The 66,445-nt window shown below is 58.6% G+C and overlaps 20 protein-coding genes across 20 annotated transcripts in view; all 20 read left to right on the top strand.

The window, feature by feature from the left end:
• Positions 1-1,157: 1,157 nt before the first annotated feature.
• LMXM_24_1240 (conserved hypothetical protein) lies at positions 1,158-2,987 on the top strand (the record flags this gene model as incomplete). The annotated part of the gene is made up of 1 exon (XM_003875889.1): positions 1,158-2,987. The coding sequence occupies one exon, from the start codon at positions 1,158-1,160 to the stop codon at positions 2,985-2,987; it is 1,830 nt and encodes a 609-aa protein (XP_003875938.1).
• A 1,777-nt stretch (positions 2,988-4,764) lies between these two features.
• Positions 4,765-5,328, top strand: LMXM_24_1250 (amastin-like surface protein-like protein; the record flags this gene model as incomplete). Its single annotated transcript, XM_003875890.1, has 1 exon — positions 4,765-5,328. One exon carries the CDS (start codon positions 4,765-4,767, stop codon positions 5,326-5,328), a length of 564 nt encoding a protein of 187 aa, XP_003875939.1.
• A 2,294-nt stretch (positions 5,329-7,622) lies between these two features.
• On the top strand, positions 7,623-8,141 carry LMXM_24_1260 (amastin-like surface protein-like protein; the record flags this gene model as incomplete). The annotated part of the gene is made up of 1 exon (XM_003875891.1): positions 7,623-8,141. The coding sequence occupies one exon, from the start codon at positions 7,623-7,625 to the stop codon at positions 8,139-8,141; it is 519 nt and encodes a 172-aa protein (XP_003875940.1).
• A 1,950-nt stretch (positions 8,142-10,091) lies between these two features.
• Positions 10,092-10,616, top strand: LMXM_24_1270 (amastin-like surface protein-like protein; the record flags this gene model as incomplete). Its single annotated transcript, XM_003875892.1, has 1 exon — positions 10,092-10,616. The coding sequence occupies one exon, from the start codon at positions 10,092-10,094 to the stop codon at positions 10,614-10,616; it is 525 nt and encodes a 174-aa protein (XP_003875941.1).
• A 3,844-nt stretch (positions 10,617-14,460) lies between these two features.
• Positions 14,461-15,024, top strand: LMXM_24_1280 (amastin-like surface protein-like protein; the record flags this gene model as incomplete). Its single annotated transcript, XM_003875893.1, has 1 exon — positions 14,461-15,024. One exon carries the CDS (start codon positions 14,461-14,463, stop codon positions 15,022-15,024), a length of 564 nt encoding a protein of 187 aa, XP_003875942.1.
• A 3,357-nt stretch (positions 15,025-18,381) lies between these two features.
• LMXM_24_1290 (conserved hypothetical protein) lies at positions 18,382-22,527 on the top strand (the record flags this gene model as incomplete). Its single annotated transcript, XM_003875894.1, has 1 exon — positions 18,382-22,527. One exon carries the CDS (start codon positions 18,382-18,384, stop codon positions 22,525-22,527), a length of 4,146 nt encoding a protein of 1,381 aa, XP_003875943.1.
• A 1,023-nt stretch (positions 22,528-23,550) lies between these two features.
• On the top strand, positions 23,551-25,977 carry LMXM_24_1300 (putative DNAJ-domain protein; the record flags this gene model as incomplete). The annotated part of the gene is made up of 1 exon (XM_003875895.1): positions 23,551-25,977. One exon carries the CDS (start codon positions 23,551-23,553, stop codon positions 25,975-25,977), a length of 2,427 nt encoding a protein of 808 aa, XP_003875944.1.
• Positions 25,978-30,133: 4,156 nt separating this feature from the next.
• On the top strand, positions 30,134-30,898 carry LMXM_24_1310 (conserved hypothetical protein; the record flags this gene model as incomplete). The annotated part of the gene is made up of 1 exon (XM_003875896.1): positions 30,134-30,898. The coding sequence occupies one exon, from the start codon at positions 30,134-30,136 to the stop codon at positions 30,896-30,898; it is 765 nt and encodes a 254-aa protein (XP_003875945.1).
• A 249-nt stretch (positions 30,899-31,147) lies between these two features.
• LMXM_24_1315 (peptidyl-prolyl cis-trans isomerase-like protein) lies at positions 31,148-31,876 on the top strand (the record flags this gene model as incomplete). Its single annotated transcript, XM_003875897.1, has 1 exon — positions 31,148-31,876. One exon carries the CDS (start codon positions 31,148-31,150, stop codon positions 31,874-31,876), a length of 729 nt encoding a protein of 242 aa, XP_003875946.1.
• A 551-nt stretch (positions 31,877-32,427) lies between these two features.
• Positions 32,428-32,760, top strand: LMXM_24_1320 (conserved hypothetical protein; the record flags this gene model as incomplete). Its single annotated transcript, XM_003875898.1, has 1 exon — positions 32,428-32,760. The coding sequence occupies one exon, from the start codon at positions 32,428-32,430 to the stop codon at positions 32,758-32,760; it is 333 nt and encodes a 110-aa protein (XP_003875947.1).
• A 291-nt stretch (positions 32,761-33,051) lies between these two features.
• Positions 33,052-33,309, top strand: LMXM_24_1330 (conserved hypothetical protein; the record flags this gene model as incomplete). The annotated part of the gene is made up of 1 exon (XM_003875899.1): positions 33,052-33,309. One exon carries the CDS (start codon positions 33,052-33,054, stop codon positions 33,307-33,309), a length of 258 nt encoding a protein of 85 aa, XP_003875948.1.
• Positions 33,310-33,743: 434 nt separating this feature from the next.
• On the top strand, positions 33,744-36,404 carry LMXM_24_1340 (putative translation initiation factor IF-2; the record flags this gene model as incomplete). The annotated part of the gene is made up of 1 exon (XM_003875900.1): positions 33,744-36,404. One exon carries the CDS (start codon positions 33,744-33,746, stop codon positions 36,402-36,404), a length of 2,661 nt encoding a protein of 886 aa, XP_003875949.1.
• A 507-nt stretch (positions 36,405-36,911) lies between these two features.
• LMXM_24_1350 (conserved hypothetical protein) lies at positions 36,912-39,578 on the top strand (the record flags this gene model as incomplete). Its single annotated transcript, XM_003875901.1, has 1 exon — positions 36,912-39,578. The coding sequence occupies one exon, from the start codon at positions 36,912-36,914 to the stop codon at positions 39,576-39,578; it is 2,667 nt and encodes an 888-aa protein (XP_003875950.1).
• A 1,984-nt stretch (positions 39,579-41,562) lies between these two features.
• Positions 41,563-44,277, top strand: LMXM_24_1360 (conserved hypothetical protein; the record flags this gene model as incomplete). The annotated part of the gene is made up of 1 exon (XM_003875902.1): positions 41,563-44,277. The coding sequence occupies one exon, from the start codon at positions 41,563-41,565 to the stop codon at positions 44,275-44,277; it is 2,715 nt and encodes a 904-aa protein (XP_003875951.1).
• A 2,461-nt stretch (positions 44,278-46,738) lies between these two features.
• Positions 46,739-48,376, top strand: LMXM_24_1370 (putative histone deacetylase; the record flags this gene model as incomplete). The annotated part of the gene is made up of 1 exon (XM_003875903.1): positions 46,739-48,376. The coding sequence occupies one exon, from the start codon at positions 46,739-46,741 to the stop codon at positions 48,374-48,376; it is 1,638 nt and encodes a 545-aa protein (XP_003875952.1).
• Positions 48,377-50,562: 2,186 nt separating this feature from the next.
• On the top strand, positions 50,563-51,750 carry LMXM_24_1380 (conserved hypothetical protein; the record flags this gene model as incomplete). Its single annotated transcript, XM_003875904.1, has 1 exon — positions 50,563-51,750. The coding sequence occupies one exon, from the start codon at positions 50,563-50,565 to the stop codon at positions 51,748-51,750; it is 1,188 nt and encodes a 395-aa protein (XP_003875953.1).
• A 2,166-nt stretch (positions 51,751-53,916) lies between these two features.
• On the top strand, positions 53,917-54,921 carry LMXM_24_1390 (conserved hypothetical protein; the record flags this gene model as incomplete). The annotated part of the gene is made up of 1 exon (XM_003875905.1): positions 53,917-54,921. One exon carries the CDS (start codon positions 53,917-53,919, stop codon positions 54,919-54,921), a length of 1,005 nt encoding a protein of 334 aa, XP_003875954.1.
• Positions 54,922-56,770: 1,849 nt separating this feature from the next.
• LMXM_24_1400 (conserved hypothetical protein) lies at positions 56,771-57,373 on the top strand (the record flags this gene model as incomplete). Its single annotated transcript, XM_003875906.1, has 1 exon — positions 56,771-57,373. The coding sequence occupies one exon, from the start codon at positions 56,771-56,773 to the stop codon at positions 57,371-57,373; it is 603 nt and encodes a 200-aa protein (XP_003875955.1).
• A 2,418-nt stretch (positions 57,374-59,791) lies between these two features.
• LMXM_24_1410 (hypothetical predicted transmembrane protein) lies at positions 59,792-62,506 on the top strand (the record flags this gene model as incomplete). The annotated part of the gene is made up of 1 exon (XM_003875907.1): positions 59,792-62,506. The coding sequence occupies one exon, from the start codon at positions 59,792-59,794 to the stop codon at positions 62,504-62,506; it is 2,715 nt and encodes a 904-aa protein (XP_003875956.1).
• Positions 62,507-63,476: 970 nt separating this feature from the next.
• The window catches only part of LMXM_24_1420 (putative mismatch repair protein), a gene marked incomplete at both ends in the record, with an annotated part of 4,122 nt that continues 1,153 nt past the window's right edge, over positions 63,477-66,445 (top strand). The window contains one exon of the mRNA XM_003875908.1: positions 63,477-66,445. This exon is cut by the window's right edge and continues 1,153 nt beyond it. Within this exon, the coding sequence (XP_003875957.1) occupies positions 63,477-66,445 (2,969 nt within the window).

The raw sequence follows: 66,445 nt of genomic DNA on the forward strand, positions 1-66,445 counted from the left end.
GATCGAGCTGGCGCGGCGGCAACACGCCCAAGCGCAGTGGCAGTGCTGCCTCGAACGGGGAAGATGAGAGCGACTCGGAGCAGCGCAATGGCGATTCGAACTGCACCAAGAATGACGCAGGAAAATGATGCCTCGCCCTGCACTCTATGTAAGCAGGTCAAAGCCTAGCGCTGGCGGCGGGAAGGGAAGGGAAGGGAAGGGACGGGAGGGGGGGGGCGCGGTGGCCGGAGGGAGCTAACTCCCTCGACGACAAGCTTGCTTTTCCCTCACAACAAGCACGTAAAAGAGGATCCAACGTGTGAGCGCGCGTTTTTTGTGGGGAGGGGGAGGGGGAGGAGGGCCATTATGCGCAGCCGTGCCACCACCTCCTCCTCCTTCCTTCCCACTTTGGCCCTTTGCCTCCGAGGTCTCCTCCCATTCTCCGCCTTCACCCTCGAGAGTAAACCAACAACCACAGCGAACGGGACGCAGCCACACAGAGACACATCATACACGCCTGCATATACATGTATATGTGCACGTGCGCGTACGGGGGCCGCTACTGCTTCCTGGAGAGCGTGTACGCGCAAACTGGGAACGAAACCAGCGGTACATTGCATGAAAAGGCAGCGGTGTATGGGGGGTGTGCGTGTGCGGGCAAGGCGGCTGCGCCTCTCTTGCGCCTTCCCCATTGCTTCCAGGGACCACCGCCTGCTTTTTCATCATTTCTCCGTTTTACTTGTTGCCTTTCTCCCCCTCCCCATTTCCTGTGTTCGGATTGCACATCCGATGTGTGTGTGTGTGTGTGTGTGTGTGTGTGTCGGGGGTATGGCGTGGCTCTACGTACCTCGTCGCACTGCTCGATGCCATATCATCGCTGCTGGTCTTCGCCATGGTTTCTCCGGCGCAGGTGGTCTCCTTCGTCTGGCGCTTCTCTATCCGTAGTAAAGGGAGGAGGCGCCGACACGTGCACACACCGGCACACACGCAGGCCAGCGAGAGAGCTCTCTCCCCCTCTTACTTTCTCTGTCTCTCCACAGCCACCCCCCTCCCCTTTGCGACAGACGCGCAGAAGGGCGGAGCCGTCAGAGTTGGCGGGCGCGGGGCAGTGAGCGTCGCATCAATGAATACAAAACACACACGTACAGAGCCAAGAAGACGCCTGAAGAAGCGGCCAAATGTGGGCCACACTCGCGCGCTACAAGGCCAAGTCGCTTGCGCAGATGTTTCGAAAATTGAAGCTCGCCGGTGCGCACCCCGATGTGCTGTGGGGCATTGATGCGCAAAAGGCGCAGCACAACGGTGAGGAGATGATTCGGCTGGAGACCCTCATGCACGAGCGGGCAAGCCAGGCGCTAGGATCCTCGTCCCTCGCCTCCAACGGCCGCGGTCGCGACAACGCGCCGCAGTTCTTTCTCTTCTGGCTGCAGCCCTATCACGGGTCAGCCGCGCCCGGTGCTGGCGGCGGCGGTGGCAAAGCGGGCTCGGCGGCAGCGACGAGGCTGAAGGCGATCGAGTGCACTATCACCCCCTACTCCGAGAGCCGCATTGTGAAGCAGCAACTGACGAAGCTGTTCGTCGACGCCGGCATCTACGAAGACTTCGAGCTTAGCAGTGATGGGGTGGAGATGAACCTCAAGTCGGTGCTCCGCTACGCCGATGAGAAGCAAAACGAGCACCTCGTCCAGTCTGGCTCTCTCTACATCCGCGGCGACAAGTCAGTGGAAAATCTGCGCCGCTTCAGCGTCCTGCTGGTAGTGGAGGAAGACGGGGTGAGCTACCTCGTATCACTGCCGGAGACACAGTCGGTGCAGCCCACCGGGGCGGGCCAGTACACGAGCACTGTCGGCGGTGGTGGCGGCGGCAGCACGGCGCCATACGTGCCTTCCAAGACGATCATTGGCCCCAACGGGGAGGTGGATCCGGATGTGCAGGACTTCATGACGGAACGGGGCCTGCGCCCCTTCGACCTGCGCATGGCTGGAAGCCACTCCTCCGTCGAGCGCTTCGTCGTCGCCTTCGAGCGGATCGAGCGCATGTACGAGGTGCACCGCGGTCGCGCGCTCCGTCCGTCCGTGTGCATCGTCCTTAGCCTCAAGTCCCTCGACAACTTCGTTGCGCCAGATGGGTCGATTGTACTGTCGGTGCAGCGGATGCCCACGTGGGAGGAGTTCTTGCTCAGTCTGCCGCAGCCCGTCTGGCAGGAGTGCGTGCAGAAGCATAAGGAGTGGCGTGTCGGTTGTGCACCGAAGCTCCAAGAGCGCAAGCGTCAGCTCACACGCGTGGCGGACATGTTCCACGTGTACCGGGTAACGATGGAGTCCCCGATTGCCGGGAGCACGCAGTGGCAGGACGACCTGATCGCCCGGTTTATGAAGGAAGAGACAACCATACGGCGCGCCGTCGCCAAGTACAACCTCAAGTCCGACTTGCTCAAGAAGCGCGGTGAGATACGCATTGTGGAGCACCTCTACAGCGCCCTGCCGGACTCAACGATGCCGGCGACTACCACTGCCGGGGCGCGGAAGGAGATCGGCTTCCGCGTCGGCGGCGACGGCCGAGTCACATTCAACCACTCCATCATGAATACAGGGCAGATGCTCCGCGTGCTCAAGGACAACCTCAAGCGCATGGAAACCTTCCAGCGCCAGCACGACAACGCGATCATGGCGCTCGAGCACGTCAGTCGTCATATCCCGGTGGACTTCAGCGTCGACACGGAGTGGAAGAACCGGGCGGAAGGAAATCTCGTGCTGGACCTGGAGCGCTTCGTGCGCACGATCAAGCAAAACGAAGCGCAGCTTGGCGCCTTTCTGCGCTCCATCATGGATGGCGGGGTGGGGACGCCGAGTGCTGACAAGGTCGTGGTGCCGGCCAACATGCCGGTGAAGAAGCGAATGGTGTGGGTGCTGTCGGACCGCTTTGACACGCTGCCCAGCGGCGTCGTCTTTGTCCCGTTCGACGTCGACTTTGACTCGATCAAGCGCCTTCTTCTCACCCGTCAGTGAGCGCATGGTGTGTAGACGGGGGAGGGGGAGGAGGAGGGGGAAGAGGGACGAGGATGCGTGGCTGCGTCAATGGGAAGGCCGAAGAGCGTGATGGCAGCAGATGATCGCTGGAGCCATTGGCGACACTGGCAGGTGGTGGTTGTGCGCCGCACCGCTGCAGCTGTCGTTGTCTGCGACTAGCCGAGTCACGCGAAGGAGTGCGTGCAGGCGTGCGTGCCGGAGAGAAAGGATAGCCTGTGGATGGAAAAGGGGGCGTCGCACGTTTTGTGTGTGTGTGTGTTGATAGATGTCGGCAGGCGGAGTTGTGAGTCATTGGCCAAGCGTTGGTGATCATCTGTCCCCCACTCCTCTGCCCCCTCGCTCGCTCTGTGTTGGAGTCATCCTTTGCGGTATTCACAGGAATACTAAATCCAAGCATCAATAGTACTCCGGAGAGGAAGTCCCCCTCCCTTTGCTTCCTCGTGGTAGTAGTAGCCGACAGGTATCTCATCTCTCTGCAGGCATGAACACACGCACACGACTGCATGGCGTGCACCTCCTCCTGTAATCTTTGACCCCTTTCGTCTTCGTCGTCGACACGCACACAAACTCCCCCCATCTCCTCCACCTTTTTCCTATCCCCATCCTTCTCCCCATTCTCGACACATTTGACGTGATTGAGGTGTGTGTGTGTGTGATTTTGTGTGTCGCCTGTGTTGCTGTCGGCGTTCGTGTTTCACAGTCGCCGCCGCATCGCCACCACCACTCTGCTCTCCCTGCTTATTTACTCGAAGAGGGACAACGTACCCCACACAACACGCGAGACAACCGCCACCAAGCGTGTTCGCTGCTCGTCACCGTTTTTCCCCTTTTTCCCCTTCACACACACACACACGCATACACACTTAAATCCATACATGCATGCACTCTTGGCGCCCTCACGGGTGCCGTGCTCGTCTCCCCGTGAATGTGGCATGAGTCTCTCTCTGTGCGTCTGTGTGTGTGTGTGTGTGTGCGTGCGTGCCAGCGTCCGACTGCGTCCCCCTTCACGCGCTCGTGAGGCGCACACGAACAACACAAGAAAAAGAAACATGAAAACAAGTTTTTGCGTTCCTCTTCGTGTATCTTCGCTGTTGGTGACCCACCGCGCACGCGTCTCCCTCATCGCCTCCTCCCCCATCTTCACGCACCCCTCCACCGACGAGCACGTGGAAGGCGGAGATCCAGTGTCGCTCACTACGGCACTGCAATAAGCCAACGAAGGAAGAGCATAAGTCCCCGTCGTACACGATGCAGGATAGCGTGAGAGAGAGAGTCCGCGTGGGGGGGGGGGGGGGCGGTATGCACGTGTGTGCATAGGCATGGGCAAAAACACCCATATACATCCACACGCGCCATCCGCTGCTGAGTCGCTCTCTCACTTTGCACGGACGAAAGACTTGCGTGAGAGCTGCACCACCTGCAGCCCCTCCGCCTACCCCTCCCCTTCCCCCCCCCTTCACAGATACACACTGCGCTCTTCAGCACAGCGATCCTGGATGTCCTTCTTCCTTTCACTGTTCTCCCCACTGTACCTCCTCTCCGATTTTCTCCACACACACACACGCCATCCTCACCACCACCCCTCCCCTCCCCTGCCACCGGGTGTCACAATAGAAGCTCTGTCCTCACACTGCAGCTCCTGTCTCTGCCTCGCTCTCTTCACCCACGCTCTTCTCCACGTTCATCTTTCAAGCTCTCACTACGCTACCCTTTCCATCTCCTCATTAACACCTACGGCCACCGCACACACACCAAGATGCCCGCCTGCCTCGCCTACTACACCGGCGCGATGGCCTTCGCGATCATCCACTTCTTCGCCTGGGCCTTCGCCTTCGTCGCCACCCCTACCGCGCAGTTCCAGACACCTGGCCACGGCTGCTACACCATGTGGGGCTACCGCAAGTTCTGCGGCGACGTGCCGTACGACCTGACCGGGGACGCCGCCTTTGGCTGCGCGCGCCGCACCTCCACGATGCGTTGCGCTGCTGCCTTCGGCGTCATGGCGTCCGCGTTCGGCTTCGCCGGCCTCATAACCGCCATCATCCTCAACACACAGATTCAGATCCCCACCATCGTCCCTTTCGTGCTCGTCGCCGTCTGCATCCCGTGCACCATGATCTCCTGGGCCTGCGTCGCCAGCGTCTACAACTTGACCATGTGCGGTGACCGCTTTGGCAGCAAGTACCCCTACACCGCCGGCTTCGCGCTGATGGTCGCGTCCTGGGGCCTGGACATTATCGCCGTGGCCATACTCACCTGCACTAACTGGACGCGCCCGCCGAAGGAGGAGGAGGAGGACGCCGCTGCTGCCAAGCACTAGAAAGGCCCAAAGAAGCTACGCTACGCGTACAACCCAGCAGAACTGGAGTCAGCATATAGGTCATGATGGCGCGTACGGGGTGCGCAAGTGTGGGTGGTACGCGCGCAGCAGCACTTCCCCCGCCCCACACACCCCTCGGCCCATCACGTCCCCTTGCCCTCCTCCCTCCTTTTTCCCTTCTCGCTGCTTTTCCTTTTGTTTCTCTCCCCCATTCATCCCCCAAACGCGCTGGGGGGCACACGTGCGCATGCGGGTGTGCCTCCTGGCGCTTATTTTCTCTTGCTGTTTGCTTTGTGTGGCCGCAGGCCATTACCTGATCCCCCTCCCCTCCCCCCTTCAGCCCCTGTGATTTCTTTGCTCCGTTTTCTTTTTTTTCGGGTTTTCTGACCCCCTCGCCGCGACCGTTTATCTCGTGTGCGCTGTCTGCGGAGCGCTTCTCGCCTCGCTCTCCTTTTCTGTTTCTCGGGGGGTGTCCGAGGGGTGCGTCCCCGTGTGTGTGTGCGTGTGTGCGTGTACGTAAGCCCGCACACACAGAAACACTGGGGGGAAGGGGCAGGGGGAGAGGAGCTGCGTGGGGTGCAGGGACACTTTCGCGCAGGAAAGGTGATAATATCAAAAAAAAAGACTCGGTAAAGATTTCAGAAAGGGACAACTCGAACAACGGGAGATGGAGGCGAGGGGGTAGTGCACGGTGATGTGCAGAATCACAGAGGCAGCGGTGGCGCCCTTGTGATGTGAGCGAGCGCGGGAGAAGTGCGCTACAGGGAGGTGGAAAGCCGGAAAGGCATACGAAACGCGGAAAACAAAGAGGTGCAAAGTGGCGCTGGATGTGCTTGTGCACGGGTTGCTGTTTGTGGGGTGCTCGAGCAGACACACGCACACACGCACGAGCAGTGAAGAAGCAGTAAGTCAACAGCGGCATTTTTTTCTTTCAAATCACCAATCTCCCTTTTTCCTCTAAACGTCTTCGGTGTGTGTGTGTGTGTGTGTCCATCCCCTTTGTTGGCGCTCTCGCTCGCCCGCCCCTGGCGTGGTTCTCGGATTGCTTCGCCTCTGTTTGTGTTGTGTCGCTGGCCATTTCTCTTCATCTAAGGAGCGCCCCTTCTAGACTTCCCCCCCTCCTCCTCCTGTTCGTGTGTTCGCCAGCGACAACCGCCTCCAGCCGATCACCATCACCGCTCATTTTGCTTTTTTACCTTTTCTCCCTCGATCCACCACAGTCATGTGCACTTCCTATGCTGCTGGTAGAAGTGTTCTTCCGTTCATGGAATGCTGCACTCGCGAATCCATGGAGGGGATGTGGGCCGGGGGGAGAGGTACGTCTGTGTAGGAGCGTACGCGCACCTACCCAGGGTTAAAGGATTACTACCGATAAGAGCGACACGTGAGACCTGTACGAGATAGACACAAGCGTGTCTGTGTGTGTGTATGTGTGTCGGTGCGTCTTTGTGAACTGAGAGGTGGATGGCCGACAGAGTAGGCGCAGCTACTCCTGCTGCTGCTGCTGCTCTCCCTCTCCTCACACACGCAGACCCGCTCCCCCTCCCTGCATTGTGCGTCAGAGAGAGAAGTGAAACCGCGTCATGCAGTGGGTGTGGGTGAGGGTGAAGACAGCGGAGGAGTCTCTTCCGCCTTCGGACCTCCTCACCTACAGCCTCCCTCATGCACTCACGATACATGAGCACACCAATCCTCCTCCCTCCATCCATCTCTTTTCCCGCCCCTCATCATATACGTCAGCCCCTCGCACCTTTCCCCTCCCGTACCTATCAGGAACTCTCTCCGTCATTCGATTTTGTTGTTTGCTCTGTTTTGCCGACCATCGCCGTCGTTCCCTCACACCCATTATCCCTCCTCCTCCCCTCCCCCCGCTTCATACTCATATCATCATCACTTCTAGGTACGTACATACGCCTACCTATACTTAGTCCTATAAGCATCAGCCCGCTGCCATCTTTCCTTTTTCCGTTCCCTGTTCTTGTCAACTGCTCCTTACCTCAATCTCTCCCCTTCCTTCAAGCCCCCACCCACCCACCCACACACACACACACCTCTAGGCATTCCCTCCCCTCCGTCTCTGTAAGGCTTGTGTATGTGCTGGTGAGTGGGTGAGCCACATCATCATCTCTTATCCCCTCCCCCCCTCCCCTCACCCTCCCTCTCTCTTCCACTCTTTAAGTCGGCTTAACTGGCATTTTGCTTCCCCAGTCGATTTCCACCTCTCTTTACCACCCCACCCCATAAACCCCACCGGCGTACACACCAGGACCCCTTCACAGCCACCGCACATCGCCATGGGTGCCCTGTGTACGTTTACCGGTATCATCATCGCCGCAGTTCTCCAGCTTGCTGCGTTTCTCTGTGTCCTCGTCGCCACGCCCATCTCGCAGTTCGACGTTAAGGACGGTTCAGGATGTTACACCTTCTTTGGATATAAAACGGCCTGCAGCCTATCTGCCCTTTCCGAGATTGGAACGGCTGCCTTTGGTTGCAAGCAGCGCCGCGACACCATGAGCACTGGCGCCGCCTTCGCCATCATCTCCATCTTCACAACGCTTGTGGCCCTTGTGTTCATGGGCCTAATGCTGCTGCGCATCCCATGCGCGATGTTTCCTCCTCTCCTCTTCACCTGCCTATCTGTTTTTACAACCTTGATCAGCTGGGCTTGCGTGGCCAGCGTGTACAGCATGAACATGTGCAACGGCCCCTTCTACCGCTTTGTCCACTACGGCCCTGGCTTTGGGCTGATTGTGGCGGCATGGTGCCTTCAGACTATCAACGTGGTGGTGCTCTTCATGCTTTTCTTCGGCTGAGAGCGAAAAGGCGGGAAGAGCAATATATGCAAAGCAGGGAGTGATAGGCGAGCGTCTCCTCGTGCAGCTACCTCCCCCCCCCCACACACACACACGCATAGAAGTTGGGTGGAACGGAACACGCTCTTCTTTGTTGGGGTCGTTGTGATAGTGGGTGTGTTTCTGTCTGACGCCCCTCTGCCTCTGATGGCCTCCTCCCCCTCGCTATATAACGATATGTGTACATGTATCATCAGCACTGGCTTCTTTTTGTTGTCGCTTTGCTGTGTGTCTGATACTATTCGTTTCTTTCCCTGTACCACTGCCTCCATCGTGGAAAAAGGGGGGAGCCACACACACACACACACACCTCCCAGTGCGTGGTATCGCACTGGGTCCAGCACCACCACCACCCCACTCTGTGGGAGGAAGGCCGAGCAGCAGCCGCACTTCTATCTCCGCCAAATGCCCAAACCACTTCTCGTGGCGACAGGGCCAGGCACTCACGGCGTGGGGGGAGGGAGGGGAGGTCAGAGCGATGTATCTTTACCGATGTCGTCATCCGGGTTGTGGGCGCTGCTGCGCTGGTTCGACGTGCAACAGTGAGCACGTCTGTACCATCCACGCGGTGGGCAGAGCTTCGGCGTGACCCTGGGGTGTTCCCCATCTGACCTTCACACTGCCGGCATGGTGGGGGGGGAGCTGCTGTGAGGCAGACCCGCGGGGCAGGTCGTGGGTAGGGGTTTGAAGCATAGGTGGTGCTCAGGTAACCGAGTGGGCGCACTGCTGCACTGGCGTGTCTAGCGGAGTCTCACTCATTTTCTAGGGTAGAATGGGCACCTTGAATAAAATCTCTTCCCTTCTCGTCGAAAATGTCTTTTGCCTTCATGTATTGGGAGCGGAGGAGGGGGGTCACGGCCGCTCCTTTGAGCGGCTTCCAGTCGCAACGCACGGGTCTATCTAGCTGTGTGCGTGGTAGTTCTCTTCCCCCTCCCCCTCTCCCTCTCCCTCCTCCTTTTAATATTGGGAGGAATGTCAAGTGGTTTTACTCTCTTGTCTGTGAGCTCAGGTCAGCTCCACCCTGGCTAGCCCTCCCCCACCACCATGTCCGCCACCGGGTGCGGCATGATGGGCAGGGAAGGGTGGACGCCGCACCTTTGTAGAATTCATCGTGATAATTAGCAGTGCTGCAAGAGCGGAACACAGAAGTCGGCTTCTCCTCCCTGGCGACGCCAACCCGTTGATGGCATCGCCCCCGTCGGGTTAGAAACATGGGATGGGTTCCCCTACTCATCAGCTGCCTTCTCCTTTCCCCATCTCTGTCTGATCTCTCACGTGTGTGAGGACAGGAAAAACGAATCATGCAAGAGGAAAAGTGGGATATCACCGAATTACCCTCCCTTCCCCCACCACCGTTTGCGTGAGCGTGTACGACGTGACGGGTTTGTTATAGATGTGGTCGCTTTCTCTCACACCCACCAAGGGAGGAAGGGGCGTTGATGTGCTGACCAGTTGGAGGTGAGTGTACATGCGCCTGTGTCTGTGGTGAAGCACACACACACGCACACGCACAGGCACAGACACACGCTTCACGCGCTGGTACATATAAATACATGCACTTACTTGCCATTTGGCACGCGCTCCACTCCGCCAACGCCATTACCGTTTTCAACCTCTCACTCCTCTCCCCCTCCTTCCCCCCCCCCTTACCACTACCACCACCACCTTCGCAAAGCATAACTCTCAGACACAATACGCACACAGCACCACCATCCGTCAAATAACGTACCGTGCTCTCCTCTCTCCCGATCCGTTTCGCTTGCTTCCACTACTACTATTACTATTACTATAAGCCACCTCATCGTCCTCTCCACCGCTGGCTCACCTGCTCTGCCACCACCACCACCACTACCCTGTTGCCTCGTCTCTCTCTCTCTCCTTCGCTTTCCTTTACGACAAGACGCTGGAAAGATGGGTCTCCTCCCTCCGTTTATAGGTGCCCTCCTCTTCACCGCCATCCAATTTTTGGTGCTGCTGTTCGTCGTCATCGCGACACCAATCGCCCAGATTGAGTCCACGATCAACGAACTGTGCTTCACTTTCTGGGGATCGAAGTCTGTCTGCAGCAGGTTGCATTACTCGGCAAAGGGCAAGGGTGCATTCGGCAACTGTCGCCAGCGTCTCAACAACATGAATGGTGGCGCCGCCTTCGCCATTATCTCCATTTTCACAACGTTGGTGGCACTCATCTTTGGCGTCCTAATGATCTTCCGACTCACCTGCGCAGTCATCCTCCCGCTGATCTTCACCTGTATATCTATTTTCACCATCTTCATCAGCTGGGCTTGCGTGGCCGGCGCGTACACCATCAAAATGTGCGGCGTGAAGTGGAGCAACCTTGCCTTGGTATACGGCCCGGGATTTAAGCTCATGATCGCGGCGTGGTGTCTTCAGATTATCAACGTGGCAGTGTTGGTGCTCATTTCCTTTTTCTAATCACCCAGTGGAGCACCACGTGAGCCACCCGCACCATTCGTGGGCGGTGTGTAGGAGAGGACGCGGAGCGCAAGGTTTACTCTCCCCACCCATTGAGGAGAGTGTGCCACACATATACCAAGAGGGAGCGCGACCCTGCATCGACGAAAATCCAGGAGCTCATTGTGTGCCGGAGTGGTACCGTTTTTTTTTTCCACCCCCCCCAACCCCCTCCCACTGCCTCTCCCCTCCCCCTCCACACACCGCCGTCCCCGACTTCCACATTGGAGTACCTAAGTGATTCCGCTCGTGTGCGTGTGCTTGGAACTTTCCTCTTCTCTCCCAAGGCCCGGATGACAGGGAACGCACCGCTTGGTGCGTGGTGTCGCAGAGTCCAGTGCCCCCACGCTGTCTGGGGAGGCCGAGCAGCCCCCCTCCACTATCCCCGCCAAATGCCAGTCCGCTTCTCGCGGCGACAGGGTCATGCACCGACGACGTAGCGGGGAGGTCGGGGTGAATTACCGCCACCGCTGTCGGGGGTCAGGTCTGGATGGCGCTGCGCTGGTGTGGCCTGCAGCAGTGAGCACGCTTGCGCCACCCATGTGGTAGGCAGAGCTTCGGCGTGGCTCTGTGGTGTCCCCCAGCTGGGTCTCACACTGCCTGCTGGTGGGGGGGCGTGCGGGGCGGGGGCAGGCATGGTGGGTGGTTGGGGAGGGGGGCGGCGTGTGGGACGGGGGCAGGTAGATTGTGAGGCGGAGGACGTGTCGTGCTCTGTGGCAGAGGGGTGTGTGGTGGAAAGCGCAAATGCGAATTCTGTGCGTGGGTCTCCATCTCTCTCTTCTGCCCCCCCCCGTCCCCCTCCACTGGCTCACCACCCGCTCACCTCGTTCGTCCATGTTTCGCAGGCGAACTCGCTCACACACACACACACAGCATTATTGTTTTCCAAAGAGATGGTGATAGGCGAATGTGTGCATGTGTGCATGTAGTTTGCTTAGACCACTGCAATAGAGGCAGGTTCTCTCTCTCTGCACGACGCGATGCGTGCAAGTCCCGTCTCCCCCTTCCTGTCACCTTTTTTCGTTGTTGTTCCCCTCCCTCCCCCCACTATCCCTCAGGCAGGAAAGCCATCAGGGACAAAAAAAACCGGGGTGGCGATACGTATTCTGTGCGTCTGCACGTGTGCGCGCGTATGAGGGACGCCCGGGAGAAGAGGCAGAGTGAAAAAGAGGCGCACGCTCGGTTAGTATGGTGAAGGCGTGCCTGGAGCAGTCCACACGGACGTCCCACGCCCGCTCGCTCCCTCCTGCCTCCTCTTCGTTCGCTGCCCTGCCGAAGGCCCGCGAGCGAGTGCCCCCCCCCCTTCTCCCTCCCCCTCTTCTCCTCGTCCCGGCGATATATTTTCGTTTATTATTTCTTCCCCCTCCCCCTTGTAGGCTCGCTCTATTTATATTGGTGCATTCTCCCTTCTCCGCACATTGCGGTGCGACAACGTTCGGAATACGGTCAAGTGTTTTCTCCCTAACCATTCTCTACTCCAAGCGATACCTTTGGTCGACCCATCAGCCCTACCTCTTGCCGTCGTATTCGGTGAGAAGGGCACCCCCCCCGGTACCCCTACCGCATCTTCCCCATCCCTCCCTCCCTATTGCTACTGTCCTTGTTTTCAGATCGAGTCCCACCTCCCCAGCCGAAGACACAGGCCTATATGTACTCATGCGCTGCTATGAAACGACGCACTCTCTGCCTACCGCGATAGCGCTTCGGTGGAAGCGGCGCGATCGCCCGCACCGCCCAGAAGTCCGATCGACGGAGACGAATGTGCTGACTTGCGAATGACTGCGATGTAGCCCATTCTCTCCCCTCCCTCATCCCTCCCCCTCCTCCTTCTTCACCGTGGATTCCGATAAACACCAACACACATGCACGCATCACGGCACACATTGATTTTTTTTTGTAACTCAACGCGTGCCCTCTGCCACAGAGCATGACACGACATCCCCCCGACACGGCGCTGCTTGCAGGCCCCATCCCCCCGCGAAAAGCAACAGCAGCAGCAGCAGGCACGCATCACGGCAACGCGCCGACCCGGTCATCCTAGCACGGCCCCCGCCTCACAATCTACCCGCCCCCGCCCCGCGGGTCTGCCTCACAGCAGCTCACCCCCCCACCATGCCGGCAGTGTGAAAGTCAGATGGGGAACACCCCAGGGTCACGCCGAAGCTCTGCCCACCGCATGGATGGTACAGACGTGCTCACTGTTGCACGTCGAACCAGCGCAGCTGCGCCCACAACCCGGATGACGACATCGGTAAAGATACATCGCTCTGACCTCCCCTCCCTCCCCCCACGCCGTGAGTGCCTGGCCCTGTCGCCACGAGAAGTGGTTTGGGCATTTGGCGGAGATAGAAGTGCGGCTGCTGCTCGGCCTTCCTCCCTCAGAGTGGGGTGGTGGTGGTGCTGGACCCAGTGCGATACCACGCACTGGGAGGTGTGTGTGTGTGTTCCCCGCTGTCAGAGGCATAGTAGAGCAGCTGGCGATGAACGATATGATTTCCTACGATGTGCACGGTATTATGTGAAGGTGCTCGTGTCCTCCTGTATGTGCGTGTGTGGAGTCATGGCATGTTTCTTCTCGTTTCGTCGTCTCTCCCGCTGTTGAAATCAGGTGTGTGTGTGGGAGGGGGGGGGCAGATGGGAGGGCGAGAGACCGTGGCGGGGTGGAGGAGAAGGCTCGAGCGAGGTCAAGACAGATAAACAGACATGGTTGGTTTTCTGTTTTCCTCCATTGGGGAGAAGGGGGGGTATGGTTGTTCTTTGAAGCATGGCGGGGGTCATCGCCAAGGGAGAGCGACTTGCCGAGAGAGCAGCACCACATGCGCAAGCATTTCATGAGCCCCCCCCCTCCACCTCTCCATCTCTTTCACACAAGACGCATATTCTTGTGTGAAAAGAACGGGACCGTACAAGAGGCAGAGAAGTCACAATGGCGAGAAAGTGAGCGTAGCGGAAGGGAAGGGGGGCATCCGTTGGTCCATCGCTGCCTGGTGAGTGTCGAATCGCGAGGTGTTCGTAAAGGGACCACGTGCAGAGATGAAGGGCGGGGCGGCGGTTGGACTCGCGTGCTTCGGCGCGGTTCTTGTCCCCCTCCTTGGCAGGAGTGGCAATCACGCCTCGTGTAAGTGTGTGCCTGCATGCGTTCGTGATGGGTCAACGAAAAAAAAACGCACCAATCAAGTCGCACTCGGCTATCCGGCAACGCTCCTACAAGGCTTGCACCCAGACGTAGGACACACACCCTTTTGCCCACCCTAGTACAAGTCCACCCACTCACCACACCAAGTTCCGCGCCAAAGAATTGATGTGTGCCTGTAACGCCGCACCCCTCTTGCCCCCTCGACTCTTACGTTCCTCCCGCGGTGCCGCAGTGAATATGAGGAGCTGAACGAATGAACAGCCGAGAAGCCCCGACTCATCCTCGGCAGATCAGCTGACGCTTCTCCGCGTGTCGTTACGACCTCTGCAGTCCATTAAAGTGCAATGCACCCTTCCCCACACTCGTCTATCCACCTCCCCAACCTGCCCCGTCGCCTTCGCCTTTGCCTGTTTCACAACAAACCCCACCCCCTACCATGCAATCAACACTCTCTGGGGCGTCCCCCTCCCTCCTTGATACTCCACCAGCACGCTGCTAACTCACACTTTAAGCGCTACCACAGCTCTTCACCTCTACTGCCCTCTTTTTCTCTCCTGCTACCCCCCTGTTCATTTATACCGACCTCCCCCGACAAGTGGATTCGCCTTGCGAACACCCCGCTTCCCAATTTCCAGACTCGACACCTACGGCCACCGCACACACACCAAGATGCCCGCCTGCCTCGCCTACTACACCGGCGCGATGGCCTTCGCGATCATCCACTTCTTCGCCTGGGCCTTCGCCTTCGTCGCCACCCCTACCGCGCAGTTCCAGACACCTGGCCACGGCTGCTACACCATGTGGGGCTACCGCAAGTTCTGCGGCGACGTGCCGTACGACCTGACCGGGGACGCCGCCTTTGGCTGCGCGCGCCGCACCTCCACGATGCGTTGCGCTGCTGCCTTCGGCGTCATGGCGTCCGCGTTCGGCTTCGCCGGCCTCATAACCGCCATCATCCTCAACACACAGATTCAGATCCCCACCATTGTCCCCTTCGTGCTCGTCGCCGTCTGCATCCCGTGCACCATGATCTCCTGGGCCTGCGTCGCCAGCGTCTACAACTTGACCATGTGCGGTGACCGCTTTGGCAGCAAGTACCCCTACACCGCCGGCTTCGCGCTGATGGTCGCGTCCTGGGGCCTGGACATTATCGCCGTGGCCATACTCGCCTGCACTAACTGGACGCGCCCGCCGAAGGAGGAGGAGGAGGACGCCGCTGCTGCCAAGCACTAGTGTATCCGAGCGCGTCAACACCGCACCGGCTTTGTCCATCTGCTGCCGCGGTTGAAATCCAAGGTCAGCGCTTGTTGTAAAGGCGCGTAGTGGGATGCGGTGGTTGGTTCGACTGAGGAGACTTTGTTAGCTGAGTATGTTTGTTTGATGGTCGATGTGCAATGGAACCGGGACTGGTGTCGGGCGCATTGGCTCCGATATTATGGGATGTCCAGTCCCCCCCCGCTCCTCCACTCCCCCTCACTCACCGTTGTCGCGTTCCTTCTCTCTCGCGCGCCTTTCTCATCGAGTGTGTATGTGTGTTGCACTGTGTCCCGTGTGCCCCACCCTCCGCTCTCCTTCTTCCTGGGCCTTTCTGTGTCCAACTGGTGCTGGTGGTACAGTGTTCATGTGAAAAAAAAAAAGCGGCACACAGTCTCATATTCGGAGATACGGAACGCTGGTGAGGCGTGCTGCCACGCACGCACACACACACACACACACACACGCAGAGACTCCAGGAATGCACACACACCCAGTGCCCCTGCCGCTGCTCTTTGTTTTCTGGAAAAAAAAGGTGAAATGGCGCACACGCAGTGAGAAGACTACGACCAAGCGACACCGCCACCAACAAAAAAAAAAAGAAACGCCTCACCTATCTTTCTCCGTCTCCTCTTCCCCTGTTCCAGCACCACCGCGAATCACTGTCTTTTGATTTTCTTGTCTAACTGGCCCTCTAGTGGTCCATGTTTTCTTCTGCGTACCTCCCCCATCCCCCATCCCCCTCCCTCACCCTACCACCCCACCCCCTTCTCTTACCAAGCTCGGTGACTCTGTTGTATACCCCCTTCCCTTGTCTGTTCGTTTTTTTGTTTTAATATCGGTGTGTGTGTGTGTGTGTGTGTGTCTTTCCCCCTCTCGGATGTTCCGCCTCTTTTTTTCGGAACGTAACCGTTTCTCTGACTTTTTTTTTCGCGCTCTCTCGCCCCGCACACGCACACTTCTACGGTAGGGCGATGCCCACAGGGGAGTACCACATACACTGTGCTTCAGGATGATGAAGATGAAGAAAGGGAGGGGGAGGGAAGAAAACGGAGACAGGAGGAATCTGGATGACGTGGAGGAAAGAGAAGGGGGTTGTCTCATTGTTTCCGCCCCCCCCCCTCCTCCTCCTACTCTCCTGCNCCCCCCCCTTGCTCCTTCAGCCAACCAACCAACCAACCACCACCGTTCTCCATCCTGCCCCATCACGCGCTGTAGCCCCATTCCAACGCCCCCTAGAATAAAGAAGAGAAAACGCAAGGTAGGGGAATGAGAGAAGTACTCTTTGCCTGTCTATGTGTCCCCTCTCTTTTCTCATCTATGGTGTGTGTGTGTGTATGTATGTGTGTGTGATGAGGCAGAGGTCTCTCTGCCTCCCTATTCCTTTGCCTTTCCCTTTTCTCGATGTTGTTGTTCCCCTTCCACCTCCCCAACTCTAAATTCTCATCGCCGTACATTTGACTGACACAGCAAAGAAAAACCTCCAAAGCGTGCACGTGTGCAAGGTCAACTCTTGGCCCCCCCCCCCTCCCTCCACCTCCACGTACTCAGCCGCAGGCAGACGCCCACTGACACACGCACACATAACGTGTGTACGTGTATGGCTTCGGCCTCTCTCTTTCCCTCACTGCCAAACTGCCCCCTTCCCCGCCTTTCACAGGCTTCAGATGAGAGTGAGAGGCGGAGGCGAGTAACGCAGCGGTGAAAAGAAAATGGACGTGTGTGCGGGGAGGGAGGAGGGGAGGAGAGGCTGGCGCACGAACTGCCCCACCCCCACATTGGTGCATGGCATCCACTTGTGCCACTGTGGATGTGTGGAATAACAGTGCACATCCACACACACGCACGCACTCCTTCATCTTTTTTCTCAGGCGGGTGTCTCTTGCCGTTTGGTGTTACGGCTCCGTTTATAATTCATGCCCGCGTATTGGCCTCTTGTACTTCGTCGGCTGCTCGCCTTTCGCTCTCTTCACTTCTTACTCTCTACACCGGTCGCTTCGCTCACAGTACAGGGGAGACCCTCTTGGCGACCCCCCACCCACCCCATTCCGGGGGAGGGGGGTAGACAGGGCCGGCACCGCACGCATCTTCCCTTAGCCGGCAAAATACCAGAGCAGTACTGCCCACTGGGCTGCACACTACAGCCTAACGCACGTGGCACCATCTACGTCATGGATCACATCCGCCGTATTGGCTACCCGCACCTGGTGGCCTACGCGAAGGCTGGTGATCTTCTACTGCCACTACCGACGAGTCTATTTCCACATCGACGCGCGGTGCATGTGGCGGCACCTCTCCTTCGTGACACCCCATCGAGTGCAGCGGCAGCGCGATCGCAGATACTGGGTCTCGAAGGTGCCCATCCTGGTGTTTGTGGAGCCGCGTAGGCTGAGGACAGCCGGGCAGCGCGAACCGTATCGTGTGGGACGGCACCACCCTCGCCGTGTCCGCAGTTGAGCGAGAGAATCTAGCGCTGATAGTGGGAGGTACGTTTCTGGAAGAGCCGCCTGAGTTCTTCTGGGTTGGCACCTCGTCATGCAAGGCATCGACGTTGTGGCCCCGTACTGCGCGACGTGCCGATGTGCCACTGCACTCGAATGAGAATCTCGTACCCGGCAACACCTCCAGACGCAAGGAGTGGCAGGTCCCAGGCCAACCGCGCTATCAGGGGAGGGGAGGGCATGTCCAACGTGACGGGCGCGTTTTTTTGTTGCGTGGGTTTTTTTTCCGCCTGTGTGTGTGTGCGGTGGATTTTCATTTTTTTTGTGTGGTCATCGACGCGGGACGCCGTGGCATGTGTCGTGTTCTGCTGTCTTCGTCGTGGTGACGTGCCAGCCACCGCAGGCACGGCCATGATACCTTTTTGAGGCTGTGTGTGTGTGCTGCCCCGGGCACCCACGAACGAGTCGTGGTTGGGGCGGTATGGGGAGGAACACACGTCATTTTCGGCACGCCCTCCCTGTCCGCACAATGCACAGTGCAGTCAAGTGGATGAAGAAAACAACAGCAAAGAAAGACAAGACGACTGCTGTGAAGCCCGGTCACAGATATGCCGGCAACGACTGAGATACTCTTGCGCTGGTAGTCCAGAGGTGGTCCCAGCCATCGATTTCTCTGTTGTGTGTGCCGACGCAGCGCGTACCACCGCATACAAGCCCCCTGCAACTCTCGTCGCGTGGCGCAACTGCTCTGATAGGCGCGTCTTTCACACGGTTCTTTCCCTCTCTTGCTGCTCCCCTCGCTTACGTGGTTCCCCCCTCCCCCCTCCCCCCTCCACGCCCATCAGCCAGTGGCCATCTGCCACTCGCTCCGTGCGGTCCCCTCAGCTGCGGCAAAATGGATTCTTTCTACAGCAATCAGGTGCGTCGGGAAGAAGCGCATGCGCTGCGTGCACAGCTCAGTGCCTTCGTGGATCATCACGAGCACCAGCTCTTCGACGCGCAGCAACGGCTGCGCCACCCAACCGATGCCACGCACTGGAGTCGTCGCCACGATGTCGTGACGGTGCAACTGGCAGACACGCCGTACCACGCTTCATTCGGCGCACATCATCAGCCGCGGCAGCGGCGAGCGTACCAGCAGTCATCGATTGCAGACCTGCTGGGCAGCACAATGGCAAGCACCGATCCGCTTCTCTTTCGCCTTCTCGTCTCTCTTGCGAGCTCGAATGCGGAGATGCAGGCTCTGAGCGACGAGGCGCGTCGCTGCTACGCGCCTCCGCTGGCGCTGGTCGGCGATGGCAACGAGAACTGCTACAAGAGCCGGTCGACCAACAGGGAGAAAGGACTTGGCAGTGACGGGAGCGGCGATGTCCGACGTGGCGGGCACCCGGCGATGAATGCTGGCAGTGGCAACGGTCCGTCGTCGCTGCAACACCAGCAGCTGCGGCGACAACAAGAGCAGGAGGACATTCTTGAGGAAGAGAAGCTGCTGCACTCTACGTGGGCACTGCTGCCTCTGTTACAGGACATCTGGCTGTGGCGGCAACGTGTGCAGGACGTCGTGGCGCACGCGCTCTTCCAGCTGGCAACCATCTACCATGACACTCGCTCCAAAGGAAGCAGAGGCGAGTCGCCCCCGCTCCTCCGTGTGCGACTGACATCTTTCTGGGACACCCTGAGCGACCTTCTTGGGGCGGTCCTCCTTGTTGAGGAAGTTCTTCACCAGAACGCCAGTATTAGAGACGGTGTTGAGGTGATGCAGTGCGTTCTCGCGCAGCAGCAGCTGGATGCCAAGCGAGATGACGTTACGGGCGGCGACGATGACGGAGAAATGATGCGCCTACTGCTGCAGAAGCTGCAGGCAGACATCTTAGATAGTAGCCTGCTCGCCTCCGTGGCCGCGCAGCGCTTCGACCAGCTCTTTGAAGCCTCACTGGCCGCATGTGAGCAGAGGGAGTCGAGAGCGGCAGCTTCCGCGCCCAGCACACAGTGCGATCCCACACCCGCGCGGACTGCAGCGACCCCGCAGCCACCGCCTTTTCGGGAGCACACTTCCCTGTGCAAAGAATTTATCGCCGTCTTGACAGGGCGGTGCGACGACTTTGAGGCCACTCTCTCGTCACCTCGTGCGTTGGAGCACAAGTCGAGCCTTGCCGCTCTCTGCGGACTATGCTACTTGATGAAGGGGCTGTTCCTGAGCCCCCTACCGGCACGCGGTGGTCCCACCGAAGCCCCCACCCCAGTCGCGTCGACAACGGTAAGCAAGCTCGTTACAGCGACGCTAGGGCATGTCAGCAAGCGGGTCGTTGCCTGGCAGTCTGTAGTCCCACTGCTGCAGCTCCAAGGCCTCTATGTGCTGTGCCCACTGCTGTGGTGGCGGCGCGCCTTTCCTGCCGAGCTTTCCGCTGCTCCTGACGCTCTGAAGGACGGTGCTGGCGCGCTGGTCCGCAGAACCGTTGTGGAGGCGTGCCAGACCTCCGGCTCGCAGTTCCTCTCCAGCATCTCCCAGTGGACACAGCAGGTGGATCGCTGGGCCGCGGTCGAGATGCAGTCCTCCCTGCCCATCGACGCACCCCTGTGCCGTTCGTTCATCCAGAGGATGGTGCTTCTTATTCAGCAAGGAGTAGCTCTGTCGCGCAGCGTTCAAGACGGCGTGGTACAGCTCCTTCTGCTCCATCACCACGCGGAGGCGGCGCTGACGGTGTCGATGGTGCACGGTGTTCTGCAAGGCGTGCTGCTCTTGCAGCGCATAGCGGACGCCTACCACAGCAAGATGGGCATCCTTGCCACTGCTCAGGGCGCGCTCGTGCAGTCGATCGTGTATGTCCTCGAGAAGCACCTCTACAACTTGTTCATCCGCACCTGCAGCTCCAGACCAGGCACCGCAGCAGTTCCGACGGCGGTTGCGCAGGAGCAGCTCCTTGCGCTACAAGGTGCCTTGCAGCTTCTTCACAAACCTTTTACATCCGACACCTTGGCGTGCCTTGTGCTTCTGCTGGACGTGGCGCTAAATCGCGAAGAGCTGCACCAAAGCAAGACCTCACCTGCGGTCACAGAGCAGGAGCGGGACGACGCCTTCATCGCGCTGGCACAGCTGAAGGCGATCCTCACCTACCAGCAGACGCTGCCGTGCATCACGAGCGCCTCTTTCCTCTTCTTCCACCGCGAAACCCTGTACCCGCTCTTCCTCAAGTACTGCTACGAGCACACCTTGGCGGCCGTCTCCCTGCCGCAGATCGTGTCTGCCCTGGGCGATTGTCGCCCGCTCATCATGTCCGCCCGGCATGTGAAGAACCCGTCGGAGACGCTCCTGAGCGACTACGTAGAGTTTGTGCGAGACTGTGTCCATCAGGAACTGGTGCAGCCCCTGTGCACCGAGATCGAGAACCAGCTGCGGCTGCGCACGCACGACGCCGTGCTGGGCCAGCCGTACCGCGTACTGCAGCCGTCTGCCGGGGCTGCCGGGCGCGATCTGACCCGCTATACACTGCTGCAGCCATTTCGCTTCTTTGATGAATGGATGCACGTGGCGGCCCAGATCGAGCACTACCTCAGCACGCAGTTCTACAACCTGAACGCCCTCATGCCGAACGACTGGAAAACGTACGAGGAGATGCGCAGTCTCGCCCTTCGCACCTATCACCTGCGCATCGCAGACAGCCACCTGCCGAGCTGCATCCTGGACCAGGGACTGGATGTGCTTGTCATCACGGAGAACATCCAGCAGTTTGTCGCCTACTACACATACAACCTGAATGAGCAGATCTTCATCCAGCGCCCCTCCTTGACTCCGTCGAAGCACCTGCATACCCTCAACACGCGCCACATTGCCAACTCGATCCGTACACACGGCACCGGGGTCATGAACACCGCTGTGAACTACGTGTACAAGTACCTCCTAAAGAAGATGGCCATCCTGTCACACTTCCTGCACGACGACTACGTCCGCTCCCACCTGCTAAAGGACGCGCGGGCGGTGCGGCAGCGCAAGAAGGAGCAGCAGCCCTGCAAGTACCCTGTGGACCAGGCAGAGCAGCTGATCCGCGAGATGGACCGCCTCGGGGTCGCACACGACGGCGTATCGTTCTTGGAGAAGGCTCGACAGCTGATTAATGAGATGGGAAACGCTCTGGGGTTCATGCGCATGATGCGCAGTGGCGGACTGCGTGCGGTAGCGGAGGGAGCGCGCTTCGTACCGCTTCCGACGACGACAGCGACGGAGGCGTCCGCAGCGGCAGGAGTGCCGTTGAGCGCCTACATGGTGCACGGGTCCCGTACCTCGGGGCCACCACGCAAGTCCGACGACAACACAGATGACGAAGAGGAAGAGGCCACACAAGACGGCTCTGGCAACGGAGACAGCGACACGGTGCCGCAGCGCCAACGGAATCTGCGGCGCAGCACCGTCGACGCCGTTTCCAACCTTGACCGGGTAGTGCACAGCATGCTTGAGCAGCTCTCCGACGGCTCCCAGTACTACCCGCTTCTCCTAGACGCCATTGGGCGCCGGCTGCGTCGCTCATCAGCGGAGCGGTATGCTCACTTGCAGCTGTTGTACCTCCTCGTCCCTGCCCTGGCAAATCTCCAGGTGGGCTACACCATCCAGGAGAAGGAAAAACTGCTCAAGAAGCACAAGGAAGAGGGCGTCTTCTCTGACGACGGCTTCGCGGTAGGGACGACGTTCTTGCTCGTCCTCTTTCGCGCTTACGAGTTGTTTGATGACCTTCACTGGTTCGAGAACAAGAAGGCCCAGTACCGCGGGAGGCTCGAGGGGCTGCAGGCGGCGCTTTCCACAGCCACGGCTAGCGGCTCACCAGAGTTCGACAACCTTCACCTCACTTCCTCCACCCTGCACACGTATCTAAAGGAGTACACGGGGCTGGAGAATGCCTTCACCTCCAGCCGGCGCTTCTTCGACACCGCCTCGTCGTCCTCCTCTCCGCCCGCAGCTGCTGCACACCCGACTGCGTCCGATGCCAGCCGTCGTCCCCACGCCCAGGGGGCATCGGATGACGGGGACGAGCAAGAGAGCGGCAAGTAAAAAAAACAATCGGCTCGATTTGCAGAAGTCGCATGAGGGAGGAGTTGGAGGGCCTCTATGTGACTCGCCTCTGCTGCCGGGCGTCCGTTTACGTTGGCTGCTGTATTCGTATGATTTTACCGCCATCCTACCTCTTCTCCTCACCCCACCCCCACCCTTGCCCACAGTCCCCTCCCGCATACCGTCATGGACATCGTGTGGTGCACAAGGTGGGGAGGGGGTGGAGTAGGGAGACGACAAAGGTGGAGGACGCGGCAACCTCTCTCTCTATCGTTACCTTGCGTCTCGGTGCGTGTGTGTGTGTGTGACCTTATGTGCACGGTGAAACGAAAAACAGCAGGAGACGTTCGTTTATGGTTGAACGGGGGTTGACAGTTGTGAGTCAGTCAGCCAATATCCCCCCCCCCGGCTCCACGCCTCCTCCACCCGTGTGTCCGCTGCCGCGCTGTTGATGTGGGCTTTGTCCAGTGCTTACCCCCCACCACCACCCCCTCACACTCCCGTCCTTTCTCTTCTTCACGATGGACCCTCCTGTTTTGACACACACAAGAATGTCCTGGCAGTCTGCCAACCCAGCACCACACCAACTCTGCTATCCTTGTGTCCTGCGTAGCCTTCCTTGACAGAGGGGCAGCACCACCCACGGCAGAAGAGGGTGGAGGAGGAGGAGCGAGTGTGGCGGCATGGTGAAGTACGCACACACGCGTAAAACTCAGCCTCTACGCCAATCAAAACGCCTCCTCGGTCCCTCTCCACCCCCACCCACCCCACCCACACACACACAGCTCACTGCTGCGTGCGCGCGTTATCCCCGTGGTGGTGTGTTTGGCGAGGGGGAGGGCAACGTGGGGAAGAGGTAGAGAACGACAGAGATACAGAAACAGAGGTGGGGCAGTCGTGCCTCGCGGTGTACCGGACGCGCGGATTGTGTGTGCGTGTTCTCAGTTGAAGGAGAAGGCGGTTCGCACGAACAAAACCCAACGAAAAAGAAATCTGCACCCCACCCCGTCTCTGCGCGCTTCCATGCTGCGACGAAACCACCCATGGCGCGCCATGACACCTCGCCAGGCGCTGCGCGTGCTGTCCCTGTCCCCCACAGCTGACCTTACGCCGGCATCCATCAAGAAGGCGTACATCCGGCAAACACTGCAGTGCCACCCCGACCTGCATCCGAGCAACCCCAATGCTACCGAAAACTTTCGCAACCTCTCAGACGCCTTTCGCGTGGCACTCAAGGCGCTGGAGGCACAGCGGGGCGGCGGGTCCGCGGCGGGGCGCCGCAGCACCACCAGCGGTGCCGTCGATCTTTACGACCCGCAGGAAGCGCTGGAGTCGCTGCGGCAGGCGATGATCGCCTACCACAGACATCAGCAGTCGAGCGAGGCGCCATCCACGTCCTCGTCGTCCTCCCCACCGTACGGAAAGCCGGAGAGCCACGCCGCTGGCGCTTTCTTCACGCCGACGCTGGAGGACGTGTCATCTGTTTGTCAGCGGGAGGCTGTTGCGATGCGCCGTGTGCACACTTTCTGCGCTGAACTTCCCGCGGTGTTGTGCGGCAGCCACTCCGCGGCCCTCTTCGAGGCCGTCACTTTCTTTCACACACGCTATGTGGAGTCGATGTCGGCGTGCGTCATGCGATTCGCACAGAATCTGCCCATCATTGTGCGCCGTGTTGTGAAGCAGCGCCGTAAGTACGTAGACAACGGGTACTTGGCGGTGGCGCAAGGCATCGGCACCGGATCTCGGCCGCGCGGGCAGCGCATTGAAGACATGGCCATGAAGCCGCTGGTGTTGATGGGTGCACTCATCTTTGACCTGCCGGAAGGGGCTTCAAATGAGCGACGGCAGTGCCTCGGCGAAGATACGGTGGCGAGCGGCGCCAGCAGGAGCAGCACCTGCGGTGCGCCTCGCCCTGCCGACGTTCGCGTCTCAGACGAGCTGAAGTGTATCATCTATCCTGCGGACAGCATTGCTGATATCACAGCAAAACTCGGCAAGTGGGAAGCGGCCAGCTTTGACCGACTGAAGCTGGAGCTGGCGATCGTGGACGTGAACCGACTGATGTCGGCTATGCTGGGGCTGCAGGACGAGGAAAGCAGCGGTCGCTCCGAGGCGCACCTCACCGTGGAGCCGCACCTGAGCGAGAGCAGCGCCGCTGCGGCGATGGTGTTGCGCACACTCCAGAAGCTTGCCGGCGATCTGTGTTGTCACTTCGACGCTGCCGTCGACAGCGGCGCCGTTACCGAGGCGGTGGTGGAGGCGATGCGCCTCCAGGACAGTTTCGACACACCAGCCAGCGTGCAGGACGATATAGCGGCGCAGTCTCTGGAGACGCCGACATTAGTCGCACAGTGCCAGCAGCTAGCGGAACTGGCGTGTCCAACCATTCGTGGCAACATCGTCCTCACCTGGAAAGCCGTCGCGACGGACGACCTGGTGAAAGATGACGGCGAGCTGGCAGACGCCACACCGGCGCCGATGCCGTTGGTGGACACGTCTCAAACACACAGCGCTGGGAAGGAGAAAGAGGGCGGCAAAGACACACCGCCCTTTCTCGTGGGGCGTCACCTGACGTGCTCTACCGCTGAGACGCTCTTCTTCTCCGTGTCCGTGACGCTGACGAGAGATCTACATGCGTTCCTACTGCGTCTGCGCGGCGCACTGAAGAGGGTTGTGCAGTCCACCAATCAGTCGAAGCGCGCGCTCTTTGAGCTGCTGCCACTGCGCGAGAGCATTGTGAAGGAGGAGTTCACTCGCATAGCCTCCGACGACGACGCCGACACGTCACCCTTCCGCTACCGTGGCCCTGCTAACTGCTTTCCACGCATCTGCAACATGGACACCCACCGCGAGCACGAGCTGTGGAAGCACCTCTACGTGCACCGCGAGTACGTTGCCCAGCACGCGCCCGCAATGAACCCCCTCAACGTGTTCTACGAGTGCTTTCCTTACGACCCAGACGCACCGGCGCACCGGCCAAGCTTTCTCGACGCGGACGGCAACGTGCGGGCGGGGTGGGTGAGCGGCGGCCCTGACGGCTGCGACAACGTCGTCATCACGGCAACGCAACTCGACGACCCCGCGCACTTCACCGAGTGGCTGGAAGAGGTGGTGGAGCAGTCGTCGCTCAACCGCGAAACAGAGGAAATCCTGGCCAAGGCTGGCGTTGGCTACGTCAGCCGCGACCCCGTCTTGCCGCTAGCTAACTATCTCTCGTTTGTTAAGGCGTTCGCGCAGTCCACCGCGGTGCGCGCCGTGCTGGAGCGCAAGGCCGGTGCACCACACAAGGGCACCGCCACGCCGGATGACATTGGCCTCGCCATCATTGTCTCGCCCTCGCGGTGCGACGTCCGAGACGGTGGTCGTCTTTTCATTCCGTGGTATGTCGACCCTGCAATTCTGCTTGCTCTGCTCGACGACGCCGAGGCCCCGCAGCGACTCGACGTGTAAGCGCTACAGCAGCAGCAGCAGCAGCAGGTGAGGCAAACGAACCCGAGCCTCCAAGAGAGTTGTCCACAGATAAACAGATTCCCAACGGCAAAACAAAGGCGAACACGTCAACACCAGCCAGAAAACCGCCCCCGGCACGCGCTCCCCCGCCACCCCAAGGCGCCCCCTGCCAACCGCCCCAACCCTTCCCCCCAGCCCCGGCCACCTTCCCACCCCCCGCCCCCCTCGCGCCGCCGCCACCCGCGGGGGCCAGGCCCGCCCACCCCCTGGCGCCCCTCCAAAGGGGGCCAACCCCCCGCGCTCCCCGGCTGCCCCACCGCGCCGACGGCGCAGGCGGGCCCCCGCCGAGGGCCCACTCGGCGCGGCGCCACCCACCAAGAGCAACACCCCACCCCAACCCGCCCTCGCCCCTGGCGAACAACCCCCAAAAGGAGAAGCAGCCCAAGCACACCGACAAAGCGCGGCCCCCACCACCCAAAAAAAAACCCGTGGTAGACCCTTTGGCAGTGCCAGGGGTCGTTTGTTACTTTGCGAAACAAGAGGAAAAACCCCCGGGACCCCCCCAGAAGGCATTTCTTTTCAAGCGGCGGCGCCACAATCCAGGCTAGCGGGGCCCACGGCACCGGCCACAGAAAAGGAAACCCGCCTGGCAGCCCCCGCTGGTGGCGCCACAACCCCCCCCCAACAAAAAAAAACGGAAAACAGAACACGCCGACATAGCAACGTGCCAGAAAATGCGGAATCAAACCACCCACCAAAAAAAAGGTGGGGCGCCCACCATCCGGACCCACAAAAAGTCATTCGCTAAGACAAAAGACGCTATTTATGAGTAGGCGTATTTTCCGTCACGAAGCCACGTGCGCCAAAGCCCACCAACAAAAGAGAAGCGAGGCAGGAGCGCGCTTGGCAAGCAAAAAAGCACACTGAGGGAGATCACCCCGAGCATCCTTCCGCCCAAAAACGCCCAGCCCCCAGATCCGTTTGGCATTTCCTAAAAAAGTCATTAACACCAACCCAAAAGCGAAAAAGAGACGGATGAAAAACAGCGCCATGTGCGCCTTACCCTCGCCATACCTCGCCACACCCAAGGACGAGCGGAGGGAAGCGTCCCCAGAAGCGGCGCTGAAAGAAAACACCTTTCAACACGAAAAACGCAACCCCTTCCCCCAGTTTCAAAAGGACAATATGGATCGGAAGAACCCACTGTTTGCCTTAAATGAAAAGCCGGACCAGGCGTTTAACACAGACCCGCGCCATACAACTTGCACCAAAAAGGCGTAGGGGCGTGGAACCCCCCCCCCCCCAATCGCAGGAGCGCGCAGCAACAATAAAAAATCCTAGAAAAAAGCCCCCCCCCGCCGGGTTCATGGCCCAAAATAGGCTCTGGCTTCACTCCCCAATACTTAAACACAGCCCCAGCATCTTTATCACGCGCTGGTTGCCAAACGGGGTCTGGATTTCCCCGAAAGCGTCGCCTTGGAGCGCCCCGTAAAAAAACAGAGGGCCCGGCGCCGGCTAAAGCGAACACAAGCCAGGCCCCCCTGGGGGAGAAAAACGCGTCCCGCGGCCATACGGGCAGTTGGCGAGGCTTCTTTCCACGAGCGCATCGTCTCGATGAACACAATTTCAGCTTGCGCGATCAAAAAAAGCTTTTTAAACCTCCCTTGGTGGCGGGCGGGGCCTCTGTGGCCCCCTTTCTGTTTGGCTTCGCGGGCGAAAAATGGCGTCACCCCACGGTCACGATACAGCGTTTTTTCGCTTCTCTTTTTCTGCTGGTGGCATGGTCCAGCAAAAAAAGGAAGTGGTTTCAAGTGTGAACGCCGTGACGCCCGCGGAAAAACAGCCCTCTAAGATTTTCGAAAAAGGAAACATAATGCGAAAAAAAGGCCCTGGTTTTCCAATTCCCCACAACCCAACCGCTTTCGTGACGGCGCTTTCCTCCACATTTTGTTGTTTGTTCTACGCGCGCGTAAACAAATGATTGTGGGGTTCGGGTGTAAACTGTTTGCCGGTGGGCCGAGCATAAACTTTAACAAAGCCATCGGGCGGGCATACTGTCATTTTGCTGTGGTTTTTGAATCCCCTTTCAGAAATGACGGAAAAGACAGCTTTGCTTGGTTTGTAAAGCTGTTTGTTTCGGTGTTCTCATCGGGAAAATGGTTGGCGCACGGAAGACGACATCGAAACGAGTCTTTGAACACCCCGTCTTCGTTAATTTTGGTCGGGGGGCTTGGGGCGCCGGTGGGTTGTTACCCGCATTTTTGCAGGTATTGGCGGCGCCATTTTCACAGAGCGAGCGCGGTTTATCGAACCCGTATAAGAAGATTCCCAAAAATTTGCGCGCTGGGCTGTCATGAAAACAGGAATTCGCGCGTCGGAGGCTTCTTGTGCTCCTTGTTTGTTCCGCGCATATTTGCAGACACTGTTTCGGGCATTGCTCAACTCGGAAACGTGTTTGGGAGCCATTTCTTTGGTGTGAAAGTCCCAAAGGCCCAGGTTTCTATGGTGAGTAAAATGGGGGCGAAATATAGCTTAAGATTTGTGAATTTTGTAGGTGAATTTCCCTCTTGTGCTCGGCCTCGCATTCCCAAACGCGGTTTGGTGGCGTTTAAAGTGTCAGGTGCTTGTTCTGTTCTGGCGAAACGCGGCCCCAGTTTATTCCTGCCAAATACAAGGCTGTTGCTTGCGGCGACGCTTTGTCGAACCGGCGAAGTGTGGGCGGGGGTCGGGGTGAATTGCCGCCACCGCTGTTGGGAGTCAGGTCCTGGATGGCGCTGGGCGGCGGGGGTGTGTATGGCGGGGTGTGTGCTGGGATGACGGGGCGGTCGTGTTGCCGTGATGCGCGCCACTGCTTTTTTTCGCGGGGAAATGGGGCCTGCAACCGGGGCCGTGTCGGGCGGCGGCTGGGTCTTGTTTGTGGCGGAGTGCGCGGGGGAACAAATGTCCCATTGGGTTTTTTTTTTTTGGGGGGGGGGCGATCTTGAGGTGTGGTGGTGGGGGCATCATGTGGTGAGGAACGGGGGTAATATTTTACCTTGGGAAGATGTAGGTGTTTGAGGGGATGCTAAAGGAGTACTAGATTTGCTGACCTATCGCAGCGTGGGGTGTTCGTTGGCTTTTTCTCCAAAACAGGAGTTGCTTTCAGGTAGGGGACAACGGGGCATTTGCGCCGTCGCCACGGAATCTCCGACGTCAAACCTGCAAAGCCGCATTAACGCCTCCCTCTTCCAATATCTCTGTGAAGTGTCTGACATGTCCAACGCATCTCCGCCTCCGCACGAGGAGGTACCCCGCCCGTCCCCACCGTCGGTACAAACCGTCCACAGTGCTTATCTTTCCATCGCTTCCAGATTATGCGTTGCCTCGGCTTCGCGCTCCGATCAGCAAGGTGAGGGGCGGTTGCCGGTGAAAGGAGCTCGTGAGGTATCGGAGAGAAGCTTACGCGCACAGGAAGGTGTTTCGGTAACTAGGGTAGGACCCTCGGGTAGCGTGTCTTCGCGGGCGCGCACAACCAGAAGAGCTCGCTCACGGGCCTCTCAAAAGGTCAGGGATGGCGCCTCGCTGCAGTGACACTCGCAGTGATTACTCCTGAAAAGAGAAGCTGGTAGGTTAGAATATGTATTGTGCTAGGTGGGTGTTCGAAAACTTGTTGTGGACTCTAACATTTTCCTGTGAGCCAGAGGCTGCAGCATCGCTTTCATAGAGCTTGCCGCTTAGTTTTTTTTCCTTTGAAGAGCACGTGTAAGCCATGTTTGTCGTGCGCTGGGTAGGTGTGAGATGAGGAGGCTCTTCAGTTAACCCAGTTGATTCCGTTTCTCCTGGTTAATGTCAGTGCTTTCGAGGCTGTGATTGGTAGTCGCCCAGGTCCACGTAAGGTGTTTGAAATTGTGGAGAGGGGAGCACAACGGGAGAAATGCCATCCTCAATTACTATCATTCAAGCAGTTACCTTATCGTACAGAACCTGTGGGTACAAGGGATGACGATTCCTCTTCGTAATGCTTGCTGCACAGCCGAAAGACGGATCCTGAGCAGTGGTTCGGTCCATCCCTGGTTCAAGTACCCAGTATACTTGTATACACAACCCGTTTTCTCAACTGACTTTTTTCCACTTCATTCTCAATCATTAACAGGTATTTAGGTACAGCAGAAGAGTGATGCCTCCGCGCAAGTCAGACGCGCAAGTCAGCGTGGTGGAAAAGATCGTCGAGCGACCGTCCGTTCTCGACGTGACGTTGGCAAAGATCGATGTGAACCAATACAACGCTGCCTTCCCTTTCCGGCTTAGGGTCCTTCTGTGTGGGAGGAAGAAGCGCTCCTCGTTTGATGACGCGTGGGAGAAGCTGGTTGCGGAAGTAAAGCTACAGTGCGACAAAGCGAATCCTTTCTGCACTGCCTCTCAGAGCAGCCAGCTTGGGTCGTTGATCATGGACTACGGAGAGTATTTTCTCCAAATTGTGGAAGGTCCAGAAGCCTACGTTTTCCGCTTTGCAGAGGAGATGAAGTCAGTGCCACTCGTCGACACAAACAGCGTGCGCATTCTGTTTCTCGACGACGATGTCCCCAACACTATTTGCGTCGGAATCACCCTGATAGACAAAGTCCCACCCTCATCTTTGGTGGCCAGCTCAGCCGAGAAGAGCACTGAAGAAGTCGCGCAAGGAGTTACACATGACTTATCGTCCATTCTAGAACTTGCTTATCAGGGTAACAGCCAGACGGGAAGGCTGAAGAGCGTGTTTTCTGAGAACGCCAAGGTGAACCACCCAAAGCTGTTCCCCAAAGTCGACATGCTTGAAGCATATATTAATAGCGACAGCTTTTTCACGCTGGGCGAGTTTGTGGACAATTTTTGCAAACCTGCGCATCTGGCCCGCGATGAGGAAATCAATCACCCCGCGGCAGACCCGCTAAAGCACTGATGTAAAAACAGCGCTTTTGCGCTGTCATGCTTTTGATGTACGGAGACAAAGTGAAAGTGAGACACCTGTTCGGGCTCTCCATCGAGTCGTGAAGAGTACCAGTGTTACGATAAAATGAACCCGCGCGGTTTTTGCAAACAGGCAAACACCGATGCATGTGCTGGAGTTGGAAGCCGATGCAAATTTTACTTGGTAGAGAAAGAGTGCAAAGATTGCAGCTAAGTTCCATGCAGGCAGCTATAATATGTTATGATTGCATTGGAGTCTTCTCGGCCTCTATCGACATCTCTCTTTCTTTCTGTTTTCGTGATCGATCAGCGATACTCTGCTTTCCCAGAATCAGAAGGAAGACGACTTGTCGTGTGTCCCGAACCTCAAGTCACAATGCCTCCGAGAAAGGGAATAGCAAAGGCGAAGTTCCACAGTGCTGAGAGTGTTGATGTCGACCTCCAGAACTGTTTATTGCGCATCGATAAGGGCACTGACGTGTATGGGATGTTGGTGATTGAGTTGGACAGTGGCCGCTCTCCCAAGGCGTGCGAGCTAGTTGCTCAAAACATTTCTGCGTCAAACACAACCGACAAGACTCGCGGAAAGCAGGGTGTTTACAAAAACTGCCGTTTTTCGCGCCTGACCAAAGAAGGAATTCAGACTGGCGAAGTTGTTCCGGCTGCCAAACCTATTCCCGCAGCTGAGCTGGAGGGAGAGATAGGTCGCGTGCCGCACTGCTACGGTGCAGTATCGCTGTGTCGCAGCTCGACCTCTTTTGACGGATCACAGTTTTTCATCTGTCTCACCAGAGATTCTATGGAGATCGATCACTTAAACAAGAAGCACGTTTGCTTTGGACGCGTCGTCGAGGGACATGATGTCTTGGCAGCTTTGCAAAGTGATTTGGCTGAATATTCTGGCGACATGGGGGTAGTCCGTAAGGACTGCCCCTATGTGATGGCGGAGCTCAGCTACGCATCGATGTAAAGTAGTTTCATGACTTGAGCTTGCTGGAGGGAAATGCTATCAAACAACGACCAAAAAAAAAACTGATGCTTTTCTTTAGAGAGGGGCCTTTGTCATTTCGTACGCCATAGTGCGTTTGGATGGGCTTCGAAATCTGGTGCTTTTGCATGCGCCTGCACTTGCTGGCGAACGATGCGATTTGCCGCCGCTTGTATTACGGATTAAACTTTTTTATCTCATTCGCCGATGTTCGTGTCTTGTTGTCGGTTTCATTACTGCGTTCCTAAGGTGTATCGGAGAGTGCCTTTTTGATGGCTTCCAAAACGCGATCGGCACATGTGAGCGAGGCGGCATCTTCTGCGCTCACATTGGAGGCTATTACTCATATATGCTCAAGGAGGCTGAGAGATTCTACCGATTCCGATGACAGAATCGCAGCCGAGTACGAGAAAGACCATCTCCTTGAACGGCAGGGGATTATTATCGGACTGCGTCTGATGGAGCGGCTTCTATATCGAGAACCGGTCTTTGGTAGAACCTCTACCGACATTGTCCGCTATGTGGGGTACACAATGTGGAAGGCCATCTTCGGCAAAAAGGTTGACTCGATCAAGGCGATCGATAGCATATATCACTTGTCAGACAACGACTTTCGATGGCTCCAGGGGTTTCCTCAGCTCAAAGGGTCGGACCGCGTCCAGACGCTAGCAAGTTCAGAAGGCGAGGGCTCAAAGGACGGCTACGCCGAGGAGCCAGTCGGCCCTGTATCGCATAGAGATGTTCTCCTGTACACGGTTGGTATTATCAAGGGTGCCACGCATCCTCTGCTGGACGAAAGTAGCCTCGCTGTGACGGGAACGCATACGAAAGAGGGCGAAACCTTTTTCACTCTTGATTTTAGGTAAGGAGTGACGTTTTTTTTTGTCAGTGCTTTGCCGTGTGATATACTGGGAATTTGAACACAAAAAATCAGATGTGTTGTAGCTACCTCAAGCAGGCTCCTCTGGCAGGGATCAGAATAAGAGGATCAGCTGTGCACAACCGTTGCCGCGCGGGCAGTCATCATCTTTAATCAACTTCTCTCTCTTCTCATTCTACACCTCATTTCTCATCCATCACCTTCAACTTCACCACTTTAGCTCGAAGTAGTTTGTCCTAGTCTCTCAGTGCAACTCACTATGTTTCGCGGGGCGAAGATGAGCTGTGTGGCTGCGACAAACACCGGAACATGGATGCAGCGCCGCGCGGCGTCATTGCGGTCGGAGAAGCCGTGCACTACGCTTGCCGACAAGATTGTGCGTGGGCCGCCAAAGTCGGTGTTCTACACGCACCCTAGCTACGTGATGTCCCGTGATAAGATGCTTCATACGATCTGGGTGGACATTGGCATCTTTCACACGTGCGCGTATGTGCTGTTCCCCTTTTTTTTCGTTGCCTACTTTTTCAAGGCGTGAGCAGATCGCGGGAGCGGAAACCACGACTCTCTGTGAGGCGGTGGGACGCGAGTGTGTCACATGAATTGTCGGAAGAAAAAGTAGTTTCAGTCATCAAACTTCTCTTATACACTTACTACTTTTTTCTTTTGCTTCGAGCGGTTTAGTGCACTTGTAGGTTCTCTGTAGGAAACGAAAAAGTATCATTATTCTCTTGAAAGAGCCCAGGCGTACGGCTTGCGAGGCATGCTTGCTCACGCAACGTGCTATCACATCTCAATGCACAGTTAGGCAGGCAAGACTTGGCTGGTACTCCACGCCGCTGGAGTACTACTGCAAAATGCCACGTGCCGCCTCACAGTACTTCCAGCCATCTCCGGCATACCATCTCTCTGCTCCTCCGCTTTTCATCAACAACAAAAAATCCCTTCGTGTTCAAAACCTGTAGATATTTAATGCGACGCCGCGCTACCTGCTACTTCCATGCAACAGGAGTTGCTCTGCACACGCGCCGAGATGGCGCCCTGTTTCTACTGCCGTCAGTATTAGACTCCAAGACATTTGCCAAGCTGGCAAACCGCCAAGGAGCAAAACTGGAACTTCAGCTTTACGAGGAGATGACGAGAGCCTCACCACACCTACACTCCCGTGCCTTTCTCGACCAGGCGAAGGAGCAGGCAAGAGAACTATGCTCGCCACTCACTACGCTGCAAAGGGAGGAGGTCGAGTCCACTATGGCGCAGAAGTACAAGCTCACAGATGATCGACTTGTCACCTGCTTAGTTCCCTACCAGCTCGGGGCCAACATCCTCCTCTCCCGTCTACCTCCCAAGGTCAGGGAGGAATCTCTCCGGGAATTGAAGTCTGAAGAAGCAGCCAGGCAGAGTGGGTCTCCTCCTGGACCGAACAAATGGATCCAATGGTATGAAGCCGACGTTTACGTCTCAACCGGCAAGAAGTACTTGAAGCGCATCAGCACCCGTCGACAGCGTCGCATTCCTGTCTTTGCTGTCATGGGACATGTAAATCACGGCAAGACTGCCTTACTCGATGCCTTGCAGGGGTCGCGCATCGGTGCTGTAGAGCCTCATCACATCACGCAGTCCATTCGGGCGTTCACGATACAAAGGCCAGGCGGCGACAACGATCTCTTTACCTTTATCGACACTCCGGGGCACCACATTTTTGTCGAAACTCGGTTTCACGTGCAGCTGATAGCTGACGTCATCGCGTTGGTCATCTCGGTTGCCGAAGGGATCGGAAGTCAAACTCACGAGACGATCAAGGTCGCCCTCAACGTTGACAAGCCGGTGATCGTAGTCTTGAACAAGCTTGATCTCTTGTCCGACGCGCTCACTGCCGAGAAGGCAGTGCGGCGCATCCTAGGAGAGCTGTACTATATGGGGCTCGACGTGCACCTGTTGCAAAGGGAGAAGGATGTTGAGGCGTTGGCGACCAAGGCGTCGACCGCTTGTTGCAGTAGCCGCGGCAGCAGTCTCACAGATTTGCGTCCGCAAGCTGAATACTTTGCACCAATGAAGACGGTCGATCCGGAGTATAAAGGCAGCAAGCGGCACCCACAAGTGCACCTGCTCCGCAAAAGCTACGGTGTGTGTGTCTCTGCTGAAACCGGAGCTCATATTCCCCTCCTGTGGCGCGTTCTGCAGCTTTGTCGAGATTGTGCACCCCCAACATGTCTCAGCAATTCCGTTGGGCACACCGAACACAACGCCGCCGTTCAAGCCGTCGTGTTGGAGTCTTCCAAGCACCTGTTCGATGAAGAGGGCTTTCGATTGAACCGCAAGCGCCAGCAGATCCAGCGGAGCATCGATCTGAAGCAGGAGAAACGCTCAAAGGTGTTTGAGCAACGAAGTCCTCGGTCGCGGCTCAACTCCTCATACAACAGCGGCAAAACGCAGTCCACACGGCAGAATCGGACCAGCTCGTCGTCCCTGGTAATCACGGCCATCGTCCAGGAGGGCGTTCTAACTGAGGGAATGCACTTTATCGCCGATCAGGCGGAGGGTCAGGTACACGCATTGGTCGACTACTGGGGCAATCGTGTTGAGAAGGCGTACCCCGGGATGGCCGTTACGCTTATCGACAAGAACAGCATGAGCGGGTGCCCCGGCGCCGGAATCCATGTGCTGTCCATGACGGACCTCGCTTCGCGCGTGCGCGTTCAAGCGTATCGCCAACGGCTGCAGTGGTACGCTGAGATTTTTACGACAAAGCTGCACTACCTCCGCCCACGGGGGATGGACGTGTCTTTCGCTCATCTGGGTGACTACGGTCAACTCGGCATCACCGACTCGCTTGAATGCCAACTGCTGTACGGACCGCCGCAAAAGCCCTCCGAGGAGCAGAGGGGACCGGAGGCGCTACCCCCAGGGGCCTCGGCGAGCGATGAGTCCATTGGCGCGTACCTCGCGGCGAGGAATCGAGAGTCTGAATCAAACGCTCTCCAAGCTTCCTCGGTGGGGTCTGTTGCACTCCCGGACGGCGCAACGAAGCGCTTGACGCAGGGAATCATGAGCGAAGACGATGAAGAGGTGCTCAAGGCTACGTGGCAGAGTGCGCAGCTGCAGCGGCAGATCACATCCCAAAAGGAATACGAGGAGCACGTTGCACAGTGTGTCCAGGTGGGTGTCTTAATCAAGGTAGATTCATGGCACACCGCCCGCATGCTACACCGCGAAATCTCTCGTCTCGGCACGCGCAAGGTTTATTTTCAAGTCGTCGGCGCGCGTTTCGGGCCTCTGCAGGTGAGCGACATCATTTACTTCATGCAGGCGGTGAAGGTCATTGTGTGCTTCCGTACGCCTCTTTCTGCGTCCAGCGACCTGGACAGCTACATCGAGAACGCCAACGTGTGGGTGCTCCAGACCGATCACTTCTCCGACGTGGTTCTCTTCATGAAGTGGTGCGCGGTGGCGATGCACAAGGAGAAGGTGCTCGATGAAATTGACGGCGACGAGTCGGGCCCTCGTCCTCGAATTGTTGTGGACTCGAAGAAGCCGGAGGCGGACAGCGGGGGTCCGAAGGGATCTAAGTCGCAGAGGCAAAGGCTTCTCCTGTACGATGACGACGACGATGACGAGTTTTGGAGCACGTAGACTCGATTCCTCTGGTCGTCTCTGGAAGTATTATGCGTGCTGCTTGCATTGTTGAAAGGGAGTGGGCTGTCCTCCTTTTTTTTTGATGCGGTGCCACCGACAGGTGAGCGCTGATCGCCTGCAGTGACTTCTCACAGAGCCTGACGGACATTGATGCGAAATTGCGCACCTGAAACCACCACCGCCAACAGAAAAAGCTCGGCTTCGTCATGCATGTCATACTTGTGTCCTCTTCTTTTTTTCCCCTCAGCCACAGGTCCACCGGCAATGGCTGTTCAGCCTCATCGACTCCTGGGAGGGGGGGGGTGGAGGACGAGGGACGACTACATTCGCTCGCCCCAGCTACATGCCCCTCGTGGGACTTTCGTGTCTCTCTCGACGACCAGCACCGTTGCCCATCTGCCTCTCTCTTCTCCACGCTCTTCCTCTGCTCTCCTTCACTTTTTTTTTCGCAGCTGTCGACAGGGAGCCTTCATCACTTCTCGAGTAAGCTGCTCGTTGCATATCATGGACGCCCCGCTCGATCACCCACGCGCGGGGTCGGCGGCTGTGACTGTGCATGGCGCCTTCGGTAGCTTCTCACAAGCCCGAAATCTTACGATGACTCGGGAGCAACCACTGCTCGCGCTCAAGGCGTACAGCACATGGATGCGAAGGAAGAGGGTAGGCGCGTCGGCGCGGGCCGCGGCACTCCTGGACTTTACGCTCTACTGCAATATGTTTGCCTTACAGATCTGGGAAACGGAGGATGTCTGTCCTGGTGCGCCACTTGCTCTCGCTCGTGACTACTTCCAGCTTGTCATGGACGAGTTCAGTGCGCTCTACAACGTTGCGCTGCCTGACCTCGACGCACCAGAGGCCAATGCCGACTTGAGATCGATGTTTGTTTTCGATGGGAAGACAGATTCGGTTCCTGACGGGCTGTGGGCGGCGCTCTTGCTCACTATAGGCAATCAGGCATGCGTGGAGCTGCGTGCTGGTGGAGAGGGTGTCACGAAAGCGGAGCGGCTTTTCCTCCTTTGCAGACGGCTGGAGGGGCAGATGGGCGGCGTGCCGAGTCTCGGGTGGACGTGGAGGATTGTGCGAGACCTCAATGCAGCTGTCGGCGCGGTCATACACTGCGACTTTTCTCAAGGAGAAGAGGCTGCCCGGAGCACCCTCGCAGTCCTGGAAAGGCACATAGAGGACGAATGCGCTGATGCACTCTCCAACGAATCAGTTGGTGAGACTGGATACGCCCCAGACACATCTCTGCTGCTGGCCCTGACTCACTACACACTAGGCGTCGCCACAGAGAACACCTCGTGCGAGTCGTCTCTCTTAGACTACGATCGGGCAATCGCACTAGCCTCCGATGGCGATACGGGCTCGTCTCTCGCGGACTTGATGAGTCGAACCAGAAACCGACTTGCGGCGTACGTAGAGGAGCGGCAGGCTAAGGCGGCGCTCCTGGCAGAAGAGGCGGCGGGCGCAGCGAACGCCGAGAGGAAAGGCCGCCCGGTCTCGCGACTCAAAACTGGGAAGACGACGTCCTCTCGCCGCGGACCTCAGAGGGTTGGAAATCCTCGCTTCTCGAATTTGGAACAAGGCCCGCCCCCCATCGTGGCCCCATCAATCCCAGACGTTCTCCGAGGCTATCTTGAGAAGGAGGGGCTAGCCACCGCATTGATACGTGTTGGCGCCTTGAAAGACCTCTATGAGGTATTGGCAAGGTCGCTTCCCGGATACGAGGGCTGCGAAGCGCTTCCACAGTCCCTCTTCGCCGGAACCCGCTTCGAGGCTGGCGCCCACGAGTCTATCTTTGCCGTTCTCTTCTGCACCGAGACGCCTTTGCAGTGGACGTTGCGGCTCCTCGATGCAGCGGGGAACCCTGTCGCCCTCCGCCACTCTGTGTGGGCACCACGCCCAGTGATAGCTTCGCTGCTCATGGAGATGGCTGCGCAGCGTCCGCCCGCACCGCGGAGCACGGCGGCCCTCCAAACCCGCAAAGAAATTACCGACGGTAACGGCAAGCTGCGCCAGCAAGTCATTCAAATGTTTGCTCCACCAGCGGCAGCTCCAACTGTGAAGCAGAAGGCCCATGAGTGGGTAGACGCGGCTGTGGGGCTGCTTGGACAGCGCTTGAGCCTTCTCCTCAAAACGGAGCGTGCCTTTGAGGAGCAGTGGATTGCGACGGAGCGAATTCAATCCGCTTTGCACACCTTTGGCCTTTCGAAAGACATCCTGCGTGTAAAGCAGGAACTGCTCAAGGAAAAGTATCTGGAGGGGCGGCGGCAGGATCGGAGTGCACGCATCATCGTGCACTTTTTTCGACACATCGTCAAGCAGCGAACCCTCCGTGCGGATCAGATGTTCGTGAATCGGCGTCGCTTTGAGGAGAGGGTGGCGGCCGCGGTGACTCTGCAGAAGTACATACGTCGCTGGTGCGCCTATCAGGAAATGGGGCGGCGCCATGCAGCGCGCAGGGAGTACGTCGAGAAGATTGTCTTGTTGCAGAGTCTCGCACGACGGAGAGCGGCGGCGCACGCTTACGCGGAGTTGTGCGAGTCGAGGCGCAAGGAGGACCTCATTAAAGCACAGCTCATTCTGTTTTCGTGCGCCGCTCTTCAAATTCAGCGAATGTATCGCGGGCATTGTGCTCGACTGCGATGCTATCATCTTCGCGGACAGGTGCACGCCGCCATGCTGCATCACATGCGCGACTCACGCAACTACTACGCCACCGTCATTCAGAGGTACGTGCGTGGAATGCTAGCGCGATGCCGGTATGGGCGAGCCGTGTATGCGAGGCGCTGCTACGGCCGAAACGTCTACAAGACACAGCTTTGGGGGCGCAGCTGCGTGGTAATTCAGCGCGCCTACCGCGCATACCGCTCGCGCCGCAGGGTCGTCGGTTATCGAGCTGCTCCACAGATTTGCGGTGGCCCACAGGTAAGTGGGCTCAGCACTGCATCCTCGAGACGGTTTGTGCCTTTCCACACCGATGGTGCAGTGAGGGCGGACAAGAAGCAGGCGGCCGCAGCGAACAGGATCCAGCAGATGTATCGCTCGTGTGCCGCGAAGCGGCGGCTGGAGGCTCTCAAGTACGCACGAAGGAAGGAGCTGGAGGCGAGGGAGGAACAACCGCAATGGGGCGCGCGATCAACCTTCTCGCTGAAAGACTGCGTCTTTTGACGCATTATTACCCACACAAGTCTGCCATTTCTCGCCACCCCTCCCCTCCCCCCACTTTTCACACATACCGACATACCTTCGTACATCCACCCCGACGCGTCCCGTAAGGACGTGCGTGCGTGCGTGGCGGTGTTTCATCATGTACCATAATCGGGATGTAGACGTTGTTCGTCTTTCCCTTTCACGTTTTTTTTATTTCGTCGCTGGACTGTTGAGTCCTGTACGTTTTTGTCCTCTGTTGTTCATGGGACTTTCTCGCGTTGTGTCGTCTGTGTAGCGTGGGAACACTTCCGTCTATGCACATCATCGACGTCCAAAAAAAAAAAGAAATGGCCGCTGACAAGCACGGACAGGAGCGAGTGGAAAGGGGAAGGGGGTGAAGAACCATTAGCGGTAGCACTCATATGTAGAGGTCCCCTCCCCCTCCCACATATGCTGCTCTCATTCATGTGTTGTTCTTCGGACGCGCTTTCGCACCCCACCTCGCGTGGCGACTGCCGTGGACCATTCACTGTCGCTTTTTATGCTCTGGCGCGTCCACCCGGTTCCCCCCTCCCTCTCGCTACCGCTCCATCCTTTTTTCGCTTCCCGTGGTCGCTCGTCCCTGATGACGTGGGACGACTCTGTGCGTGGTGTCGCAGAGTCCAGTGCCCCCACGCTGTCTGGGGAGGCCGAGCAGCCCCCCTCCACTATCCCCGCCAAATGCCAGTCCGCTTCTCGCGGCGACAGGGTCATGCACCGACGACGTAGCGGGGAGGTCGGGGTGAATTACCGCCACCGCTGTCGGGGGTCAGGTCTGGATGGCGCTGCGCTGGTGTGGCCTGCAGCAGTGAGCACGCTTGCGCCACCCATGTGGTAGGCAGAGCTTCGGCGTGGCTCTGTGGTGTCCCCCAGCTGGGTCTCACACTGCCTGCTGGTGGGGGAGCGCCTGGTGGGGGGGGCGTGCGGGGCGGGGGCAGGCATGGTGGGTGGTTGGGGAGGGGGGCGGCGTGTGGGATGGGGGCAGGTAGATTGTGAGGCGGAGGACGTGTCGTGATGCGTGCCTGCTGCTGCTGCTGCTCTTCGCGAGACGATGGGGCCTGCAAGCAGCGCCGTGTCGTGCTCTGTGGCAGAGGGCACGCGCTGAAAGTAGAAAATCACTTGTCACTTCTCTATTCTCGTCCTTGTCCTCCACTGCATGCGGCGCGTATCTGAATCTCTCCCCCTCTTGTGAAGCAGAAATTCGAAGTGCTCCTGGAGGTATCGCACAAACGAAACACAACTGTTTCTTTCTGAGGCACACAAATGTGATTGATTTTTAATAAGAATCCACACCTGTCCATTCCTTGACAAAGAAGGCTACCCCTCTCTCCATCACACACACACAAGCGCATCGTACGCACCTCGCCAAAGTACTTCCACCCGTGCAACCTTTTCCCTCCTTGTTCCCCCGTTTATTTTTTGTATCCGCTTCCGTTGTCTTGGTAGAGGTAGCAAAGAACATCAGGATCAGAGAGGGAGAGAGGATCGCAAGTTGCCATCCTTTCTGTTCCCTGGACACAAACGCCGGCGTACATTCGTGTAGATACGAGCATCATCGAGGTACAGGTCTGTGTCTCTGTCCTTGTTTCGCCTCACTTTTGTGAGCTGAGAAGAGACGGGCGAACACACGCACGCACGCACGCACGCCAGGCGATCTATACAGGGACACAAGTCACATAGTTTGTTTACGCGGGCTTCTGCTTGGATCGTTGTTTTCTTTTTCCTTCTCACCCTCCTCATCTCGTCTCACTGTTTTCCTTTTGTGAGCACAGGTGTTGACTTGCATCTTCATTGGTGACGCTGCTGCTGCCTCGTTGCCCCGTGTAGTTTTCCTATCGCGTGGTCTTCGCTCATTCTTTTCTTCTTGTGGTGGCTTCGGGCCCTCGTCTTTTGTACGATTTCCTCGTTTTCCCTTGTGGGTAGCCACTGCGCTGCCTCACCTTTCGTTCTTGCTTAGGGCGCAATGGGGTCCTCGAGCTCAACGTTGGAGACGGCGAAGCTAGTCCGGATGCTTCTCTCCAAAGATGCAGCCCCTCCTGAGTCGCTGACTCAGCTTCTTAACATGACCATGACAGAGGAGGAAACGAGCCGTGTCTTTACAGTGGAGAAAGTTCGTCAGCTGCGGCACCTCTACACGCGCAACTTCGCAGCCTTGCTGTACTGCTGCATTGGTGCCATCTCGGCGGTGGCCGTGAAGCGGCACGAGATCAACACCAGCACCAACTCCCCCAGCGTATTTCTCACGACGGAGGTGATGACGCAGTACCACTCCGCGCTGAGCATCCTGCTCTGTATCCTTCCAATAGCACTTGAAAGCGGAACAACACCGCTCGAGGATGCGGTGGATGCGTGCCCAAAGAGGAATAATCCAGCGGCCCCCACAGGCGCAGATGATGGCACGCCACCGCCAGCGGCCATGACCCACTCACGGACGGCAGCCACAGCGCACTTCCAGCAGCTCTTCTTTGTTGAAGGGAAGACTTGTGACGATGCAAATCCGGAGGACACCTTTTCGCTGCTGCCGCAGCAGAACGCCCATCTCACCCCGACACAGCCGTGCACCGAACCGCTTCCGCTGGGGTCGTTCATGGTGTGGTCATTGGTCGAGTGCTGCTTTGTGCGCGGTCTGACCTTGCCGGAGTATCCGGTGCTGCCAGCGGAAGCCAGCGTCAGTATCACTCATCCAGAGGTAGACTCAGGGCTGATGTGGTGCCCAGGGCTTGCTTCCGAAGATCCTATCCAGGCTCTTGCCATCAACACGAGCACGCCGAGTTTTACCTGGGCGACCCCACAGCTACCTCGAAGGCGGAAAGCACTCCTCGAAGTTCTGTTTGTGGCGCTGTCCTCGCTGGTCTATCATGAAGCCGGCTTCCGAGACACCATCTTCCTAGAGCCGCTTCTGTCCACCTCGACGGTGCCGTTGACGCCCACACTCTCCATCTCAATGCTCAACACTATTCTTCAGTTTGTCCCGTATGGATATTTGCCCTACACAAGCCACCTCGGCGTCGAGGAAAAAGACCTGGTAGTGGCGAGCGCCCGACTGCTCAACGCAACCTTGTGCTACATGGGTGTTCCGCTGGATCCCGTCCTTCCGTCTGAGAGGCAGCACTCTGCGGCAGATGGCGCCGGCCCGTCACTGGATCGGCGTATTTCACAGGCGAGTGATATGCGCGTCAGTGAGCAGGTGAGCTCTACGCTGGCAGACGGGCCAGGGACAAGGACCCTCAGCCACCCAAGTGGTAGCCATCCCATCTGCGATTCAGGGAGGTCGTCACGAACTGCCTCGAGCCCCACCGGCGCTCTCCGTGACGCCCTCGTATTGAACACATTACACTCGCCTTCTGGGAGCATTGGGCCTTCTACGATGCCGCTCCCGCAAGCCGGGCCGCCGCGCTTCGTGCACAGTGTGCGCAAGGCGCTCCGGGACATCACCCTAACCGAGGCAAAGGCACTCGTGCAGCGCATGCAGGTCATCCTTGGTGTGAACGTGTACTCCCGTCAGACGTACCTGCCTGTCTCGCAGGGCTGGTTTGCCTCCTTGGATGACTTCATGGTGCTCTTTTGGAAGATACTGGACTTGTCGCCAGCGTGTCTGGCACAGTTCGGCACAAGCTCCCACGCCTTGGACTACGTCATCCCCATTCTCGATTACGCCCTCGCCGTGCGTCGCAGCCCGCTCTACACGTACCAGTTCCAGCTGATGCTCTTCGTGCTGACTCGACTCTCTGAGGTGCGGGGGTTCGTGCTGCAGTGTAACCAAGTGTGCAGCGCAACCCTGCCCTTCCGCTTTCCGAAGATGTCACCGACGCGCACGTACAATGGCCTTATCGTGCTTGCCTTGTGTCTTGTAATGGAGATGAAAGACCTGCAGACTCTCGTTCCGCTTTTTCCTTCGTGCACCGTGGTGCTGGCGAACATGGCGCCGTTTATTACATCTCTCGGACGAGAGCCGTCCATCAAGCTGGTTTCCGTTTTCGCCCAAGTCACCTACCGCTGTTTGCGCAGCACTTTCCCAAGTTCGCCTGCCAACAGCACAACAGGGGATGCTTTAGGCGGTTCGTTTCCGTCGGCAGGGACATCGAACAACCTCGTGCACCAATCTCAAATGGTGAATCTGTGCGAGGCCATCGCAAGCTTGCTGCAGTACCAAGCCAATGGCTCCCTGTACCTGATTGCTGCCCTCGTGGACCACCGCGCAGTCGTGCGAGAGGCGAAGGACGCCTACGTGGTGCAGCGCACCAAGGAACTCGCAGTGGGGCTTCCTTTGCCGTTTCTCATCAACACGCTCGACGCCGCGGTGGCGGTGGCGCTTCCGGTGCTGGAGAGCACCGATGCGCTGCGGAGGATCACCAAGTACTACGTGGACACAACGTCTGAGGCGACCGTGAACAATGGAACAGCTGCCGCTGAGACTACGAGAGCGTTTGCACTTCAGGTGGGGATGGGTGAGCTGGGTGCCGGGCTGGCGGCCAGCGACGAGGCTGTTGATCGACTGCGGTCAATGACATTGGTCGGCGTACTCCCCACACCGCATAGCATCGTTGTTCGAAAATTTCAATCCACTAAGAGCGTAGAGCAGTGGACGGCGACGACGTTCTGGACAAGCGCGTACATTCACTCGCAAGCTGGGCTGCTGGGAGACCGCGCTTCGGTTAAGCTGGTGGAGTTTGTGTGAAGAGAGCCTATGTGCGCATCGCAGGCAGCGAAAAGGAAACAGAAAAAAGGTGAGGAGGACACGCGTGGGTGAAACAGGTGACCTTGTGTCTATACATGCACACACAGACACACAGACATTTGTGTGTGTGTGCAACAGTTCGAGGAAGGGTGCGTGGGAAAGTGATGATGATGCTGAGCGAGAGCTCTGCTGTTGCTGCGGCACTAACGCTCTCTCTGTCCGTCTCTCTCTCTGTGCTGTTTTTGGATTGTCCTCAGGGTGTGAACACTGAGAAGAAGAGCACATGAGAAGGGCAGTCGACATCCTGAAAACAAAAGACACACAACACGCCCACAAAAGGAAGAAGGCGATGCAGAAGGGTGGTCCCGTCACGGATGCACATACTGCGAACACATGTATGTATGCATGCGTGTGCATGTGTGTGTGTGCCCGTGTGTCATCCAATGCGTGGCGGACGCGGAGGCATTGTGGTGCACGTGACTCGCTTCTACTGTGGTACGATATCCTGCGGCGTGCGCTTACTTCCTCTCATTGTGTCTCGCTGTGACGATGTATGCGTAGGTGTGCGTGCCTGGATGCAGAGGCCACCGATACTAAGATACACCAACACTAACAATTCAGCTACACCCACCACACAACTCCGCCCTCCTGACTCACCTATCTCCCTCTCCATTGCCATTGCCCACAGAAGCGGGACTTGTAGCGCATACCTCCGCCTTACATATCTTCATTTTACCTTTCGCGCCCTTTCTCGAAAGCCACGCTTATCCATTTCACTATGAACAAGAGCGCCTGCACCGCCGTACACGTGCCGCAGCACATGGAGTGCCAAGTGTGCTATGACACCTGGACAAACCCCGTACAACTGCTGAAGTGCGGGCATATCTTCTGCCGACACTGTGCACCGCCTACGACGACGCGCTGTGCCATCTGTCACACCACCGTTTCGGGTTTCGCGATGCCGAGCGAGGGGATCACGGAGGCGTCCATGGGTGTTACAGTGCTGTGCACGAGTTGCGGGTGGCGGGGTAACCGCAAGGCGTCCCTGTCGCACCAGTGCGACCCTAGCCTGACGCACAGTTCGTACGCGACACAGCCGCAGATGAACGACCGCGAGTGGGTCGAGTTTGCCCTGCAAGGTCGCAACGGCGCTGTAATTGATGTTGCCACACGCCCTGTGCATCAAGACGCGCTGCCTTCTTCCGAAGCCATCACGGCGGACGCGGTAGAGGGAATTCCTCTCTGAGGATGTACGCTTTCATCGACTCTCGCAGTGCACCGCGTAGACTTGCGTCACAACGTTGATGTCCGGCAAGACCCCTTCTCCCTCCTCCTCACTTTCCCATTCTTTCGACTAAGCAGTCAACATGAATCGTGTGTCTCCTGCTTATCGTGGTCTCTTCGTTGCGCACTTGAAGTAGAGAGGAGGGGGTGAGGACAATACAAGCGTCGACAGCGGGGAAGTCTTAGCGGCCGACGCACCCAGTGAGGCGGAGGAGGCCGAGGCATGCTCTGTGGCAGAGGGGACGTCTTGGAACGCGAAGAATATTCCTTTTGCCTTTTTAAAAGAAAATATTTACCTCTTCATTTTCATCGTCTAGTGTGACATCCGTGTGCGGCGGTGTCTGCGTACGCACAGCAATCTTGTTCTCCCTGCTCACTTGCTCGAATCGTTCTGTTTCGCCTTCAATAGTTTTTCTTGTAGCCCCCAAGGGGAGTATTCGACGATCAGCTGGAATTAGGGTGGAAAAAGATGTTCGAGTCGGGTGAGTAGCGTCTCTGCTCGTTAGGAGAGTTCGACGATGATCTCTCCCTCAGTCCTCAGGGTATACCTGTGTGGTCAATTGGAGGTGGAGCGGGAGCACGGCATCTGCGTTGTGCCTCCTTCACAAGCTGGCTTCGCCGCGCTCCAAGGTAGCAGAGAGGGGAGAAGGGACGATGAAGGGTCACAATCGTGCCAGGAGGAGGTGAGCGCACGCGAGAGTTTCTCTGTGTGGGTGCTGTCCGCTTTCGCCGTCCTTAGTTCCTCTTCTCCCTCTATCGTTGCTTCTCCCACTCGCCCCCCCTCCCCCTTCAACGCGGATTCACAGCATCTGCCGAGGCCTTCCCCCTCCCAAGAAAAGAAACGAAAGCGTGCCTTACACGGGCGTGCTGATGACAGCGAGAAGATACACACACACACACACACACACACACGCACAGAGGCCGGAACTGCGTGCCGCTGCTGTCGTTAGGTCCAGGCTTTGCTTCCTCGATAGCGGCACTCGCTACTTCATCGCTTCATCCCCCGTATCTGCCATGTTTGGCCTTTTACTGACATCTTTTCAAGGAGCAGGAGCTGACTGAACACTTCGCGCACGTGACTTTATCGAAGAGGCGCAGCTGAGGACATTCGGGGCGCATTTGCCGGCAGCCTGGTGCTCTTGTGTGCTCGTCGCCCCCGCAGTTATAATAATCTGCGATGTCATCTCCGGAGCAGCTTCCCGCGCTCTCAGCGGGGGGGTCACCGTCGTCGGGAGGGGCTTCCTCGCATCACTCACCGCACGAAGCATCGCTCCCGTTTCCCGCTTCGGCGATTACCGGCGACGCCTCTGCGGAGTCTCCGCGCGCGTCGTCGGTGCCACCGTCTTCAACAGCAAGCGAGGAGAGCGCAGCAACATCGCCACTGGAGCGAAAGCCAGATGCAGCGGCGTCACGCCCTGGGAGACGGAAGGTGGTGTACTTTGTAGATCACTCCGTCACTGCCATAGCCTATGCGGAGGGTCATTTGATGCGGCCGTCTCGTGTGCGTGCGCTGCACGCGCTTGTTCATTCCCTGGGCCTCGACAGTGCAGAATACATGACTGTGTGTCATGCTCGTCCGGCGACGGCGGAGGAGATGGGGGCGTTTCACCGCAGCGCGTACTTGGAATGCCTGCGGCAGGCACCCGTGATTTGCGGGAATCCGCTGGACGAGATATCCCTAGCTTTTCAGAAGGAATTTGACGTCCCGTTCGCGTCTCAGAACGGCGACTGTCCTCTCTTTCCTGAGGTGTGGGCGCTGGTGTCCAGCCAAGCCGGCGCCTCGCTTGCCTGTGCAGAGGCCCTTGTACGCGGCGATGCCACGGTGGCGATGAACTGGGCAGGTGGCATGCATCACGCCGCTGCCGCCCACGCAAGCGGGTTCTGCTTTGTGAATGACATTGTGTTGTGCATCCGCCGGCTGCTGCGGCACTACCAGCGCGTCCTCTACGTTGACCTTGACGTGCATCACGGGGACGGCGTGGAGGGGGCCTTTTACGGCAATCACCGCGTGATGACGCTCTCGCTGCACCAGTTCGGCAACGGCTTCTTCCCCGGCACCGGTGACTACCCGACGCGTGAGACGGCCGACAGCTTCGCCATCAACGTCCCGCTGCCCACGCGCACGGGAGACGCCGCGTACCTCTTGTCGTTCCGCACTGCACTGTCCAGCGTGGTTCAGTGCTTTGATCCGGAGGCGATGGTCGTGCAATGCGGCGCGGACACCATAGCGGGAGACCTCATTGGGCGGCTTTGCGTGACTACATTGGCGCACACGCAGTGTGTGGCAGATGTGCTGTCGCTTGAGCGACCGACGGTACTGCTTGGTGGAGGGGGTTATCACGTGTTTCACACGGCGCGCTGCTGGGCGATCCACACCGCCACCGCGCTAGGTCGCACAGCTGCGCAGTTGCCCTTGTACATCCCGCGCACAGACCCCTACTATATGGATTACCGGCGCGAATGCACACCGAAGCGTCCGACGCTGCATGTGTTTCTCGACCCTGACGTCGATGATCCGCTGCCGTTGGGGGACAGCTTGGCGTTCTGGCGTCAGCTCTGTCGCAGCATCCAGTGGCAGATGCGCACTGCCCGCCTTGTGCGGCAGGGGTTTTCTCGTACAGTACAGCTTTGCCGGCAGCGAAGGGCAGCGTTGCTGAGGCAGTTCGCTACGCAAGAGGCAGGGAGGGACTCGGGTATCGGTGTCAGCGCCTCTAAGCGCCAGCGGTCAGCAAATGTAACGGACCGCGATGCCAAGGAGGGGGGCGGAGGACAGAGTGGTCTCGGCGTGATGGTTGCGGAGGAGGAGTGCACTTAGGCCTCTCCTCGCCACTGCTTTTTCTTTGGCTTGCTGCTTACATTGTGTGCGCGTGTGTGCGGAGGAGAGGGAGGAAACAAGCCTGGCGCCGTACTGACGCCCAGTCACGCACATGCGCCCACGTGCTCAAAGTGGGCCACACACGAGCGCAAAGAAAAGAGAACGCCAACAACGACGACGGAAAAAAACATCGAAACGTGTACGAGAGAGGAGGGTGGAGGGGGGGGGGAACTGAGAGGGAGAGCGAGGAGGGAGGAGATGCCCAGACCGCATATCCGTTTCCATGCCTTGCGTGCAGGATCTTTGCAAGCTTGTGTGCAAGCCTCCCGCTTCCCCTCTACACACACACGCACACGGACTCGCTTTGTTTCATGTGTCACCTCTCCCTTTCCTCTCTCGCCTTCCGGCGAGAGCTCTTCATGGAGTGTGTCTTCATGCGTCGCTCGCTAACTCTCCTGTTGCACCTGAACCGGGGGCTGCATGGTTCGCTTTCTGTTTTGCCATCGTACTTTCTCTTGTCTTTGCCCTTTCCTTTTCCTCTTCCTCTTACCTCTCCTCACGCATGACTACACGGTCCGGTGGGTGTGTGGCACCAAACACACGCACTTCTCCCTCCTCGGGCACAAAGCGTGCACACACATATATATATATATATCATATTTCTCCACTTGCCCACACGCACCTGCTACCAGGTACTTCACTGTCTCCTCGCCGCCGCCGGCCTTTGTCGCACTTGCAATCTTGTGTATCTCGGAGGCGAGCGAGAAAGGAGAGAACGAAAAAGCAAAGCACACAGGACGGATCTACCTTTGGGCCGCACTTCACGTGCAAGATTCCGCACCATCGAATTTCTTATCTTCGTTTTCCCCCTCTTCTCTCTCTTGCCGTTCTCGTTCTTGTGTCTCGACCGTTTTGTTTTCAAGTCTCTTGTTGCTGCTGCTGCTACGAGTCGCCATCTTTTCTCCCTTCTTCGGTCGGACTCCCCTCCTCCTCCCGAAGTGTATCTTTGATTGCATTTTCTCCTTCATTCTCTGGCCTTTTCCTTTCTTGTCAGTGTGGCGTGGTTGCCATTACGCTCCTCTTGGTGTGCATCCCTTCCCCTCCCCCTTCGCCCGCGCCTTGGTGTCCGCCTTCTCGCTCTTCTAGAGCGGTCGCACTTTTGAGTTGGTCTGGTTTCATCCGCCTCGCTGTCCGCCTCGCACGCACTTTTCCCGAGTCCCTCGCTCGCTCGCTCCCTCCCTCTTCCACCTCCCTGAACCGGTTCGGCCCGCACACCCTTTTGCTCACACTCCATCGCTGTGGGCTTTGGCGGTCGTTTCGTGTTCATGTGCGTGCTTTGGTTGAATCGACTGCATCTCTCTGTCTGTCTCTGTCTGTGTGTGTGTGAGAGAGGGGTTCTCGGCAGTGCCCTCCTCACTCGCATCATTTCTCTGCTTGTTGCGGCTGACCCTGCGTTGCATGAGGATCGCTTGAGCGGTGTGAGGGAACCGCTGCTGTGCTTTGTACAATACATTGGGACTGTTGGAGGGGGCCTGTGCAGTGTTGGCGACTTTTTGGTGGCAGCACGTCTCCCCTTTCCTTTTTCCTTTTGTGACAAAAGGGCGTATTCGTATACGAGCAAAGGCGTGCATTACCGTTGCGCCTTCTCCCATCCCCGGTCATTTTTTTCTTGTAGATAGCTGTGCGCCGAGGTGACGCTCTGGAGCGTGTAGCTGTTGTGACGACGTACCACAGGCGGGGGAGTGGGTGGGGCGGGGGCTAGAGCGTCGGAAACAACCGCTTTGGCGTATCTCTCGTTGTAGACTTCTTCTCTTTGATCGTCTTGTCCGGTCGGGTTTCGCACCCTGTGCGCGGTCCTTATATTTTTCTTTCGCTCGCTGCATCCTATCACCCTCCCCCCTCCTTCCCCTTCCCACGCTATCGTATACACCGACTCCACTCTTTCTCATCATCAGCAGGGACTCGCTCCTCTTATTCTCCTTCGCTCACGCATCTCCGCTCGTGTGCGTTGGCTTGCTCGTGTTGTGACGCCGACGACGATCATCACCTCGAAGGCCTCTCTTTCCCTCTCTCTGACGTGTCTTGACGTGGGCGACTCTCTCTGCAGCTTCGCTCGCGTATTAGTATTGGCGTTGGAAAGGGCATACTCTCCATCCGGTAACTAATATTAGACGCAACCCGCAACGATGGCGAACCTCTGCATTGGCGAGGATTTTAGTGAGGAGCTCACCTGCGCGGTGTGTCTTGACTCATGGAAGGACCCGGTCGAGTTGATGCCGTGTGGGCACATCTTCTGCAAGGCGTGTGCGACGGACTTGAAGGAGTGCCCCGTGTGTCGGGACTCCGTTCGCTCCACAAAAGCGCCGAACCGCACACTAGTCAACATGGCGTTGCAGATCCAGGTGAAGTGCAGACGGTGTCAGTGGAAGGGGACACGTGAGCAAGGGATGACCCACGTATGCGGGAAGGCGAGCAGCAGCTCACCGAAACAGCCATCATCTCCGTCTTGGATTACAAAATCGAAGGCACAGCTGCACCCCACTGCGGCCCAGTTTCCCTCTCCATACAGGCAGGAGTCCTCGTATTCGGGCTCCGCGTCATCACCGGCGCAGACACAGCAACCAAAGCAGAACTATCCGGATTTGTGGGAGAGAGGTGCTCCGACCCAGCTTCCGCAGCAGTCGGCAGGATACTCGACGAGCTGTGGCAACGCTTACTCAGGTGCTGCCCCATCTCCTAGTGGGGGCAACGCAGGCTCTCAAGGAGGCTACCCCACCACAAACAACTACTCGAATCAGTCTGGGGCGGGCTACTACGGGTACCATCAGCAGCCACAACCATCATGCTCGCTGCAGAGTCGCTACCGCGTGATCGAGCCGACCGGGCCACGCCCGTGGACGTTGTACGGACTGGACCAGTCCGAGTACGACCAGATCGTTTCTCTCTTTATTTTCTTCGATGATAACGAAAGCGGTAATCTGGAGCCCGATGAGGTGACGCGTCTCGCACGTTGGCTGAACTTTGCGAACACTCCGCAGGATGTAAAGCGGATCTTTGACGATATGGACTTTGACCGCAGCGGAAAACTCTCCCTCGGCGAGTTCTTGACATGGCTTCGGTACAACAAGCCGAACCCGCAGGCCCTCTACGGCCTCACGCAGTCGCAGTACAACACGATCATGATGCAGTTCCATACGTACGACACGAATCAGGACGGGTGCCTCGAAATGAACGAGTTTTCTCGACTAGTGCAGAATCTCGGCGACGTGCGCGACGCTGTCACAGCGCAGCGTCTGTTCCAGATTATCGACCAGGATCGCGACGGTGTCATCAGCCTGCACGAGTTTCTCCGTTTCCGGGCGGGAAAAGGCTGACCAAAGCGAGGGAGAGCCGAAGCTGCTCGAAGTGGCCCGATGACAGAAGAGGGCGCGGGAGAGGGGCGGTTGAGCGTTATCTGGTAAGTCGGCGAAGCAAAGCTGGGGCTGTTTGTGCAGAGGATCAGAGAAGCATCCATCATAGACCGAACGTCTCCCTCTCCACACCTTATCGTGGGACAAGGACAGATGGGGAATGCATGATATGACCGATCGTGAGGACGGTGGGCCGTCTCGTGGTGGTACAGCGGGATGCTGTGTACGTGCGTGCGGTAAGGGACGGAGCGCTGGCCACGGTGGCGGATCCGTTGTATGCTGTGGCAGAACAGATATTTCCTTTTTATGATGTGGTTTTATTGCTGAGCACATGGAGGTGTGGATGCCGTCGGCTGCCGTTCCCTTCTTCCGTTCGTGTCTGTGGTGGCACTGCTTCTTCTTTTTCACTTCGCTAGTTCTCCGTCTGCTCTCCCACTCTTTCTTCCGGAGAATCTCTTCCACGCGCCACCTCCATGTATCACGGCCACATGCGAAACCCCACGTGTGCGTGTGCGGTGGACGGGGCTCGCCGCCCGTTTTCACGGACATCCGAAGGAAAGCAACTGTACACCAAACAGAAAGACGCAGCAGGCCAGTCGGGGGCCCGGCGCATCGACTTCGTGCCTCGTGTGTGCGTCTGCGTGTGTGTCTTGGATTCACGCCTCCTTTTTTGTTGGTGCGCACAGTTTCGCGCTGGCTGAACAGGGGGATGGGGGAACCAGGTGTCGCTGTTGGCGGAGGTGATGCACAGGGTCGAGGGCGGCTCCGGCAGCGTGGGAGGGACACCACACGTATTGACGCGTGGACAGCGACATGGACCTCGTTGCGTAGATGACAAGGGGTGTGCGCAGACATGTCTGTCACAGTTCGTTGGGGGGAGGGAGAGAGGAGATGCGGCCCGTGCGAAGAGGGTTTAGTGCGAGGTACGTTGAGGAAGAGGGAGTTATAAGGGAAGCTAGTCGAGGCGGAAAGGGGTACGACTGCTCGTGCGTGGGTGGTATATGCTTGTAATAGCCCATACTCTTCTCAGCTGCTGTTGTTGTTGGCGCAGGTGATCCACCGCCTTCTGCCCCCCTCTCTCTGCCCCATGTAGACGTCGATGTTGCGTGTGTACGTGTGTTGGGGGTTGTCGTGGCCTGCTGCTGTGATTCCTGACTTCTGTCTTTCTGTCTTTCTTTTATATCAGCTCGCTATTTCCTCTGCACAACTACGTCCCTCCCTTTCGAGAAGGAAGGCGCCTTTCTTTTTGCTTCGTCATCACAGTCGTGATGGTCGGGGTGAGGGACACACACACACACACACACACACGGACACACAGACAGACGGAATGCGGAAGCAGGCGAGCAACTTATAGGAGAGGGCGAAGACTGGGGATGGCGGTGTGTAGTGCGTATGTGCGCACGCGCCTGTGTGCGGCAGCTTTCGTTCTCGGAGGTATGTCTCCCAGGTATGTGTGCAGGGGCCTGCGTGGGGGGTGGCGCCTCTGGGCAGAGAAAGAGGGGGAGCAAGGGATCGGGCAAAAAGGAGGGGCGATACCGAGTTGACGTGGTAGCAAAGGCCCACCCGGCCACCCTTCTTGGTGGTGTTCCCGTGTTTGCAGCGGAGACGGATGCGGGGCACTGCCACTGCCCCTGATGTCCATCTTTTCTTCGTGAAGGTTTCGCACCGCTCCCCACTTCTTGTCTCCACGTCTCTTCCCCTGTTCCGTTTCTCTATTCCTCTGTGTTCGTCGTGACATTGCACTTCCTCTTCATTTTAATGGCCCCTGAGCGCTCGCGCTCGCGACTCCTCTGGACACCAACGACTACGTGATCGGGGGGTGGGTGTGCCGCTTGCAACATGCACACATAACCCATACAACATCGCCTCTGCCCAATGGCGTGGGACGTGTTTGCGCGTGCGGGTACGTCTCGTATGGCGGAGCTGCACGCCTTTCTTTCTGCACTCAGAAACACGCACACACGCACGCCTTTTTTTTCTGTCCTCGTTCTCTTGTGTCGGCGCACCCCTCCCCCTCCATCTGTGACCTCTTCAGCGAACTGGGACTGCGCAGCATCCAAAGGGGACACCCCGAGAAACTCTCTCGGGCTGAGTTTATAGCGCTCTTACGTGTTTTCCTTTGCTCCCATCATGGCAAACCTCTGTGTCGCTGAGGATTTTAGTGAGGAGCTCACCTGCGCGGTGTGTCTTGACTCATGGAAGGACCCGGTCGAGTTGATGCCGTGTGGGCACATCTTCTGCAAGGCGTGTGCGACGGACTTGAAGGAGTGCCCCGTGTGTCGGGACTCCGTCCGCTCCACAAAAGCGCCGAACCGCACACTAGTCAACATGGCGTTGCAGATCCAGGTGAAGTGCAGACGGTGTCAGTGGAAGGGGACACGTGAGCAAGGGATGACCCATGTATGCGGCGTCTCGGGAAGTAGTCCGTGTGCACCGCAGACGACGACGCCCTCTACCATGAGGCCGCCTCCAGCACCGGCGAGTAGCTTCTCTGCTGCGTCCGAAAACTGTGCGCCAGTGTCGAGCGCGTGGGCCAACTATGGTGGTTACAATGCACCGCCAAACCTTGGTGATCTTTGGACCAGCGGGGCACCGGTACAACCTGCCACCGCCCCGGCGCACCCCCGCGTGATCGAGCCGACCGGGCCACGCCCGTGGACGTTGTACGGACTGGACCAGTCCGAGTACGACCAGATCGTTTCTCTCTTTATTTTCTTCGACGACGACGAAAGCGGTAATCTGGAGCCCGATGAGGTGACGCGTCTCGCACGTTGGCTGAACTTTGCGAACACTCCGCAGGATGTAAAGCGGATCTTTGACGATATGGACTTTGACCGCAGCGGAAAACTCTCCCTCGGCGAGTTCTTGACATGGCTTCGGTACAACAAGCCGAACCCGCAGGCCCTCTACGGCCTCACGCAGTCGCAGTACAACACGATCATGATGCAGTTCCATACGTACGACACGAATCAGGACGGGTGCCTCGAAATGAACGAGTTTTCTCGACTAGTGCAGAATCTCGGCGACGTGCGCGACGCTGTCACAGCGCAGCGTCTGTTCCAGATGATCGACCAGGATCGCGACGGTGTCATCAGCCTGCACGAGTTTCTGCGCTTTCGAAGTGGGAAGCACTGAGGCAAACGATGCGGTTCTTTTGTTTTTACTTCCGTTTTGCCTCCTCACAGGTAGCGGCAGCGCCATCTGCGACCATGACAGCACGCAACACCGGTGACGCTCGAAAAGCGGGACGGCCACAGTTGCCGCCTGCGTCTCCCTCACCGCTCGTCTTTTCCACGACTCGCTCTTCGATGGTGAGAAGTCGCCGTCGCAACGGCAAATATTGCGGGGGATTGGATCTTTTCTTGATGCCTTGCAGTACCCATACAACCTGATGACGTGGGACGACTCTGTGCGTGGTGTCGCAGAGTCCAGTGCCCCCACGCTGTCTGGGGAGGCCGAGCAGCCCCCCTCCACTATCCCCGCCAAATGCCAGTCCGCTTCTCGCGGCGACAGGGTCATGCACCGACGACGTAGCGGGGAGGTCGGGGTGAATTACCGCCACCGCTGTCGGGGGTCAGGTCTGGATGGCGCTGCGCTGGTGTGGCCTGCAGCAGTGAGCACGCTTGCGCCACCCATGTGGTAGGCAGAGCTTCGGCGTGGCTCTGTGGTGTCCCCCAGCTGGGTCTCACACTGCCTGCTGGTGGGGGAGCGGCTGGTGGGGGGGGGCGTGCGGGGCGGGGGCAGGCATGGTGGGTGGTTGGGGAGGGGGGCGGCGTGTGGGATGGGGGCAGGTAGATTGTGAGGCGGAGGACGTGTCGTGATGCGTGCCTGCTGCTGCTCTTCGCGAGACGATGGGAACTGCAAGCAGCGCCGTGTCGGGCGGATGTCGTGTCGTGCTCTGCGGCAGAAAGGACTCAATTCTTCTGTCGCACACAGCTCTTTGCGTTTCTGATTTCAGCTCGAACTGTCAGGCGAGACGGACCGCTTCTGCCGGGATCTTTTTTTTTCGTGTGATGGGTTCTCCTAGGTATTCGTTGCTCGCCTTTTCCTCCTTCACCACCACCTCTGCTGCTCAAGTCGTACGGTTTGCCGCATGCACACTCACCAACGGTGTGCGTGTGCGCGTATTGGGTGAGAGCGCGCCGCTTCTTTGGGCATCTCGTTGATTGATGTTTTTCTTTTTCAGTTTCAAGGTAGACGTCGGTGAGGCTCGTCGTTGGGTTAGTGTGTGAACGTTGCGCTGGGAGATCACGCTTCTGCTGCACCCCGAAAGGGGAGCCGTGGCGTTTGACTTCCTCCTCCTCCTCTCCAACGACGTACACCCCCGCCCCTCTTCTTCCCGTCTTACAGGAAGAGTGCAGAACGTGCTTCGATCGAGTCTCAGAAGACATCTAAGGCGGCAAGTAAACATGAAACGAAAACGAGAGCGAGACTAGAGCAGCCGTCGGACAGAGGTGGCGCTGGGGGGATATCGGACCTTCTCTCTGCTACTTTGAAGAGGCATATGTGTATGCATGTGTGTGCATCTGTGTGCTCGTCGATGTGTGTGTGTGTGTGTGTCGCAGACTGTACGCAGAGATTCGTGCGCACACACCCGCTTCCTGGAGCCAAAAACAAATTAAAACAACGGAAGCGTGCCTGGCCGCTGCGGTCATGCACCTGGGGCCCTGCTCTCCGCTGCCTCCGTCCCTTGCCTGCTGAGCTCTTCTACCTTTACTTCCTTTGCTTTTGGTTGTTTACCGGCCGACTTCTCCGACATCATTACCCACGTACACACGCATGGCCGATTTGTCTACAAGAACACACGCCGCCACTTCAGTCTCCCCACTGCATTGGACAGAGAAGAATTGGACAGCCCCGCGGCCTCGAGGACGGCGGCACCCCATCGGCGTCGCACACTCGTTGTATGCGCAGCACGGCCTTTTTCTCTGTATTACGTCGCACGTAGACAAGCGAAAAGCCCCGTGGTCGACATAACACGAAAATGGCAGAGGTGACAGCGTTCTCCGCCTACCAGACCCGCTCGACGCTGCTGGTAGAGAGGGAGAGGGCACTGGACGCGCGCCGCACCACAGTTGCGGAGCTGCGGCAGATGGTCGCCACGCTGACAGCCGAGAACCGCACTCGGGAAGAGCAGCTGGTGGCTGAGCGCTCCCGCTTCAGGGACCGCAAGTCAGCCCAAGACGCAAAGGTCTCTACAAAGGAGGCGGAGGCCCGTGCGCAGCAGAATCGCGTCAGCGTATTAGAGGAGGAGGAGCGGCAGCTCGGCAGCACCATCGCAGAGCGCGTGGAGGAGATTCGAACGGCCACCGCCGAGGTGGAGCGACGCCGCGACCTCGAAAAGACTTTGCGCGACGCGAGGGAGGCACTCAACAAGGCCAAGTTCGCGTTGGAGGAGAACGACGCCAAGGTGATGCGCCTGGAGACGCGCCTCGCGCGTCAGGAGCTGGCCACAGATAAGCGTCATGCCCAGCTGGTGGGGTGTGTGCCCCAGTACTGGTTTCCTCGGGTGCCAGAGGCTGACAAGACCGCCTCGCTGGAGGATACGGCTGGGGAGAGTGTGTACCTCGTGGATGAGCTCGCGTGAGTTGATAGATGCATGGAAGTCACCAACACCATTACCTTCCCCCGCCTCCCCTCCCCTTGGTAGGTGCGGTGCTGGCATTGGTCCGTACCTCTTCTCGTTTTTTTTCTCTATTTTTTTTCTGTTAGATGCATCAGTTCCTGTCGTCTCTGTTTTACGTGCGTTCGGCTGTTCCCCCCCCCGCCCCGCCCCACGTCTTCCCACAGCTTCATTGCCCCTCGTTTTCTTCAACATCTCTCTCTCTCTCTACGTGTGCGGGGATGTGTTTGTCTGGGGTTCTGTCGGGAAGGGCAGAGGACGGATACGGGGCCCATCCTTGACAGTGCGCAGTCGTCGTCTCCTTCCCCCTGCCCCCCTCTCTCTCTCTCTCCGCTTGTGTTCTCTTGACCGTCGACACACGCGTGCTTCAGGCACTAAACGCTGACGGCCACTCAACAAGAACGACACAAGAGCACCGTCGCTCCCACGCGCGGTGACACACCGGCGGAGCCTTTCGCTGTCCATGCCAGAGCCGCCCCAGCGACACGTGTGCGCATTCATTACCCAGTCGCCGCATTGCGGCGAGGCTTTCTCACATGTATGTGTGTGCGCTGCTGACGTGTAGACGTGCGCTATCGTGTGAGCTGGGATGCGGGTGTAGGCAAACGGAAAGCTGAGGTGTGAGTCGTCCTACCTGCGCTTTACTCTCTGCTACACCATGCAATGGAAGCATGCCTCCTCTCCCCTCTCCCCAGCACCTTGTACATTGTCTCCCTCCTCCTACTCTCGCCTGTTGCTGTTCGCCAACTCCATCACATCATCGTCGTCACTTCCACCCTTTGTCTCTCGCGCGTGCGCGCACACGCTTAATGAGTCCATGCCCACGGACGCGGTTCACCAGAGACACACACACACTCCTCTCGCGCTCTCTCTCCGCTATTCTTTCTCCCTCCGCTCTCCTCTCCCTCTCCCTCTCCCTCTCCCTCTCCCTCTGTGTCTTCTCCTTCCTCTTGTTTTGCCCTCGTTGTCCCACAGCGCGTGTGCGTCGAAAACAAGGACGTGCGGGTGCTGTGCTGGGTTGCATAGTGCTTTGGGTGCTCACACGCGGAGGAGGTGGGGCGCATCGTTTCCTTGGCCTCTTCTCTGGAGGCATTCGCTGCTCTTTCTATCTCTCTCTCGTGCTTTTTGTTTTGTGCGTCGTGCGTGGAGCCCTTACACCACCTTGCCATCCCCAGACGCAAGGGCGATACACCCCAAGGCACCGACGTCGTGCGGCACCGCTCCCCCTCCTCCTCCTCCGTAGCAGATCTGTTTCTTTGCTTTTTCGTTTCCACTTCCTTGAGGGTGGGGCCAGACTCTCGCTGCGTCATCGCGGTACGTCTTGCCGATCGCTCGCTTTTATCCCCTCCCCTCCCCTGTCCCCCTCACACAGACACACACACACACACACACGGGGTGCCGCCATTCTCGCCTGTCTGCATCATCTCTGCTCATAATTCTTTCCCGCTATTTCTTTCTCGTTCCCCCCTCTCCCCTCTGCTGAGCACGTGGGCACACACGCACACGCACACACGCACACACGCACACACGCACACGCACACGCGCACTTTCTTTTCGGCGTTCACCTTTACCTCTCCACCGTTGGTGCTGCCGTTGTTTTGTTTTGTTTTGTTTTTCCTTGTATCCTCTCCTCTCTTCTTGTACTCGCCATCCCTTCCTTTGTGTTTCGACTTCCCCGTCTCCTCGCGCATTCACTCGCATACCCCCCCATCACCCCCATCACCCCCATCACCCCCATCACCCCCATCACCCCCATCACCCCCATCACCCCCATCACCCCCATCACCCCCATCACCCCCATCACCCCCATCACCCCCATCACCCCCATCACCCCCATCACCCCCATCACCCCCATCACCCCCATCACCCCCATCACCATCATCGGTCTCTCCTTCTCCCCCGTGTTGATTCTTTCATCTCGTTCTTTTGACCCCCTCTTGTACCCGCCCCTCCGTCGCCTCCCTTCGCATTCTTTCTCTCGTCCACCCGCTACACACACACACACACACACACACACACGTGCCCCAGTGACACGGAAGCCACCATTCCTCTGGGCTGAAGGCCTCCACGCCTCTTCAAGTTTCCATTGACATTGCGGTGTGCCTCCTCCTCCTCTCTCTTCTACCTCAGCTCTGTGGTGCACACACCACCGTTGCTCCTTCGGCTCCTGCCGCCTTGCTCTTGTCCTCTACTTCGTGTTCCCCGCTCCCCCAGCACTTCCGAGTCATGGCGCGGCGTCACAGCCTTACAGCTACCGCGGCAGTTGCAGCTGCTGTGCTGTGGCCCCTCGCAGTGGCGTTTTGGCTTGGCTGGGTCCCTGCCACCGCGGCGGCGTGGCCAGGGAAATTTCAACCAGCGCAGCAAGACCTGAGGATGGTGACGATGCCGTATGACACTGAGGTGCAGGACCTTTTGGCACCTGCCCTCGCTATGGGTCTGGGCCCCATGGGTGGCAGCGTCTATGTGAGCCCGAGGTCATCGAGCACCGACACCTCTGCGTTGTTCGTCTGTGCACGTGCAGACGTGGGGGCCATGCTTGCGCCTGTCACGGTGACGACCGTTGATGCGCTCTTCCACTCGATAACCAAAGTCTCGGGGCAACTGGACGTGAATCATGGCTGCTACATGGCGAACAATGAGGACAGCTTACCTCAGTGTGTGGCGGCACTGACGTCCACTGCGGCAGACTGCGGCGGTGTCGCAGAGGATGCCGTGGAGCCACACTTGCGCGATGCTGCATCGACAGCTGACCGTGACCCTACCTCCTCGTCCGCTTCGCCCGGTGTTATGCCGTCCAGTGCCGCGATGCTCGCTGCCTATGTTCGTGATTGGGGACAGCAGCGACTCAAGTTGGAGCGCTCCCTGCGGCGCACCCGCGAGGCGACGGCCGCTTTTGCCCGCGTGCACGCACTTGTATACAGCGCTGCGACAGTGCCATCCAGTAAGGAGGAGGCACGGCTGCTGCGCGCTCGAGCAACGGCGCGGGTGGCAGAAATAGCCTCCGCCGCGTACGACCGAGTAATGGAGAAGTACTACATCTTCAACACGTGGGTAAGGCCATCACTCGGGATCGTGCTGGGAGGCAGCAGCGACGGCAGCAGCAGTGGTGACGGAAGGGGGCCACATGGTGCCGTTGGCCCCGACGTTGCGGAGTGCCCTGTCGATACATACGTGCGTCTGCTGCTGCAGGGCAATGAGTCCTTATCTGCGGTGCTGCTGGAACTGATGAGCACAACACTGACGACAGCAGATTTGGTGCGCACTAAGGTGTTGCAACCAGCCGTGCGGGGCCTGGAGTGTGTGCAGGTGCTGACAGCGTTGGCTGTGATGGTGCTGGAGGATGAGCCCGTGCGCACGGTTGCGGCAATGCTGGCCACTGGCACCTTGGAAGACACGTCTGTATGGTCCCTTGACGAGTTCGCAATGCTGGCGCCCGGTTACAACAACGACCTACGGAAGATCCAGATCTGGAGCCTCGCCTACGCGTTCGCCACGGTCGCCGATCCGGCGGTGGCGCACGAGCTTGTGGGCGGGACCGATGTTGCCGCATGCATGCGCCGCGCAGGACTCGTCGTGCCGGACAGCATCACTGGCACGGTGCCTCCGTCCATCTACTGGTGTCTCTACAACACGTCGATGAGCGAGATGACGCAGAGTGCTGTGCGTCAGCGCTCCCTTGCCACCCGTGAAAGCGCTGCTGCCGCTCCGAATGGGCAGTGTCTGTGGGGACTAAGCGTCTGGGATGGACTGTGTGGCGGCGCGGCATTCGACCCCGCTCGATGCAGAGACTGCCCTCCCGGCTCCGTCGGGGACGGCGAGGGCCACTGCGTGTGCGGTGATGCCAGTGCGATGTATGCGACGCTGACGGGCGGCTGTGTGGCAAAGGGGCCCGCCCATGACACTCCAGGTGTTCGCGTGATACACGCAGGGGGGAGCAACATCGTTCCTCTGTCCGGCGACAACGCAGTTGTCGCGCTCCTCTCCGTGCAGCTGCCCCAAACGGCAGCCCTGTTGGACCCCAGCGCATATCTACGCGTGGACGTCGTGTGTAACGACAGCGGCCGTGGCGGTGGCGGGACGCGGTTTGTGGCAACGCCGTCAGGTGATCGGAAGGCTTCGTGCGTCTCTGTCGTGGATTATGAGCGGTGGCAGGAGCGCACCGGCGTGGCGCACACCTTTGACAACGGCACTCAGCACTTCGTTACGTACGCTGAGAGCTTGACCATCTCGGTGACGGGCACCGCCGCTTTCTACGGCGAGACGTGCAATCTGACCGTTGCCGTGGGCAGCACGCTGCATCGCGCCTCGCGGTCCGTGACGGCCGGTACGTGGACCTTTGTGCCGGGTGCGACGCCGCTGTATCTGACAGCGCGCAAGTCTGCAAGCAGCTCAACGTCGTCAGAGGCTTCCAGCGCAGATCTTCTCCCGCGGTGTGTGGACGCGCTTGCAGCGTTTTCTGGGCCTGCTGCGCCCAGCGCCGTGCACGCAGGTGTGTGCCGCACGCCTGATGAGCAGCTGGGGGTGTTTGTGGCCCCTGGGAGCTACAGCCTCTTCGGATTATCCACGCAGCAGGTCGCCGGTGCTCGTGTGCGTCGCAGCGCTGGTGCCGCTCAGGACGCCGCCTTCACCTCGACGGTGCAGTCCCTGGCAGCGCGGACCAGTATGGAGGTGAGTCTGGAGGCTAGCGGTGCCTTCGCTGCGGCCGTGTTGTGGTCTGGCACACTGCAGTCTCGCGTGACACCGCTGGCCCTGAACGCCTGGCGCTCCGGCTGGTACACAAACATCAGCGTCGACAAGCTGCAACGTGTCCGCTCGCTGCGGGTGAGATTCGTGGACATGTCGGGAACCTTCGCGTTTTCTCCCGTGGAGGAGGTGATTCCGCTCCACTACGAAGACGGCGAGGGCAGTGGCAGCAGTGACAGTTCGAGCGGCGGTAGTGGCGGCTCCGCCTCCATCGCGGACGAGCAGTACGGCGCCGGGTACGTGGCCGCCATCGTCATGGCTTCGGTGGCTCTCACTGCGCTGCTGTTGCTTCTCGGTGCATTGGTCTACTTGCTGCTAATAACAGATGCGTGGCCAACGAAGCTCTTGCTATGACGCACCGACGCCGCCGGCGATGTGCTACGGTTTTCGCAGCTTGCTTCTCGCCCGCATCACTTCCCCCCTCTCCCTTTATTCTTCCTTTTCCTCTCCGGCGGTCTGTGCGTCAAGTGCCGCCTGGACTCTCCACGCAAGTGCACGTGCGCATGTGCGCGTGCCCACATGCGGAGGCTTTTCTCTCAAAGTAATTCTTGTGCCTTTCCGGTTCTCAGAGATGCGCGCGGCATGCGAAGATGGTGTTCCTCAGAGCAGTGTACACGCTATGACGCCAAGGTGAAGCCTAGTTCCCCCCTCCCCACCCCATGTAGCGCGCCTCGTCCTCTGCCATCTTGCGCTGCCCCTGCTTCGCCCCACCACGCGACGAAATGCCCAAAAGCCGGCATGAGGCGTGGATGACGTGGGGTGAGGTGGGGTGGGGGGACTCGCACAGCGAGCGAGTGGGATGAGGCGCGAAAGAGAAGGAACAGCTGCTGCCCGCGACGGCACACGTGACGTTGCACAGATGTGTATAACCCCTTCCCTCCCTATCTCACTTTTCCTTTCGGTGCGTGCGCGCTCGTGTGCGTGAACACGACGAATGCCGGTGTCGGCTCCCCGACTTGTTCACCTCTCTGTCTCTTGCACACACACACACACACACACACACAGGCATGTAAAGGGTGACGTGTGCACACCCACTGACTCGTACAGAGGCAGACACAGACCGGTGGCACATGTCATAGCACGAGCACAGAAGACCAAGTCCCCCCCAAAGAAGACACAAACCGTGCTGCGTAGACGAATCGCATTCCGTTCCTGTTGCGCCCCCAGACACGGTAAGCAGAGAGGGCCAGCGGGATCGATCAACTCACCCGCCTGCCCGCCCACAGACACATGCGTCTAGGCAGACAGACACACACCGACACCGGTGAGGCCCATACACAGGCGCGACGGGGCTCCAACACACACGCACAGGAACAGAAAATAAATGGGGAGTATTCACAAGCTCACCGACGACGTGATCAACCGCATCGCAGCCGGTGAGGTGGTGCAGCGACCCAGCGCGGCCCTAAAGGAGCTGCTGGAGAACGCGATCGATGCGGGGTGCAGCCGTGTGCAGGTCGTGGCGGCGGAGGGTGGGCTCGAGGTGCTGCAGGTGTGCGACGACGGGAGTGGGATTCACAAGGAGGACCTGCCGCTGCTGTGCGAGCGCTATGCGACAAGTAAGTTGCAGACTTTCGAGGACCTGCAGCGGGTCACCTCCTTCGGCTTCCGCGGCGAGGCTCTCGCGTCTATATCGTACGTGTCACGAGTGACAGTGACCACACGCCGCCGCCAAGCCTGCGACGAGAGCGGCGATGGGGCGTCCGGTGCAGGTTCGTGCTCATCGTCCACTGCTGGAGCAGCGGTCGGGTGGCGCTGCCAGTATCTAAATGGGGCCCTCCTCGAGGACCCACAGCCGTGCGCCGGCAACCCCGGCACCACAATCCGCGTAGAGAAGCTGTTCTACAACGCCCTCGTGCGGCGGCGCTCGCTTCGTGCCTCGGAAGAGTGGGGGCGCATCGCGGATGTCGTGTCGCGCTACGCTCTCGCCTTCCCCGCGATCGGATTCACCTGTTACCGCGACAGGGCTTACAGCGGTGCCTCTGGCGGCGGCGGATCTTCGACGGGCTCCCTGAGCCGGCTGGGAGGCGGCGGTAACGGCAGCAACTCAGCCAGTGCCCCCGCCAACCCGTGCGGTTCCGCTGCTGGCGGCCTCTGCTTCCCACCTCGGTCCAGCACACGGCAGAACATACGACTCTCTCACGGTACCCAGCTCTCCTCACACCTGCGCCTCGTGTACGCGTACAAAGTGGAGACGGCGACAATGCTGCCATGCGGTCCAGAACCCGATCCAGGCCTCGAACTCCTCGCGTCCGAGGTGGAGGCGGAGGACGGCGCGCTCAACGCAGGTGACGAGCTGGAGCAGCTGTCGGGGTCGCCATCTGCGTCCTCGTCCGCCAAAGCGTTGTCGTCAACGTTGTCTACGGCGTCCAGGCGAAGCGCTGCCCAGGAGGCGCGTGTGTTTGCACAGATGGAACAGCGGGCGCGGCGGGTGCGGGCGACCAGCGGCCCAGCCGGCGAGGGCCTCTTCACTCTCGTTGGCTACACAAGTGACCCTACGCTGGCCCAGCGAAAGCCGTACTTGTGCATCTTCATTAACCAGCGTCTTGTCGAGAGCGCCGCGATACGCAAGGCGATTGACGCCGTCTACAGCGGTGTCCTCACCGGTGGCCACCGCCCCTTCACGGTGCTTCTCCTCTCCGTCCCTACGGACCGGGTGGACGTGAACGTGCACCCGACCAAGAAGGAGGTGTGTCTCTTGGACGAGGAGCTGATCGTGTCACGGGTGGCGGAGGTGTGCCGCGGGGCTGTGCTCGAAGCAGCAGCGGCTCGGCAGATGGACATGCTGAAGATGCGCCACACCGCTGCCTTAGTACTGAAGCAGCAGTTGCCGAGCGCCGACGGTGTCGGTGCTGCGGACAACAGCGCGACAGCGGAGCTGAGTGGGAGCAGTAGCCAGCACATACTGGAGAAGCTGCGGGAGCAGCATCAGCGTGGAGCCCCGCTCGCCTCACCTCTCACGTCGTCATCCCTCAAATCCACGGCAGCCGCGGCGCTGGCGGGAGCAGGGGTTGGCGGCGTAGGACCGAACGTCGTGGTGGCGCCGTGCACGATGGTCCGCGTTGAGCCACAGAGGGGGGCGCTAGACAAGTACTTCTCCCAGCGACTCGCCGCAGCTGCGGCGCCGGCGGCGGCCACCGTGTTAACACCTACCTCCTCTCCGTCCTCCTCGTCATCGTCGTGCACCCCGCAAGAGACACTGTCTCGGGACTCGCTGGCCAACCAGCTCTGCGCAGGGGCGGAGGGGCCGCTGAGGGATGCGGATAGGCGGCAGGCGTCAGCGAACCAGCGGGCACAGAAAGGAGATTGTACCAGCGGCCAGTCTCAGACAACTGCCGCTTACGAAGCACTGTCGTGGGAGGCGGTTATGGCCTCCCTGCACGGGCAACACGCGCCCGCCACCAGCACCACCACCGCCGCCCCTGACGAAGATGCCAGCGACGGCTTCCCTTTCGCGTCTCCGTCGCAGAAAGAGATCTGCAGCGGCGAGAGGAGCGACATGGCAACGCACGCAGCCCAGACCTCCCGGGAGGCAGTAGACAAAGGCGGCGAGGGCTGTGCCGGCTTTGCTGTTCCAGATGTGTTGCAGATCACGGGGGAGCGCACAGCCAGAAGAGGTGACGGTGGGGCGGACACTGCGACGGTACGCGCCGCGCTACTGGATGAGGAGAGCGCAGACGACTGTGACAACGACGAAGACGAGGATGACGGCATGCGCGAATTCAAACGTCATAGGCGCGAGGTGCACGAGCGAGCGCAGCTGCTGCAACGGGTCGCCGGTAGTGCTGCCGCTGCTGCGGTGATGGACAAGACTGCGGTGGAGCACGACGCGAGCACCGCGACGATTCTCTCTCCGAGTGATCACGTGCGGCCGCCGTCAGCAGCAGAGATGGAGAAAGCGCAGCTGGCCGTGACGCACCTGGGTGCAGTCGTTCGGGCTGCGGACATGCTACGAAGCGAAGCTGCCGCCGCAGACGCCTCGCGCTTTGCGTACACGGTCGTTTCTTGCGAAGACGGCAACGTAGACGAGGAGAACAGCCAGGCAGACGCCTCCACAAACGGTGCCCCAGCTGCTGTGACGGCGTCGCTGGTGGACGTCGCGGAGGTGCCTGCGCCTGCGCTGCTGTCGAGTGTGTCCATGATCGTGGACCGCCTTCTCGCTGACGCCAGCCCGACGGCGGACAACCTCGTCGATCAGCTCTCCTTCGTTGGGACTGTGGACTCCCGTGCCTTTCTGGCGCAGGCGGGGACCACGCTGTTATGGTGCGACACCATGGGACTGGCGCGACACGC

This window comes from Leishmania mexicana, chromosome 24 (genome assembly GCF_000234665.1).
Source record: "Leishmania mexicana MHOM/GT/2001/U1103 complete genome, chromosome 24".
NCBI lineage: Eukaryota > Euglenozoa > Kinetoplastea > Trypanosomatida > Trypanosomatidae > Leishmania > Leishmania mexicana.